The 71,109-nt window shown below is 33.3% G+C and overlaps 4 protein-coding genes and 3 long non-coding RNA genes across 15 annotated transcripts; 5 read left to right on the plus strand and 2 right to left on the minus strand.

Moving 5' to 3' along the window:
- The first annotated feature begins 2,105 nt into the window (after positions 1-2,105).
- LOC133677978 (abscisic acid receptor PYL8-like) lies at positions 2,106-4,968 on the plus strand. Its single transcript, XM_062100118.1, has 4 exons — positions 2,106-2,250; positions 2,336-2,492; positions 3,509-3,724; positions 4,229-4,968. The coding sequence occupies exons 2-4, from the start codon at positions 2,352-2,354 to the stop codon at positions 4,445-4,447; spliced, it is 576 nt and encodes a 191-aa protein (XP_061956102.1). The 5' UTR covers positions 2,106-2,250; positions 2,336-2,351; the 3' UTR covers positions 4,448-4,968.
- Positions 4,969-7,407: 2,439 nt separating this feature from the next.
- On the minus strand, positions 7,408-15,893 carry LOC133678749 (ATP-dependent zinc metalloprotease FTSH 11, chloroplastic/mitochondrial-like). 3 transcript variants are annotated; one of them, XR_009836031.1, is made up of 18 exons: positions 15,097-15,893; positions 14,424-14,577; positions 14,225-14,317; positions 14,052-14,137; positions 13,839-13,962; positions 13,352-13,471; positions 13,024-13,074; positions 12,588-12,649; positions 11,342-11,399; positions 10,571-10,696; positions 10,411-10,491; positions 10,075-10,204; positions 9,830-9,978; positions 9,250-9,531; positions 9,018-9,107; positions 8,863-8,916; positions 8,080-8,294; positions 7,408-7,709 (listed from the first exon to the last, which is right to left on the minus strand). XR_009836031.1 is itself a non-coding variant. In XM_062101236.1 (17 exons), the coding sequence occupies exons 1-17, from the start codon at positions 15,663-15,665 to the stop codon at positions 8,139-8,141; spliced, it is 2,385 nt and encodes a 794-aa protein (XP_061957220.1). In that variant the 5' UTR covers positions 15,666-15,893; the 3' UTR covers positions 8,065-8,138. The 3 variants fall into 3 exon arrangements, 1 of the variants encoding a protein (XP_061957220.1); XR_009836032.1 differs by having other exon boundaries at positions 7,408-7,726; XM_062101236.1 differs by lacking the exon at positions 7,408-7,709 and having other exon boundaries at positions 8,065-8,294.
- A 3,514-nt stretch (positions 15,894-19,407) lies between these two features.
- Positions 19,408-26,403, minus strand: LOC133678657 (polypyrimidine tract-binding protein homolog 2-like). 4 transcript variants are annotated; one of them, XM_062101067.1, is made up of 11 exons: positions 26,251-26,403; positions 25,576-25,810; positions 25,293-25,502; positions 24,032-24,094; positions 23,875-23,948; positions 23,420-23,515; positions 23,137-23,194; positions 21,204-21,308; positions 21,032-21,113; positions 20,353-20,465; positions 19,408-20,162 (listed from the first exon to the last, which is right to left on the minus strand). In XM_062101067.1, exons 2-11 carry the CDS (start codon positions 25,759-25,761, stop codon positions 19,821-19,823), a joined length of 1,329 nt encoding a protein of 442 aa, XP_061957051.1. In that variant the 5' UTR covers positions 25,762-25,810; positions 26,251-26,403; the 3' UTR covers positions 19,408-19,820. The 4 variants fall into 4 exon arrangements, with proteins under 4 accessions (XP_061957051.1, XP_061957053.1, XP_061957054.1 ...); XM_062101069.1 differs by lacking the exons at positions 25,576-25,810; positions 26,251-26,403 and adding an exon at positions 25,095-25,155 and having other exon boundaries at positions 25,293-25,435; XM_062101070.1 differs by lacking the exons at positions 25,576-25,810; positions 26,251-26,403 and adding an exon at positions 25,095-25,152 and having other exon boundaries at positions 25,293-25,433.
- A 7,857-nt stretch (positions 26,404-34,260) lies between these two features.
- LOC133677890 (uncharacterized) lies at positions 34,261-35,901 on the plus strand. Its single transcript, XM_062100024.1, has 3 exons — positions 34,261-34,612; positions 34,767-34,835; positions 35,610-35,901. Exons 1-3 carry the CDS (start codon positions 34,456-34,458, stop codon positions 35,747-35,749), a joined length of 366 nt encoding a protein of 121 aa, XP_061956008.1. The 5' UTR covers positions 34,261-34,455; the 3' UTR covers positions 35,750-35,901.
- An 8,697-nt stretch (positions 35,902-44,598) lies between these two features.
- LOC133678437 (uncharacterized) lies at positions 44,599-47,306 on the plus strand. 3 transcript variants are annotated; one of them, XR_009835967.1, is made up of 4 exons: positions 44,599-45,617; positions 45,781-45,851; positions 45,985-46,178; positions 46,370-47,306. It is a non-coding gene; the product is annotated as an uncharacterized LOC133678437 (long non-coding RNA). The 3 variants fall into 3 exon arrangements; XR_009835968.1 differs by having other exon boundaries at positions 45,985-46,129; XR_009835966.1 differs by having other exon boundaries at positions 44,600-45,617; positions 45,985-46,143.
- A 2,880-nt stretch (positions 47,307-50,186) lies between these two features.
- On the plus strand, positions 50,187-52,338 carry LOC133678501 (uncharacterized). 2 transcript variants are annotated; one of them, XR_009835978.1, is made up of 4 exons: positions 50,188-51,163; positions 51,323-51,393; positions 51,527-51,994; positions 52,069-52,338. It is a non-coding gene; the product is annotated as an uncharacterized LOC133678501 (long non-coding RNA). The 2 variants fall into 2 exon arrangements; XR_009835977.1 differs by having other exon boundaries at positions 50,187-51,163; positions 51,527-52,338.
- A 14,293-nt stretch (positions 52,339-66,631) lies between these two features.
- Positions 66,632-67,678, plus strand: LOC133679013 (uncharacterized). The gene is made up of 2 exons (XR_009836080.1): positions 66,632-67,237; positions 67,406-67,678. It is a non-coding gene; the product is annotated as an uncharacterized LOC133679013 (long non-coding RNA).
- The last annotated feature ends 3,431 nt before the right edge of the window (positions 67,679-71,109 follow it).

The following is a 71,109-nucleotide window of genomic DNA, read 5'->3' on the forward strand; positions in this document are numbered from 1 at the left end:
ACTCATGCTAAATATTATTAGATCATGATAACTTGATAAAAAAACAAAAAAAATCATAAATAAAAAAACTAATATTAAATAATGAAATAGAAAATACAAGCCAAAGAAAAAGCAAAATACTAACTTTTCAAACCTCATGACTATGGTAATTAGATCATAAACACTTCACATAGAAAAATTATAAAACTCAATTCCCAACAAATCAAATATTAAATGATAAATTAAAAAAAATCAATTACATAATAGAATCTAAAATAAAATAATAATAAAAAAGCACTGTAATTAATATTTAATCAATAATAAAAAAAATGAAAGTGCACTTGATTATCATTGTAATTAAAAAAAAAATGACTGAAAAGATCAAAAGCCCTCAACCTATGGTCTAATACTTTAATTTTCTAGATTCTACGGATATAGGTGTCAATTTATTATACCTAATAAATATAAAAACATTTATAACCCTTTTCACTAGTTCTATAATATTTTGATTTGAGAGTAATAAAATCATTTTATTATGCTTAAAAAATATATTTATATTTCTAAATAAATTTTTAATAATTAATACACAATGTAAAAATATATAAAAAAATCTCCAGCACAAAAACTATTGGTTTTTGCAGGAAGAGCAAGAACGTTATTTTAAGATTGCACTGAATAGTAAAATAAGTTTAAATGCATAGTATTTTTCCCTTTAGTTTTAGTGTTTTTTTTATACATATTAACGTATTTGTTACATCACGTATCTATCCAAGGACATGTCCCTTGTCTGCATTAGAGCACTACATAACGTTTTGTTTGTCTCCGTGGTTAGAATGACCGGGACGAACATGCTTTAAACCAGGTCCAGGTCAATACCTGAATTATATAAATCGAGAAAGTTAACTTAAGTTTACCAAGATCTCTAAAATGAATTCGTTTTAAGAACTTTTTTAAAAGTGAAAGTGACTTTATTTGTTTTTTAAATGAAATTAGATTTTAACTAGATTTATCGATAATTGATTGATTTGTTAGGTCAAACAGATCACATCATGTTAACTCCCACCTAATTTAATCTGAAATCTAATTCAAGTTAAGTTTTGAGTTAATAGGTCATAAAGTGAACATGTCAAGCCAAATCAGGTTTAATAATATCATGTATTCCTGTAAATTAAGGATTGTCTTTTTTTTTAAGAATATATTAGAAGGTATTTGATTATTGTCTCGGAACAGAAGATATGTAAATAGTAAAGACAAAAACCTGTTTGATTGAAAAGACAAAGACATTAAAACAAATTAGTCCCCTATGACAGTTTTAAAGTAAATTTATGTACTTCCAAAACAGATAAAACATGTCTCTAGAGGCAATTATTATTATTATACATCTTAAAATATCACTGTAAAAAATTCTTAACTCAAAAAGTGGTTATTATTATGGTTTTAAAATCCAACTCAAGGGTCGACCTAAAAAAATATCATGGGCTAAGAGGGTTAACCTAGATCAATCCCATTTTTTTTAAAAGATAAAAAAATTGATTAAAAAAGTAAACAAGTTTTGATCGGGTTTTATACAGGATTGTAGATCAATCTAGGATTTTAATCAGGTCATGCTAGGTTAGTCATTTCTCTAATTTTTCTTGAATCTTCATACTCCTGGTCCATCAAGTCCCGGGCCGACTTTTTAGGCCGATCCAAGTTTTATAACAGGATTATTATAATATTATTAATTTTAACACTCAATATAAACTAAATATAAATATAATATATACTTATTTTCTTAAAATATACAAGTTTAGGTAATAGTAAAATAATTTTTATTTTGATATTTTACTTGTATTATCAATTATCAAATAGAATAAAAAAACAGTTATTGTATCTTATATATGAGTATTAAATCCAATTAAATTCTGTCTCTAGCTACTATTTTATATTTTATTCATGCTGTAATCGTCTTTTTTTACTGAAAGAGTATCTAAACGGTAAGGAGCAGTTAAATTTGTTTGTTTTTCTACGGATAAGAAACTAAAAAGGAAATTCTTTCTTGTTTTAGATAAGGGCAATTCCGTCAATAAAGCAAAATAACAAAACGATAGTTTTTAGTTGTCCTTTCTTACCTTTCTACACTTTAATTTTAGGTAGGTGATGATATCATATGATAAGAAAGGATTTGAGGTTATTTCTTCTCACACACAACACCATAAACTTCGTTACAATTCTCACCGGCCGGTGACTGGAGAAGACTTCCGGCGAAATAGAGAAGTAATTCTTGCAGAGGTACAGAGTGGTTTGTTGTCACTATATTGATATCTTTCATGGTCAATAGAGAAAGGGAGAAATAAAGAGTGTTTGTTTTTTGAAGGAAAAAGAGAGAGAAAATGAATGAAAATAGTAATGGAAGAGGAGGGATAGGAAGTGTTGAGAGTGAATATATAAGAAGACATCACAAACATGGTGATCTTGCTGACCATCAGTGTAGTTCTGCTCTTGTCAAGCACATCAAAGCTCCAGTTCATCTTGTAAAGTTTTCAACTTTTTTTTTCCGGTTTTCCTTTTAATTTTCTATATTTGTATCCATGTGCTGTATGTACTGATATGTATGTGTGTGTGTCTTTTCTTTTGGATTTTGGTATCTGGGTTTTCTTTATATTGGTCATTGCTTTGTTTTTAAGTGTGTTTTGTATGTGAAGATTCTGAAAGTGTGGTTTTTTATTTTTATTTTTGGATTGGTCCTGATCTATGATCATGTTTCCTTTTTTAGTTTAGATGACTGTCTATTGACTATGGAGTTGTTTTTCTCGTTTTTTGTGTCTTTGATTAATGAACCTCTTCCTTCTACTTCTGTTTGGATGCTAAGAAAAGTCAGGAAAAGAGGAAAGAGATAATTATTCATGTTTTGGATGTATAATTACAATGTTTACAGTTCAATACTTCAATTTAACATTTTGGTTTGGAATATGCAAGTATCGGTCTTCTGTTTTTTTGTTTCCTCTCGAATTCAATGAAACACAAATTTCTTTCTTAAAATCAGTTTTTTTTTTGGTTTTCTTTCTTCATTATGAGTTCTTGAAGTCTTTTCAGGCACAGCTGTGAATTTTCCATTTTGCCACTCTTTTCTAAACTGTACTGTTTAGGCTCTTGGAAAATCATGGAACTGAAGAATCAGAAGTTTGAGTTCTGTCCAATAGAAAAATGTTAAAGTTTGAATTAAAGAAAACCAGGCAGTCCACTACAATTTAATTAATTGAAACTATTCATTTAGTTGTTCCTTTTCACTTTTTAATTGGGACGAATAACGTGAGATGTGCCATGGATGTCTTTTTCATGCACTGTTCTTACCAGACATCTGGATGGTTTGTATTAGAGAATCATTTCGAAAAAAGGATGCATGTTAAAGGGGATTCAATTGCGGAAACGATTTGCCCTTCAAGAATATCTCGGATTCTATTCTCGTTGGAATTTGATAGTTAACTAATTTCATTTAGTTGTTTTTTTATGGTTTACTTATTCCAGAAATATTCCTTCTATCCAATAGGTTTGGTCATTGGTGAGGAGATTTGATCAACCACAGAAGTACAAGCCTTTCATCAGCAGGTGTGTTGTGCTGGGAAATCTTGAGATTGGGAGTCTTAGAGAAGTAGATGTTAGGTCAGGGCTTCCTGCCACCACAAGCACTGAAAGATTGGAACTTCTGGATGATGATGAACATATCTTCAGCATCAGGATAGTTGGCGGGGATCACAGACTTAAGGTATGGAATCCACTGGCTCTTTGCTTTTTCTTGATATATATGTTTGATCTCTATTTCCTGTAAATTTGAACTTTTAGATTCCTGAAAAGTTCAAATTTTGCTGCACCCTCTGCCTTGTGATCTGGAATTCTCAAGTTCACACGCCTGTCTTGTACATATTTTGAGTCTGTAGGAGAGTTGATTTGTTGCCATTCAAAATTTGCAGATAGAACATGTTTTTGAAATTTAGGTCTCTGAGGTTGACATGTTTTGATGTTATACTATTTAAAATTTCCACTTGAATGGAATCCAAAACAGAACCAGGTTTTGCTTTCTTTGTCATTGTCTGCTTCCAAGTTACAGAGACTATTGTTAAATTGTTTAGGAATATGATTGTTTTATATTGGTAGGTAGTTGCATTTTAGGTCTCTGTTCTCTTTCGCAATTCTTGATTTCTTCGATCTCTCCTTTCTTTTCTTGTAAACCCAAACGAACCCAACTTGGTTTTATTTTTCTTTGCCCCAGAACTATTCTTCAGTCATTTCCCTCCATCCAGAGATCATTGATGGACGGCCAGGGACCCTGGTGATTGAGTCTTTCGTGGTGGATGTGCCCGATGGGAATACGAAGGACGAGACATGCTACTTTGTTGAAGCTTTAATCAAGTGCAATCTCAAATCACTAGCTGATGTTTCAGAGAGCCATGCAGTGCAGGACCGAACTGAGCCCATTGAGTGTATGTAAAAAGATTCCAGACCAGAGTTGTGGTGGAGGCTACAGTTGTGAAGGATGAAGCTACCGGGGCATTTGTATCTAGGAGGCTCTAGAGACCGACTGGCAGCAGTAGTATTTTCTTCCATCTTTCAGACACTCTTGCACTCTCTTTCTTTGTAATTGTTGTGTCCTCTCTTTCATTGTTAAATCTACATGCTGAATATCTTCAGTAGCTCATGAACCACACACTCTTACAAGTTACTCATGCTTGTTAATGAAAATGGACAGAAAAAAGAAGAAGAAAGACCAGGCTCACTTTCTTGATGATATAGAGGGTTTTGGTCATGGTGCCTTACTGCATGTTTGTATAAATTGATGCTGGTAAGGGTCGGCATTTCATGTTTTTGCTTTTTACCTTGTGTTTAGGTGCAAAATACGCTAGAAGTTTGGTAAAATGAACATCCAGAACAGCTGTAATTTAAGACAGAGAGGATGTGATGTCTTTTTCCTAGTAATTTCAATTACAATTTACAGGTTTTGTTACAGTTAAACATAGTCATTGCTGTATCCATATACTGTCTGGTGGTGATGAAGCCTGTAACATGGGGAATGGCAGGAAAGTAGAGGTAATTTCTTGTGGGCTTATATGTGCCTTTAACCTTTGAACACGATTCTATTGTCCTGTCGAACATCTTAATATTTTGAAATGAATTATAAAAATTAAGCACAAGCTTTGAAAAATGTGTTAGTAATATAAAAATTAAGTTTCTGGGTAGAGATAGGGTGTTTATATTTATTCTTGATTCATGATTATCATGTGAAATAGTTCAATTAGCATGAGATAAAAGTTAATGGTAATAAATTAACACTTGCTTATACGACTTTTTTTATTTTAATTTAATTCCTTTACATTAATTACTTGTGATTGAGCTTGATGTTTTGTTTTGATTAATTTTATATAGAGCTTTTATGATGTTCAAAATAAGTTTTGATATTGGATTAGTGCTCAATTTAGTAAAGAAAAATTCAATTTTATTAACTCAAACAATTAAAATTTTAAGGATTTAATTTTAAATTGAAATAAATATTCAATTTTTATTTTTTCTAAGAAATAATATCTTTATCTTAATTTCTCAACTCAATCTTTGATTAGAATTAAAAGATTTGTTATTTTTTATTTATCACATATAATTTTTAATTTATTTTATTGAACACATTATTTTTATAATATTTTTTTACAATAAAAAATTATTTTTTTCCACAACATAACACGGTTCAAGTTAGTACCAACTATTATGTGTTTGATATTGTGGTAGCTTTTGTGGTTATGATTTAAAAAAATTATTTTATAAAAAGTACTTTTAATTAATGTTGGTTTGGTATTTATATATGTTTGGTTAAAACTATGGTTGAAATTGAGGTTGAATAAAAAGTAGTTTAATGTGTTCGGTTAAATATACTTTTCAAATTGAGGATATAAAATAACTAAAAAAGATTTATATTAATATTGATTGTTTTTAATTTAAATATTGTAGATTTAACTACTATTATTACATCATTAAATAAATAATACTTTATATCAAATATTTTTTATTATTCCATTAACTTATCTACAATTTCATCACATATGAAATTCATTTGATAAGAACTATAGTTTCCATGACATTTTGAACGTGCAACAAAATCAGGTAAAATATCATTAGAAATAAAATTAAAATTGTGATCAAATTTCATAAATGCTACGTCATCATGTGATGTCCTTTTAATTTATATAGTGTTATTGAATAATATTAAACACTAGTTTTTCAAGTAAAACACAATTTTAAAAAAAAATTATCGAGTCACACATGATCCAATGAACAATTGAGATACTGTTCACATAAATAGTAACCATGTGAATTATCACCTGGCATTTAGACACGGCTGCGTGAGAAGCAGCAGGGAGCTGCTTCTCAACAACCAGCGGTTTCAACAGGTCAAACTGTCACAACTGGATAAACAAACTTCCTCTCTCTGAGTATAGATTTTGGATGCTAATCAATAAAAGACAAAAAAAAGTTATGATTATTATCACCGGTTCTATTTTACTGTCTTTTTTTTTAATTGCAAAAAAATTAATTTTTTATTTCATGAAAAGTTTTCTATTATTTTGACCTAAAATGCCCTATGATGTCAATACTTCAAAAGAATATCAAATGCTCAAATACTTTCTGGAAGGAAAATATATATTTTTTTAAGCATCTATGGGTGAGAAACCAAAAGGATGGGCACGAAAGAGAAAGGAATATTTTATATTAATTAAATTTAGCAAACGTCAAGGCTTTTGTCACAATCCATATCATAGAATTTTTTTTTCTTTTATTATTTTAAAAAAATGGCAGCTAAAGGTATCTAAGTAATCGATCGTCGTGCACGCTTCCCTGCACAGAACATCTCAATTTCAGATGCTTTCTCTACAAATACAGTAGACAAATATCACGACTGGTTATTTATAATTTTAGCAGAGATTGAAACTCGGATGCATGCAAATCAAGTTGAAATATTCTAAATCTTCAGTTTCGTTACAAGTTTCTTCAATCCAAACAAAAATTTATAGTTTAGCTCTCTGGTCCTCCGCTAGGCTTGATTCTCTGTTTTCCCACCGAGTGGTTTTGCCCGGTATCAACCAGTATCATTAAACTAGTCTTGATTTCTCAGATTAATCCGGTTACCATTAAACTTTCTTGATTTCACAGATTAATCCGGTGATTTGCTGACTCGGCATCGATCAGGCTGGATTTTACATTGAACAAGATAAAATTTGACCCGACAAAATTTGAATGACCGGCAAGGCAAGTCAATCTGCGGCCCGATTAGATTCAGAACTTTTTAATATGACATCCCTTTTTACCATATTCTGCTTTGTGATAGTCATTAATAGAAATAACAATTGTTTTGTTGACAGGACAGTATAGCTTCCATGAGAGCAGAACAGTCGAGACAACTTCTAATAAATCAATGAAAGAATCAAGATTTCTATTTTTATTATTAATCATGCTTGTAGGCATTTTTACATTGAGTTATGTCCAACCTTTATTTTCTTCGACAGCTTCTCTCATGTGAAATAGCTATTACTACAATAAGAGATCCATCCAATCTGGCAGTGCATTAATCCAGAGACACCAACAATTCTCCATGTAAAAAATGTAATGAAAACTCTCCATCATAACCATGTACTTGTATACATTCTGCTTCAGAATATAACGAGGGAGCTTTCTGACACGTGTTATGGTGTCACTTCTGCTGCCAATATCTGGATTGTGCGTGGAGCTTTTTAGTCACATATTTTCTAGGTTAGAAAACATAGAACGGATGATTGAACAGAAAGGAATATATCAATCTTGACTAGAATCATGAGCCAGAAATGTGGGGGGAAATCTTAAGGGAATACCATGAAGCCTGCCCTGCCTATAACATCGTATAACATATGTTCAAAATTTTACCCGCGATTTCAGGGTAAACATTCAGATGAGACATGTAAGAAACAGAACATGATCTGTCATTGTCGGCTCTGTGGGAGAGCTTGTTGGATGCTTGGGGTGTATGAATATAATTTCTATCCCACCGTATCTATGTATGGAACATGAAAGGGGAGAATTAGAGAGGGATTGATGAATAATCACCTGTACTGCTTTAAATATACTGTACAGAATCTCCCCCCATGGTCGATTAGAGTGCATGATCAAGCCATTACAAACTCCCCTTCTTCTTGCTCTACTTCTTGTTGCTCAGGTTGCCGTCCTTCCTGGTAAGGAAGAAGAATTCGCTTTATTTCTTCTGCGCTTAGTGTTTCGTACTCTAAAAGAGCATTTGCTAGTGCATGTAATGCCTTCTCATGCTGCAAAAAATCAAACAAAAAATCAGTGACTGCTAGAATTTACAATACAGAAAGTTGTATTAACATTGCCTATTTGAGCACTGAAGGCACTTTGCCTACTTGAGCACTGAACATTGCCTATTTCCACAAAATCAACCCACTTAAGCTTGCAAGAGAGCCTTCAAGATACGAGTAGACAACTTCAACAGAAGGTTCAGGCACAAAAAGGGCCTGTCACTCAAGTGAACTAATTCTAAAAATTAGAAAAGTCAACTATCAACAACAAAGCTCATGTAGAAAGTGTATGCAGGAACAAGAACAGAAAGATTTTAACTGATGACAGATTCATAACTTTCCACTCCATATAATGTTTGCTCAAAATGAATGCTTTCCAAAATTTCCTAAGGAAAATTGCTGGAAAGAGAGTATACAAGGAATGTTTCATGTCCCCTTTTCTAAGCTCCATTAACACGATGTGCCCAGTGCAAATTTTACCAATGGGAACAAAACACAAAACAAGAGGAAACAATGCCCAATAGACATGGATGTGTCCTTTTCAAAAACAAAATACTGAATCATAAGAACAAACCTTCTTCAGCAAGGCTTTCACACGATCATATGCTTCTCTTAAGAGTTTCACCACCTACAGAATGGACCAAACAAATCACACAATCATTCCAAACCATGACCACAGATTCACCCAAAAAAAGTCCATAAACAAGACTAGGGATTCAAAAAACATACTTCAGCATCAACACGTGACTGCATTTCTGAACTTGATCTTTCTTTAATATGTACTGGTCCGATTGCTTCGCTCATCCCACAATTTGATACCTTACATAGCATTAAGCAATCAGCATTAATATGCATTTTGTGCCTATTGATTGAATCAAACTTAGAAGTAACCATTTATTCAATGTGGTTTGGGAGCTTGATAAACCAAAAGAAATGAAACTTTTAACATGCAAACACATACCATATACTGCGCAAGCTCTGTTGCTGTGTGAAGATCACTACTTGCTCCAGTAGTGATATAATCCTGTCCAAATACGAGCTCTTCCGCAACTCTTCCTCCCATACAAACATCAAGCCGAGCTAATAACTGCTTTTTACTAATTGATGTCTCATCACTTGAAGGAAGCTGGGTGACCATTCCTAAAGCAGACCCACGGGGCATTATAGTTGCCTTGTGAATTGGGTGTGCACCCTCAGTATTGAAAGCTACAATAGCATGGCCACTCTCATGATATGCTGTTAACTGGAAACAAGTGTAATAACATCAGCAATAAACACCAATGAATCTCACTGGATGAATCCTAGTACACTGAATTGAACATTTGCTTGCCATTGATGATAATAAGTTAATAATAAACCCCTTTCCTAAGTCTGTTATCCAACTAAATGTGGAAGTAGAAAGAATCAAGATAGTTCAGCTTATGCCAATAAATTAAGCCCAAAAAACACGAGTTCCAAGAATAGATAGAAAAACGTCAACCATGCATTGCAATCATCCAAACCTACTACTCTAGAGTGATTGCCTCGTGATTGATATATACCTTCTTTGACTCTTCAGAAATGAACATTGTTTTCCGCTCAGTCCCCATAATTATCCTGTCTTTTGCAAATTCCAATTGTGTAGCAGATAACTTCTCAGCACCTTCTACAGCAGCTTTAATAGCGGCAATGTTTACCAAGTTCGCAAGATCTGATTGCAAAATGAGAAGCGACGGAAAAGTTCGTTGATTAAATTGACTAAACTTGTGCAGGAAAACAAAATATGCTGCTTCAATCAATGACCAACCTGCTCCATTGAAGCCTGGTGTGCCACGAGCAATTGATTTAACATCTACATCATCAGCCATTGGCTTATCTTGCAGGTAGAGCTCCAAAATCTCTTGTCGACCTTTAACATCAGGATTTGGCACGACAATCTAAAAAGATTTCTTGTTAGTCATATCACCAAGGATAACAATTCAAATAATAAATAGATGACATATAAACACAGTATATGCAGACCCTCTTGATCTCTCTCATCATTCATGGATTTATTGAGTGAAACCATTTACAAACACCTTGAAACACCTTGTCATTTTAATTTTAAAAGCTCAAAGAAATAGTAGCGAATAATATAACATACATGACGGTCAAATCTACCAGGCCTGGTCAAAGCAGGATCAAGAATATCAGGCAAGTTTGTTGCAGCCATCAATATTATTCCCTGCAGGGAAAAAAATGAAACAAGTTTAGAAAGGTGGCGATGAATTGACAGATTAAATTACAAGCCTGTCTATAGGTACCTCATTCTGTTCAAAACCATCCATTTCAACAAGTAGTTGATGCAATGTCTTCTTTGTATGGCCTTCCCATTGTTTCCTTGTTGACCCAACAGCATCAATTTCATCAATAAAAATGATACATGGAGCCTGCAAAACATGAAATGGTGTTAGTTGCGCAATAAAAAGGAAAAGCACAGTAATAAGTCTATTCATATGGTTCTGACTTCACAGTTTCAATCATGGATGTAATTAAAGACAATTTGTCGATGATTGACTTAGGAAACAAACACATTCCTATTAAATTATACAATCTTCTTTTATTCTGATTTTTAGGATTGCATAACTGGCTGTGTATTTCATTATGCCAAAGCAGAATGACTAAATCAATATGCTGAACTAGAATACTCAAAATAGTGAGAGAAGAAAACTCCAAGCAGACTATTCACCTTGGCAGACCAGCAGAAAGGGAAAAGAAACACCAACAACAATGATAGAAAACCACATACATCAATAAGATGTTATTTCGATGGTGCATACAGGAGAAAGCCAATCTTTTCTATGCATTCTAAGTGCACTGATCTCTAATATCATAACAAAAACTCCTTTATTTCAAGAAAATGTCCTCAGACAACATAAAGCTTTGTCATGTTCAGCAGTGCATATTGTTTTGCTAGAAGAGAATAGAGTCCTACAAAGGGTTACCAAGACAGCTTTCAAGTTTATCTGTTCGTTTGTTTTAATTTGTTTCTCCCAACTGATTAGTCAAGAAAGAAAAAAGAAAAAAAAACAAACCTTTTTTTTAGCTGCTTGAAATAAGGATCTTACACGCCGAGCACCGACTCCAACAAACCTGCAGTACAGAAGGCAAGATAAGGCACAAATATTTTTTTTAGATTACAAAAGAAAGTATTATTAGAAGATGGGGATTCAATAGAACAAAATTAGAGAATTAGGCATCCTTCCAGAAAGTGACCAGAAACAACAATCTAGTTTTGAATAATTAAGCACTCCAATCCCTTTGTATAACTAGCAAACAGGTCCTGAGAAGAGTATCTAATCCCACAAGGCCACAACTGATTTAATTTGAGGATTATTAAAAATCCTTGCATCTCTCCATCCAAATACACCAAAGATATTACAAAAAAAGCACATCTCCTGAAATCTTACAGTCTCTCCCTTCCCAAACCCACAAAAGACACCAACAAAAATTGTTCTACCCTCCATATCACGCAAAAATCACTACAAAATGCAAAGTCTTTGCCACAATCCAGCAGTCTTCCTGTCTACAAAACCATCTGTACTTAGCACAAATGTTCAATTTAAAATGTTGCAAGCATGCTGTGACCACTTTATTGTTGGATCAACCATTTAGGAGCTCCAGGAGATCGAAGGACAACAAAGGCATTTCATCACTCAATTTAAGGCATTAAAAAGTAGATCCAGCAGCTTCACTGCAGCCTTTCCTCATAATACATAGCCAATTCATTGTCTCCACATCCTTTTCCACCAGCAACTTCTCCTACAACTAAACATGTTGAGGCCGCAGCCTTTTCTCATAAATACATAGCCAAGTCACTGTTTTCTCATCCTGTATACCAGCAATTTCTTCTACAATTCACATGTTGCTACCAAACACAACCAAGTGAAAGAATCAACTCACCTCAAGCTGTTTCTATACATGTATCAATTACTCAAACGTGATAGAGCGCCACTCAACAGACAAAAGCTGGTGAACATGGCAGGCCCATTTCATCCACCATGACCAATATGGTCAAGCACACTAACGCGTCTCTTTTTCATTCTTGCTGCCAAGTAAGAGAACTATCATATTCTACACTTCTGCTAGAACTTAATCAGCAGTCCAAATGCAAATTCATGCTGCCACTTGAAAGATTTACGGCTAATTATTAAAGCGTAAAAAGAACTAGCTTCGTCGCATCCCCCAAGAAAAGAAGCATCAGTATAAGATACTAAGAAAATTCTCTTTCTATTATTAGAAATTAATGAGAGAATCTTTGAAAGGTAAAAGATGACTCACATTTCCTCAAATTCAGATCCTGCTCTATAGAAAAAAGGTACTCCAGCTTCTCCAGCAATGGCCTTGAGGTTCCAGATAAAACAATTATCAGAAGAAGCATATTAATATAAACATAGATGACTGGTACTCATGATCATAAATTCAAGAAAGGATAGGCATCCATTAAGAGATTTTGCAAAACACAATCTTGAACATAGGAATTGACATGGTTGATTTGTTCAGGTGAATGGAAATTAGAATCTACACTCTCTCAGCACGTCATTTTGATATGTATAGTTAATGACACAAGGGTTGTTATTTATAGACCATGAGCTTCAAAGACAGAAGTCCAATAGCAGAAAATAGAAGTGGTCAACAGCTAGAGACAAAGCATTTGAGGACAAGAAAGGCACAACATGTGAAAAACCCATCTAAAAAATATGCAAGTAATAGTTACCTTGGCAAGCAATGTTTTCCCTGTACCAGGTGCCCCTGTCAAAAGAATTCCCTGCAGTGGAATGATGTTAAACTATGTTTTCAGAAATGAAAAAAGAACAATAGATAATAGTATATCATTTCTCCCGTGTACAGAAAAGAATTAAAATGAACATTACTGCTGAACAGGAAGGTAAATGATAGAAGTTATTCATGACAAATTGGAACACAAAACCTATTGTGCTTGGCCAATATATGAGCTATGACATGTATACTGCGCACCACAGGGTCCATACACAGTAAACAGAACCACATGATACATATTATAACCAACAATATTTCACACAAACCTTTGGCAACTTCCCACCTAGACGAGTAAACTTTGTTGGGTTTTTAAGATACTCCACTACTTCCTCAAGTTCTTGTTTTGCATCATCACAGCCTTTAACATCCTTAAATGTTTTAACATTCTGCAAATAAATCAAAGTCAAGACCAACCGTTATACGTTAAATAAAAGAGCAATATAGAATAAAAGAAAGCAACTATCCAAGATATAATCTCTTTAACCAAGTAACTGTTGATCTGAATTAAGAGTTTCACTGGTAAACCAGAGTTTTCATTTTCTTCTTTCCTATTCCAACTTAAAATATATAATCTAGCTCTATCCCCTTGCTAAGAGACACAGAAACAGGAACACATCCAACAAGTTAAACATATACTATTAATCTTCTTTACACCCTATAAAGAAATACAGACAAAGCAATCTTGTATAACTGAAGGTAGCAAGATTCTAAAATACCAACTAATATCTGAGGCACAAAACATTGAAAGCTCACTTTGTCAGGCGTGATTTCTTTATTCAGTTCTTTTGGAGTATAAGAAGAACTTGAGCCAACTCCTGAAGCTCCTATTCCACCCAGACTCCCTATATACTTTTGAAGTGCAGCAGCACCCATGAACCTGAAAAATGAATTCTCTATCCTATAAGGTAGAGAAATAGAGCTGGGAATAGTGAAACAGGTGCACAAATGAAACACAAGACCTCATACCAAACCAATCCAACTGCAATGGTAAACAAGATAGTGGAGATAAGCTCTTGGGCAAACCGTGACTTGTTTGACACTTTAGGATCAACCTACCAAAACCAGAAGCAGATACTATTAAACCACATTGTTCCAAATACTAAGTCACAAGCACAACAATTTTTACCATTAATTCTTACCATCACCACATGCAACGGTTGCTTCTCGGATATGCCAGGATTCATAAAGGGCTTATCCGTGTCCCCTGATGCATGCTGCTTCAATTCTTGCAACTACAGATTAAACATTAATCAATCAGATATAGCGCAGAAAAACTACAGCAACGAACATCACATATCCAACTAAATGAACGACAATAAAACATGTTCTTTAATTTACCAAAGCAGGAAGACTCGAAGGCTTTCCAGATTGTTCATCAGGAAGATATTCTGCAATAGAATTAGTAACTACAAGAGCTTTAAGATACTCGACAACTCCTTTGCTATCCACTGCATGGTCTCTTTGTTCAAACCTCTTAATCACAGACTCAGGACTGCAAAAGTTAATAATAATTTCACTTCTCGTACCAATTTCTCAACAATAACAAAAACATTAAACTAGTACAGAAGGCTTCAAATTTAACAAAAAAAGGGGATAAACTCAATTCCTCTATCAATTTCTAAGCATCCAAAAGACTATATTTTTTTAAAAAAAAAATATTCTAAAACTTCAAACAAAAAAACTCATAAAATTCAATTATTCTATTAATTCTCACAAAACAACAGATAAAATCCAAAACCCAAGAAACAAACCATTAATTTTAATCAATTAAACGATTTCTCAGTAGGCAAACAAATATTATAACAAATTAAAAAAAAGAGAAAAACTCAGCTCCTGTACCAATTTCTCAGCAACCAAATATATAAAATAACAAACCAAATAAAAGGTCAAAACTTCAACAAAACCACATCAAAACCAATAAACCGAACAGATATCAAAGCTCCAAACTTTAACTACACATCACCAAAGCAAAAGGAACCTATAAATTTTTTATCAAAAACTAAAGCCAAACCTGTGCTTATTAAGCTCAACTAAAAGAGCAGTCTGTTTCTCAACATCTTTAGGATTAGCTTCAGCTTCAGCAATCAATTTCTCTAATTTCTTCTCTTGTTTCCAAAATGGCCACCAATTAGAAGAGTAAGAACCCAGCAACATGAATAATTTCTGAAACCCATTTTTCATTGTGGCCCATATCCCCATAAAAAACACCACCATTCTAATCCTCCCATTCCTATCATAAACCCCACCACCATCACCTTCCTTCTCCTCCACTAAATTACCTCCATGTCCCTCCACCTCCCCCCTTCCACTCTCATTGCTCTGTACTACATCCACTACCTCTTGTGTTTTTTCGGGATTTGAAATCGGAGGGACCGTTTCGGAAAGTGGGTCAGCATTGTCAGGTTGCAATGTACAAGGGATTGAGTGAGGGCGGAGTCTGAGATTTAGAGAGGGGGGAAATGAGGTTTTAGAGAGGGAAAGAGGGGAGTTGATGGGATGTTGAAAGCTGTGTCGTTTTGAAGGAGAGTAAAGAGAGAAAGATGGTCTGCAAAGAAGGGAAGCTTGTAAAGTGATAGTCATTGTTGTTGATGAAGAAGAAGAAGAAGAAGAAGAAGAAGAAGAAACTTTAGGGTTTATGAAGGAATCTATCACAACAAAAGAAGAAATCTCTCTGTTCCTCTCTCTATCGTTTTGAAGAGAGGGGGGGAGGGAAGAAGGGAGTTTTGAGAGCCACAGAAAAAGTGAAAGAAAGGAAGTGAAGAAGAGGAAATCTTATCTTTTGAGTTGGAAGGGAATTGGATTGATTGAAATTGGCGCCGGCTTTTTGTGTAAGTGTCATCCATCTTATATTCTTACTTCACTTTACTTGCTTCCACTTATGTTTGGTTTGACCTGTTAACTTGGAACTCAAAGTATCTAATGAGTTAACTTTCAGTTTTTCTACTGTTATTAATCTTTACATGACCATCTGGTCTCTTTGTTCGGATCGAGGGTAAAAAAAAATTTAACTCAAAAGTTATTCTAGTTATACTGTTATTAATACACGTTAAAAACATGATTTGATTTTTTTAAAAATAAAATTATTTTAATTACTTGATCAAGTCAGTTTTAATAATTATAATTTTTTTTAATTACATGGTATTATTTTTTCCATCTCGAATTTTTTTTTATATAATTTTAAATTCATTCATACACATGTTTAAAATATTGAACCAATTTTAGGTGATGTAGATTTAAAATATCAATCAACATCAATAATGTTTTTAAGAGATGGATTGTGTGATTAAAGAGATTTGTTTATTTAATTATAACATTTAAGCACAACATCTATAAATATACTAAATTAATGTGAGGGTTGCATCTTTAAAAAATTCAATTAATATGTACATGAATTTTTAGATTAACGTGGGTGTCCGGACTAGTTTATGTATATCTCAACTAATTTCATAGATCCTGAAATTAACGATTGTATAAACCTCTAGTAACCTTGAGATTTATAAAATTCGAGCTGATGATCTCTAAGAAATAAATTTAAAATTTGACTAATTGAATTATATTTTGAACATTATTGATTCATGAGAATGTTGCCAAAGTCAATTTAGTTTTTTTTAAAAACCAGATTTTCAAAATCTTATACATGCATGTATTTTTCAATGTCGATTTGCAATGTTTTCCTACAGAATAACTCATTTTTTTTGTTTTATTACCATTTTTTTTTAATTTAGGAAAGAAGTGAATGGAGGGGGATTAATTGTTGTCCTTTCTTCTTGCTTTGGAAATCATTCTTTGTAAGAAGAGACGTCTTATCTCCGGTTTGGGGTGTGATGGGAAGGAAGGGAATTGGATCATAACCTTATGGCATGAAACCTTGTTAATCTTCAGAAATTCAATCCCTTTCTTCCGACAAATAAAATTCTCTTAAAAGTTACACTTCAATCCCTTTTGTTATTGTATTTTAATTTTTTTAAAAAAAATTGATTATTTTTAATATTTTCATATTATTTTAATATTCTTATATCAAAAATAAAATTTTAAAAATAATATTATTTTAATATATATTTTTTAAAAAATTATTTTTAAAAACAATCATTCCTATAATATCAAATTATTATTATAATATCAAACCGATTTTCTATCATTTATCTCCCAACTAGTGATATTATTCAATAATGTCAGCATATATACACATTCCTATAATATCAAATCACAAGTTCAGTTCGAATTCTATAATTACTCATATGATAGTTACCGAAGGTTTATATAATCGTTAACTTTAAGAACTGTGGGATTAATCGAGATACACGCAAGCTAACCCGGACATCCACATTAATAAAAAGAATAAAATCACAAGCACAACAATCATTATTAATTTTCCCTCCCATTTTCTATCCAATCAAAGGTTAATTTATTTCCTCCCATTCCCTTCTCAGCCAAACGGAGGAAAAATTCACCTCCCTTCCCTTTTTCAGCTGAGAATAATTTTCCCAGGCAAAATGTAAGAGAAGCTTATTATTATACATGAGAGATTGGATTGCTCAGAAAGTGTTAAACATAATTTCCTTTTTCTTAAAAGAAGAAACCCTGAACCCGGGTCCAGATTAGGTAAGACTAGATAATTATAAACGTTAAGGGTTAGATTATTTTTTTATTAACTATAAAAAAGGTATTCATGTGTTTTTCTAGCAAAAACAAATTATAGAAAAACATTATATTGAAATTATTAACTCGATTGAATTCGATAAGACTTGATAATCTAATAATTTGATTTAAACTATACGCAATGAGAGCATGCGAACTGTAAACAAAACATCTGACAACAATCAATAAAAAAAAATGAGCCAGTGATATTACAACTAGGAGCAAAAGAAAAAAAATCACTGAAAACTCATCGTCACTTCATTATAAACATCACTCACCATAAAAAAAAACTTGTTGAAACGGTTTAAATCTGACTATGAAATTATAGACGATGACATAAAAAGAAGTTGTATGGATCACTAGAGCAACAACCCTGAATATGAAATCCAACAAAACAAAATGACTTGAGAATATGTCTATATTAAATTAATTAATTTTATTTAATTCAATAATAAAAATTTATTAAAAAAATATAACAAGGAATAACAAATAAAAAATCCTTAGGTAACCTAATTAAATGATAAAAAATAATAAAACCAAGATCATAGAAAAACATGCAAAAAAAAAGGAACTCAATCTCCAACTAAATAAATACTGAAGGATGAAATCGAAAAAAAATAACTTTTAAAAATAAAAAAAATAAAATAAAGAAATAAAAAAAAGCAATCTTAGGGAAATCTCGTGGAACCAAGTTAATTTTCAAAGCCTGCAACCCGTGAAATATTAGACACAAACTGAACAAAGGTCATATCCAAACCAATTAAACGTTGAAGAATTAAATCGGGTAAAAAAAATTCTAATTTTAAAAATTTTGTAAAAATAAATAAATAAGAGAATGAGGATTAAATCTATTAGGAAAAAAAAATTAAGGAGGGTGGAATTGAAAAAAAATTGCAATTCTAAAAATTATCCCAACCCAGAAAGAATAACAATTAAAAGATTAGGGACCATATTTGACAAGATAAAAATTTTAATAGGGATGAAATTAAAACAAAAAATAATTCAATGAATTATTTTTAAAAAACTAGAACCAAAAGCAAAGGGAATAAATAAAAAAGAAATAGAAGCTCGTGGGCTGACTTGGAAAATCGGGTGGGAGGGCCACAAGCTTCTATTTGGTTGCCGATTACAAACCGAAAACCCTATTGGTGCACGCGCTATATATCCAGGGAGGGGACGCCGAAGTTAATGCCACCTCATAATAGCCTTTTCTACTGCTTCAATCAGCCGCACATGCAGTTAAAAAATGACGAAGCAACCGACACATTGACATGTCCCAGCATGAGCCAACTTTTTTTGTTTTTTATTTTTACAAATACTTAAATAACCCCACTCCTACTCATTAATTAAAAAAAAAGAATGAAATGACACAAGTACCCTTCAATCCAAGAGTTAAATTATTTGTCATCAAAGGCACAAATGTTATCTTACATGCAACATAATTGGATGTTACAAAATGGCCCTCCATCTGTTTGTTTCTTTTTTTTTTTTTTTGCTTTCAATAATAAGTAGGTATTTTTACTGTGCACTAAGGACGTTAAAATACAAAACACCCTCGTGATAAGAAAAAAAAAACAAAAAGTTTTTTAAAAAGCAGTGTTGTAGTTTAAAACCATAACAATAAAAAAAAAAACCAAATTACCCATGTTGCCCCCACTCAATTTCAGAACACTAAAATTAGAGGTTGCTTGAACGGATAAGTTCAAAAAGAAAACATCCATGCATGCTGGTTCGAACGCTGCCTCATTCGTGGGCACAGAAAGGAAAATATTTTTTGCAATAATAACTAAAGTCCATTAACTTTTTATCCAGGTAATAAACAAATGGTGGGAGTCGAAATATTTCACAACACCGTCAAGGACAACCAGAGTTCACAACAATCCTAGACCCAAACAAAAGGTGCCTGAGCTTGCTGTTCACAAAATCTCACCTACAAAATCGCTGAAAGAGAAGAAATATTAAAGACACTTCAGCTTTGAAACCGTGAAATCTCCAGCAATTAATTTTCAACGATAGCATTCTCCTTCAAATAGCTTGCTCCACTTCTGCTGATTCTTGAATGTGAAAACAGATTAATAGAACTGAATGGAGGGCGTGCTATTGCATATGACCAGGTCTGTAAGGAGGCATTGCAGGAGCATGTGGCAGACCACCATGGCTGGGCATCTGCATCATTCCGTGACCCATTTGAGGTGGCATGGTTCCAGGTGGCAAGTAAGGATTATTATTCATTTGGGCAGGCATAGAATGGGGTACCGGTGGACCACCTGTGGCCCATCCAGCAGAAGGCTGAGGCATCATCTGATGATGCTGAGCTCCAGGGTATGTATGTGCAGGAGGACCATGTGTTGCAACTGGCTGTTGCCCCAGAATTGAAGGCTGCGGGTTCATCATTACAGTGTTGGGAATTGTGTAGTCTCTGCTCCTATCATTATTGACCTGTAATCCACATATCAAATTTTGAATACATTACAAAAAGTCTTCAAATATGTCTAGAATCAGTCTTTCTCAGTTCTTTCAAAAGCATTGAAACAATTAGACTGCAGAGCGTTCTTGAGTTTATAAGAATGTACACAGTATCATGGTGAGCAGGAAAAAAAAACTTGATTCTCAATGCATGTCTGGTTACCTTTATACTGAGATCACTATGGCGCGAGTATGAGAGGTGAAGTTTGCAAAACCCTCCATCATAGATGCAGTGTCCTTCCAATGCTTCTTTGGCAACAACAGCTGTCTGAACATCTGCAACCCATGGCACCATGGAAACAGCTATTTAGTATCTTCAGAATTCAGAATTACAAGCGCAGAATAACAATAAATCTGCAAGTCATTCTCGTTAAGATCATATTAGATGATAAACTTATTACTTATTCTGGGTTCCAACTCTCGCAAAAAAAAAAAAGGAAAAGGAAGAGAAATACTAAAATAGTTTTCCCCCTCTTAGCAAAAAGGAAAAATGATAGTTCAATGCCAACTCTTCCCTATCTCACCTTTCTCTAATCTCTATCCATATTTTGTTTAAACATCAAAGAGGAAAAAAATTATGGCAACCACCTCATCCTTGTCCATGGTAACACATCAAGTCTCATATCTACTACTCACCCTGTCCTCTGTCCTCAAAAAGATTGTAGAGATTGGGTTTCCAAAAATATGGTTTGCGACAAACTTATAGTATATTCTTTGGATTTTTGAGATAGTAACAGAAAAGTGATCAAACCACCTTGAATCAGTTTGGTGACCTCTAACCTACTCTTTAACTGCTCAATAATTATTCAGTTAACACAAGTACAAGGATATTTAAATCATACCAGGGTATTGAATTAAGGCCTGAAGTCCACCATTCTTATCAAACATGGCAATCTTCTGAACAGGACCAAAAGAAGAAAAGACCTAGCATAGCATTGAAGGGAAAAAGTATCAGCAATGAGGATGGCTTGGTGAACTACAAATTTCTGGAACAGTTATGAAGAGTGCAAATACCATGTGTAAAACATCCAAAGTGACAGCATACTGCATGTTCTCAATAGAAGCAAGAAGAACATTGCTCTCAGGTTCTAGTTTTTTCCCATCAAGGCCCACGCTAAACTGCAACAATAAAGAAAGAAAAAAATTACACACACTCAACTTGACAGTTTTAGCCTGAATAGCAATGAATGCTTGCACTGATATCGAGAAGCTGAAATTACACATTTATATCTGAAAACCATGCACAGTTAAATTGTCACTATATGCTTCCGTGCATAAAGAAATAGTTGCACTCAAGCATCTTACAATGAAAACAGGGCCTTATGTCTATAATAAATGAAAGACGTTATTGTACATTTTGTCCTTGTACTCTTGACATTTTCTTTAAGTTCGTCCTTGTACTCACCAGATAATAGAAATGCAATCCCTCCATCCACTTCTATTATTAACGGTGTTACTTATTTGTTAGTTCAAAACAGGTCACAAGAAATACATTGACCAAAAAAAATAAATATTCAGTAAGAAGAATATAAGGAAACAAGAAAATTTCCGTTTAGAAAGGGGGAAAACAAATAAAAGAGATCAAAACATATACAATTAACAGGTGGATAAAAAATAATTTAAAATACATAATTAATAAATAGAACTACATGCAGCTCCTCAACCACCAGTGCAGCACATATGCCCAACCCAAGTAACCAACATCACAGCCCAAAATAAACCAGCCAACTGTACATCACTCCAACACCATCCCTACATTTAGTTCTGGTGGAATCTAGGCCATCAAAGCACCATAAAAACCCAGTTCAACTACCATACTCCACAATGAAAACATTCACCCAAAGTTCCTAAAAAGATGTAGATACAGCATTTCTTCTCCTCTAATTCAAAGTCCCAAAATCAACCTGAGATTAGCATTTTGGCACATCCTCATGGCAAACAATAAACCATGTAGGAAGTCCTACATCTTGCGCAAAATATTGTTGTTGAAAGCTCATGCCCAAATGTTGTCCTCACTGGTATTTTTTTTTTTTTTTATTATTATTTTGGGGGGGGAGGGGGTGGAATCAAATGAGAAAAAACAAAATCAAGGGAGAGTTATGTGACAGCATTTGCAGACAGGTTTGAAAAAAGAGAAATATGAGGCATGGTAAAAGAGACATTTGGCCCAAGAAAACTTTGGACTCAAAAATCACTTTCACCAAAAGTACAAAGGGCATAAAACAGTACTATAATACCATGGAATTTGGATTCTAAGGGCTGTAAAAAAAAAAAAAACAGGGCATCCAGGAGAGTACCTCCTCGTCTTTAGAAGCCATTGATCTTATAGGCACAATAAGATGAAAAGACCACATTAAGTGAGGTGAGAGAAAGCAGTGATGGCAATTTGAGGTTGAGAGACAACAAGAAGGTATGCGTTTATGAGGGTAAACGAGTCTTTTTTGTTTTCGAGCAGTTGTTTCTTATAACGATTCTTTTTATGCAGTCTAAATTTTTTTGAAAAGCATTGCTTTTTGCTTTTTTTTCCCCTCCTTATTAAATATATAATTTATTTATCATGATGGTATTAATTATTTTAGTGCTTCCTTTTTGTGACACTGGTCTCAGATAACAGAAAAGTGATGCCATTACTAATGGGGGTAGACAGAGAGACTAGATTCCTAATGCTTCTAGAGTACAAGGATGAATTTAATAAAAACAATGACAGGGGTCACGTTAAGGAAATGTCAAGAGTAGGACAATAAATGATTAACCACAAATGTAAAATCCCATGGTATGCAAAAGGGTGGCTGGGCTAAAATAAGGAAATGGTGCCACTGCAACCCTCGTAAATGCACCAAAAGTAAATCACAGGTACATTTAGAGAGATTCACAAGGCTGGCAATTATATGGAATTAGCTGACTGCCACTTCTTAGAATGTGTTAAGTGAAATTTACAGTGCCTTACCATTCCATTTGCATCTATAGCTGATGGTGCAACAGGAAGGTTTGCATTGGTGTAGTCCCTGAATCAACAAAATTTCAAATGCAGAAAATTAGGAAAACAGTGATGATAACAAAGAATACAAGCTTCAAACAGAATAAATATGAGATGGAATTTTAGTGTGGAGGACAAACAGAACTACACAGCAACATGAAGCAACTAACAAGACATTGTTTATGAAGCAAAACTCCTTGCACATAGAATAAGCGCACCTGCCAAGGTACCAAAACAAAGGGCCAGGAAGTACCTGCTTCGATGGCTCTGGAATTTTACACTCAAATCTGTATGCGCAGAATATGTGATCCTAAGAGTACATGGCCCAAGATGTTCAGGAAGCAGATAACTGAAATGTAGGATGAGAGAAGTTACTAGATCATCAGTCACTGACAGTTCAAACTAAGAGAAACATTAAGCAAAAATAAAGCATATATCAAAAGGACAGGTATATCTATAAAGCATTTTAAAGTTCACTCCTGGCCCAAGTTGACAACTTTTAAGTGGAAACGTTGTTCTCGGGGATATAATGGTGTGTCAAAGATAAATAGCTTATAAAAAAGTTGACAATACATCAAAAGTATAGTAGTAAACATGGACCAGAAAAAAGTAACCTAAAATTGCAGAACAGGTGTCTATTTTTTTTTAATTCATTTGCACCGATAACAGTTAGACTAAATACCATGTCAACAATTAAACAACTGTCACCTAGGGATGTTTCTTCCATCCAGGGCATTTTTTGCAGAAGAGGCAGTTTCAGCATCGGAGAATTGCACCAACGCCTGCAAAGATCACACACAGAATGAGCTTGTGTTGAAACCAAAGGACAATGATAAGTTGGGTATATAAGCTTAAGCATACAGACCTGGAACCCGGCTGTCTTCTCAAAGGTAGTAATCTTATGAACAAACCCAAAAGCAGAAAATACCTGCATAAATGAAAATTTTCTTTTAAGAATTAGATTAGCACAAAACACTCTTCGAGCTAAGAAGGCTACTAAGACCCAAAATCTGTCTGGCAATAAAAAAATATCAAGAATAACAATAAAAATTCTACAATAGAAACAGGAAAAGCAGCAATTTTGTCATGTATGCATGCATTACATAACATTGAGATCATAATTATAATTAGAATCTAAGAATTCTTTAGAACTTCCAAGGAGAAGTTAAGGAGATCCTACAGGTGCTGCTACTGTGAAACTCAGTAATACCCATTCAATAAAGCCCAAGAATAACTAATGACGTAGAAAAGTAAAAGACCAAATGTACATAGAAAACAAAGTGCAGACTTGAATGGTTGTTGGCCACTTCGCTTTGTGCCAAGGTTTTGAAGAATGAATTGCTTAACTTCAGAATATCAAACTAATATACAGTTCAAGGGATCAAATTAATAACTACATTCCATAAATACCAGTACCACATAACTTTGAATGCAAAAGAAAAAAAATGCTTGCATATGATCTATGAATCTTCATCCAAGGAAACTAACTGTTGCTTCTATCCTCCAGCATAAACAAAAACTTAGCATCCTACGCATCTTTCTCTTAGATTATGAAAAGTTGTGATATTATCCTCCATTAGACAAAAATAAATAGTTAGCATCTGATGATAACAAATCAACAATGTGAATCTTGCATAAAACTTGATACAAAATCCTAATTTTTCAAAAATGATTTTAAGACGTCATGAATAAATCAAAGACTCGCCCCCTGAATACACAAAAATATAAACTACTATACATCATTAACCAGAAAAAAAACCTCTAAACCAGCACAGATCATGCAGGAATTTAAGGTAGAGGGTGGGGTGGCAAAGGAGAAAAGATATGAAACAACCTAAACTATTTTAATGGTAGGAATAGGAAGTTGAGGATGAAAAGTAGGGAAGAAAGAGGCAGTGTTAAGGAAAGGAGAAAGGAGACAAACACACATGCGCTCTTTCTCCCAATGCACTAAGCTGCCATCGAAGATATTCTCTTGACATGGGCCTGCTGATCCATCCAATTCATGTCAAACAAAAGCTATCCAAAGCATGACAAACTACAACCTAAGAACAGAATCCATGACATCCTCAGGAGAATGTGTTTACCTCTACTAACCATAAAACAAAATCATACAATTTGCTTACCAGGTGCAAAACATCAATGCTGACAAGGCGTGCATCTGCCCCTTCAATGGTAACCAGCAATACATTTCCACCAACATCAGCTGTTGTTTTGTTGTTCACTATTTCTTGCCTGTTAGAATACTGTAAGTAAACTGTCTTCCCTCGCACTTGAGCAGGCTCCGAGGATGATGCATAATATGATATCATTGCAATAGCTTGATTCAAATCCGACTAAAGGAACAACACAAACAACATTAAGGATAAAAAAACAACAACAAAAAAAATGAAATCCAATCACACTCACAAATTCAATAAAAGCTTGATTTCTGTTCGGCCCAACATTACACTTGGTGTTAACAACTTTACCAAATGGCTTCCCAAGCTCAACTAATTCCTCTTCAGTACACTCCCATGGCAAATTTCTCAAATGCAACACCTTAGACGGTGGTTGGGTAAGACGGAACTGCGGCTGACTCGAGACAGAGGACATTATTCTCCCAGCCTACACTACACCTCAATAGTCTCTACTCCCTCAAACCCTGCAATACAAAACCCCAAAACCACATATGAGAACACAAATCTCAACATTAAAAAATAAAAAATATGTACATAACACAACTGAGCTTTACAACCCATATGAAATTAACATAGTTTATATCTTCCAATAGTGCAGGATGTGTCAAAAACAAAACCCTGGATGAAATTGAAAAAAAAAGGCAGTGCCTTTCTTAGTGACAGCTTGAAGAAAAACCAGAATCGAAAACCCATAAAAAGGAAAGCAACTTTAGTTCATACAACAAATAAACAACACACAAAATCACATTAAACAATTGAATTTCAATTATTTAAACAATTAAAAGAAGAGAGATTGTGTTATTGTATTTTATAAATAAAAACGAATTATTCGTATTTTTTTGCAATTAAAAAAAGGAAAAATAAGAGTAAAGTGAAGAGTTGGAGATTAATAGAATTGAAATACCTGAGAGAATTGACAGGACGCAATTTACCGATTGCGATTTCTTTTGAAAATAGGGTTACGCAGAGAGAATGGTCGAATCGAGAGGAATACCTTTTATGGATGATTTTACTTTGTCTGGCCGACGAGTCGGTATTAAGATATTGAGATGAGAGGTCTAGGCGATCGAGCAATCTTAATGGAATTGAAGGGTATAAAGGTCATAATAAATTTTGATATAGGGTAAAAATGTCCATGAGTGTGTAGAATTTCTTAAATTACAATTTAATCATTTTTAAATAATTAGATTCGAATTCCATCCCTGCAATATTACTATTGAACTAAAATCAATGATTTAATTTCTTTTTTATTTTTTGATGATTTTCGTTAAAATTATAATTGAAATAGTTAAATTTTACTTTTAGGACAATATTAAAAGTTCTTTTATTTGTTATTTTAATTTAATAAATTAATTAGTTTGATTTCTCATGCTACATTGTTGAATGAATTTTTTTTTTCAATGCAAAAAAATAATGTGAATGCCATTAATATTATTTTAACCTTTAAGATTTTTCTAACTGAAAATTAAAAAGTTTATACATGTATTTAATAAAATAAATTAATAATTATATATGAGAATAAATAATAATAAATCTATTTACTTCAATCTTTGATTGAGTTAGAAAGCCAAGATAAAGATATTATTTCTTATAAAAAAAAAGTGGTTGAATATTTATTTTATTTTAAAATTGAATCCCTAAAGTTTAAATTGGTTTAAATTAATAAAATAAATTTTTATTTTGCCAAATTGAATATTAACTCAACATCAAAATTTATTATTAATACTATAGGAGCTCTATATAAAGTTAATCAAAACAAAACATCAAACTCAATCCCAAGTAAACTTTATAGTGGGTGTTTGTTATTGTGGTACAAAGTGCTTTTCAAAAGTTATTTTTCACTTGAAAATACATTAAAATATATATATTTTTTACATCAGCACAACAAAATTATGGTAAAACACTAAAAAAAATATCAATTTAATACTTTTTCAAGTTAAACGCACTTTTGAAACACGATTGAAAACTCACTCCCAAGCAGTAATGTGAAAGGATTAAATTGGAAATAAAAAAAGTCAAATGAAAACAATTAAAGCAAAACAAAACATTGTCGATGACTATTGAAACACATAGTATTCTCTCCTATGTTGTATTTTCACTGTTTTTTTTTTTAATATTTCTTACATCTTGCATTACCTCGCATGTTTATGATTCCAAACATTATTTCACAATTTACCAAGTATAGATTTTATGAAATCAAACTATAATTGGTAAATAGGAAGAAAAAAGATGATGATTATTAAACTCGGATCGACCAGACGAGACTTAGTAGCTGGACTGGTCCGGGTTTGTTAAAAGATCAGTCGGTGCAACAATCTGGCAAAACCCTGGCTACCCAACGAGTCGATCCATGACTCGGGCGAACACGGGCGGGACTCTTTTTTTTAAAATGTGGTTTTTCTCCCATATCCCTCTTTTTTTATATTTTTTTAGTTGGTTATTAACACCTTTTAAAGTTCACTATATAAATATTAAAAAACATTTTATTTTTTCAATGTGGGATTTGAAACCCTTTAGTATATATACTCTATGTTCCAAAAAAAAATTATTTTTTCAATATGGGATTTGAAGCCTTTTCATATATATACTCTTTGTTCACAAGAAAAAAAGTTATGTTTTTTTAATGTGAGATAAAAAAACTTTTTGGTTTAAGTACTTCAACTTAAAAGGATAACATTGTATCTTTTCAATGTGGGATTTAAAATCTTTTCATATATATATATATATATATATATATATATATATATATATATATATACACTCTATGTTCACAAGAAAAAAAGTTATGTTTTTTCAATGCATAAAATGGGATTTAAAATGTGGGATTTGAAGCCCTTTAATATATATACTATGTGCTCACAAGAAAGAAGTTATTTTTTCAATGCAGGATTTGAAACCCTTTAGTATATGTACTCTATGTTCACAAGAAAAAAATTATGTTTCTTCAATGTAGGATAAAAAAACTTTTTAACATATTCTTTTAAACTTTATTATTTACAACAGACATAGTCTATATTCACATGGATTTTTTCTTATTTTTTTTCATATGAAATATTAAAACTTTAAATATTTTTTTAATTTTTCCAAGTTGATCCGAGTTGAATCATGACACCCTGGACCCAGCTCCTTGGTCGGGTCAACCCGGGGTTGGGTTTGATAACTATGAGAAAGACTTAGTAAGAAAAAGGGTGTGAGTCATTATTTTTTAATATTTATTTCATCCTATATTGCTTCACGTGATTATGATTTCAAACATCATTTCATGATTTACTGAGTGTCAATTTTACAAACTAAAACTATAATTGTTAAATGGAAAGCAAAGTGACCTAGCAAAAAAAAAAGAGGAAATGAAAGGAAAAAAATTTTACGTGGTTCACTATTTAGATGAATAGTGTTACCTCCCCAAGAAAAGTTTATAATTGCTTTGATGTATGTATTTTAACATTGTAACTAAGTATAGCTAATCTTACTAATAATCTCATGGAATATATCCTGAAAAAAACGTTGTTCATTGTTGGTGAGATTATTGTTCACTAAGATAGCATAACAACAATTTTGCCTTTCATATAAAAAATCATCGAACTAGCTATTGAGAGATAGTTGAATCAAAATAATTTATTGTAAAGTTTTTTCTTCTTCTTTCAAATGACAATATGAATGTTCTATCATATTCTATTAACACATTTAAAGGGTTGTAGGAAATATCCAGAGTGGAAATAGGCCAAAATTTATATAAGAAAATAGGTGGTTTCCAAGTCCATGCCCAAATACTTATTACTTCTTAGGTTGTAATTGTTATCTTATTAGGTTCAGCCATTATAACTGTTTGGAATCCACAAACTATTTCTATTGGTGGCCAGTGAGATAATTTCATAAGGTTTATTAGTTATTATCAGATGATTAGCGACAATTTTTTTTTAATCATTTTAAAAGCATAGTGAAACAACTAAGATATAATTAGAATAAAAAATTATAAAACTGGAGTACAAGAGGTTTTCATAATTTCATACTAGTTTTTTCTTTATATTAAAGTTGACTAAGAGGTAATCTGATATTTTAACAAATATAAAATATATTTAAAAAACAAAAAATGGCTAGCACGTATGGAAGGCGCCGACGACCAAATGCCAATTTCCGCGGCGACAATGGAAGCGTTGCGTCGTAATCTTTCTTTTAGGACAACACATGGCAGTGGTGGAGTGGAAGTGCGATGTCGATGACCTTTTTTTCCCTCCTCCTACTCTTTTCTCACATCCTTAATCTCCGAGTTGACTCTTTAAATTTTCAAAGTAGCTTTTTAAATTTTTTTTCTTCATATTTGGTCCATGCTCTTTTGATTACTATTTGTGTTATTTGAAAGAATTTACAAAATTAGATTTTTTTTTCAATTTCATCCTCTTTAATTTTTTTTCATTTGTTATATTTAGTTTTAATTCTTTTGATTAATATTTTTTTTATTCGAGATAGTTTTAAAATTGAATTCGCTTTATGATTTCACCCTCCTTTATTTTTTTTTCCTCTCAGATTTGATCCTCATTTTTTTTTTACCTTCGAAAATTTTTTAAATTGATATTTTTTCAATTTCATCATTCAACATTAAATTAGTTGGGAAATGAGCTTCTTGATTGAGTCCGAATCTAGAATTTCATGGGTTGTGAGTTTGGAAGACTAACTTGGATTTAAGGGATTCGCCTAGGTTTTATTACTCTCCCCCTTTTTTTCAAGCTCATGCTTTTTTTTTTCTTTTTCCAATTTCATCATTTCAGAGTTTATTTAATTGGAGATTGAACACTATTATTTTTTTATTTGCTTTCTATATGATTTTTTACTAATTTTAAAAATGACATGGATTTTCTTGGTTCTTTCTATTTGTTGTTCTTTGTTAAATTTAGTTTTTTTTTTTTAAAAAAATTAGATTGTAGTAATTAATTAAACATGAGCATGGGATGATCACGTCATAGTTTTTATTTTGCTTTCTATATCATTGCTTTGGTGATGCGTGTGACCTCTTTCGATATTGTCATGCAACCTTTTATAGTTGTTCTAGAAACATCTCGGTTAGCTCTTTATAATAGTGGAACAATGTCTATGGTAGAGTAACAACGAGCCTTTTTTTTTCTTCTCCTGAATATGACACAGACGACTTATTTTTAGTTAATTATTACCTTCTTTATTTATCTATTACCGTTGTCTATTTTTTTTGTCATATTATTAAATAAATCGAGCTTATAAGATTTAGTCAAGTCAATAACTCGAATCTCAATTTTTTTTTATTTCTTTAAAAACATTGCTTTGGTTTTGACAAGTCAATAACTTTTATTTTTGAGTATTTTTTTTATATTAGAAAAATTTGATCTAGCACGCGATGTAGCGCAAGACACTTGTTATAAGACTATGAATCCTAATATTATGTAAATTCACTACTTAATTTTTTTTTACAAATCTCAACCACTTGTTAGTGAACCCAATTTTTTTTTTTTTTTTTATCAATAACTACATTAAGATTATTTTTTTCGACCGATCTTTGACAAAAGTTGATGTTTCTAGAATTTTCATCTTTGTAAAATTATTTTTCATATAGCAAATATCGGTTCTTTATTGTCAATAAACTCATCTCTATTAAACAAGTCGATCTTACACTTGAACCAACTGGTTTGGTATTAACAATCTTATAATCGTGGTTGAAGAAAATAACTAGCATGACGACTTAGAAAACTTCAATGTCAACATTGCAAGAATCTAGAGTCATGGGATAAAATCAAAACGAGCTTCGAAGACAAGAAATTTCTTCATTTTTTGAATTTGATCTATAAAAGCATATAAAAGCATGGTTCATAGGGTAAGAATAATAGTCATTCAACATGAGGTCTTCAAATCTCATTAGTTACTTGTGAGTTGGTATATCTATGTTCATTCCCTTTAATATTATTTAGTTATTCAGTTTTGGTTTCAATAGATTCGGTTTAATTTGTAGTTAATCAAACCTTTAAAAATCAAAATCAAATCTAAACTAAAATGTGATTCAGTTTTTCAATTTTTAGAATCAAAATTTGTTATTTTTCTGTGAAAAACAAAATTACTTTTTTTTTTTATCATACAGAAAATGATTTTATAGTTTTTAGTTATACATTTTTATCTTAAGTTAGATCATTTATATTCATTATTGATATGTTAAAATATATAATTTTAGTCTCATTAAGGTGTTTAAAAAGAAAAATCGTTTCGAAGTTCCAATCAATTATAAAATAACGTTAATGATCTAAACATTCAAGATAAATAATATAACACAAAAATATAAACATATAATTTATTTAACAATCAACCCAAAATTAAAAAAAAAAAAGATTTCACCAAAAAGACGGTAGTTCTATGTTTCTTAATGGTGGAATATATAGTGACGCGGATGCCTATTTAAATGACTTGTTTTATAAATTAACAAGTTGTCTCAATAAATTAACAAGGAAAATGTGCACTGCCAGCCAAGCCTAACTTGAAAAAAAATATAATCTGTTTTGTTTTTGTTTTGCAAAGAAAATAAAACACTCACTTATGAAGGTTTCAACGAATTGGTGGCCTTGTTTCATCATCTCATCACGCATTCTAGTTAGTTTGAAGCATCAGATATTATTGATTTTTTTTGTTTTTTTTAATCTTTTTTAACTTAGTCAATTATAGCCGTCGTAGATGAATCTTAAAAAATACACACTCGAATAGAAGAAAAAAATAAAAATTTTGCACTCAATTAGAAAAAATAAAAATGCACCCCCATAATATACATTTAAATTCAACGAAGATGACCACCGAATAGTTTTGTAATGAATGGGAAGCTGACGATAGCTGGTAGTGGCATTCGTGTGGTTTTGATCAAGTCCGGTTGCCTTTGTACAGTGACGAACATAGAGAAGGGAAAGAGGTCGTGGTAGGTTGCCCTCGTAGAGTGACGAATATAGAGAAGGGAAAGAGGAATATAGAGAAGGGAAAGAGGTCGTGGTAGGTTGCCTTTGTAGAGTGACGAATATAGAGAAGGGAAAGAGGTCGTGGTAGGTTGCCTTTGTAGAGTGACGAATATAGAGAAGGGAAAGAGGACGTGGTAGGTTGAATAACTAAGTATTAAAAATGTAAATAAATAAATTAATTAAAAGGCAACTTTTTTTAAAAAAAAACTAAAACTCATGGCAAAAACATCACGGACTACCTCACATTGCATTGCATTGCATTGCATTGTTCACCGAAACAATGCTGAATTGTGAGGGATCAGCTGTGAAGGCTGTTAACTTAATATTATACTAATATTAATACGAATCGTGAGGGATCAGCTGTGAAGGCTGTTACCTTAATATTAACTTAATATTATAATAATATTATAATCAACCGGTTCTATTTAACGATGACAGAAACCTCCTCCTTGATGTGCATCTACTCTTGCTCTGCTAGCGTATCCCCTCCAGTGTTTCTTCCTTATATTTGGTGATGTTTTCAATACTATCTCTTTCTATTCTCACTTGAGACATTACTGCTTTTTTCTCTCTAATTAATCATTCCTTTTTGTAGTTTTAAGCCATGGATGGTGACAGCCTACACCCCCTGCACAAGACTCGGCCACAGCAGGCTACTCCTCAGCTGCTAAAGGAGGACTTGCTGGTGTCCTCGTCATGCTCCTTCTTGCTATCGTATTTTATGTATTCTTCAAGTGCCGAAACTGCTCCGTGAGATTTGAGGTGGATGTTGAAATGCCAGAAAGGAGCGTCCATTCTGGGAAATAAAGAGGTAGCATGTAATAAGAAGTTGAAGCTGATTAAGATTCATAGAATGAGATTCTTCTAATTTTCCAATATTAATGTTTTCGTATTAATTGCAGGTCTTCTTCTTCGTCGAGGTAGCAATCCATGCAGTACCCGGGCGCCTCAACAGTTGGTTTTAGTTATATCTAGTATCTACTGTATTGGTGCAGATAAATATTTGGCCTGTTTTCTCATAATAAAAAACTCAAAATCAGACCATTTTAATTTGTACTTTATATATAAATAAATGATGGTGTGAATTTTGTGTTCGAGTTAAACTAATATCTTCAATTAAAATCGTCAAGGCAGATAATGAATTTTGGGTTTTTCCCTTTTTTTTGTACTTTACTTGGAGGAGTGGGTTTTTTTTTTAATTATCAATTTACTGCGTTGCCACTGTAATAAATCAGTCTGGACTTACTGGTAATTTTCTTATCTGCTGGGGCCCGCTTTGGATCTTCCATTTTATTACGGTCTCTTTTTAACGAAAAGAAAGTCGTCCATAAAACAATCACTCACCTCGCACAGCAGTCACAGCCAAACTCTTTGTTAAATCGATAGCAGATCCCACTCTATGTCAAACCGATGGTGTTTCGGTGCGTTGAGTGTAGGACAGGTGCCAACTCCATCTCCTATGCGCGTTGATGAGGGCGGTTTTTCTTGCCTCTATCCAGTCTTTCTGCCTTTTGTTGCTTTCGCTTTTGTTTTCGCGCGCCTTCTGATGCTGGTGGAGTTACTAACGGCGTGGTCCTGGACGGTTGCGTTCGTTGTCGTGATCGCTTGAGCCTGTCGGATTTTTCGGTTTTTTTTTTTTTTTTGGTTCCTGGCTATGCCGTGGTTTGGTGGTTTTATTGGTAACTGGTTCATTGGTTTTTTTTGTCCTCTCTCTCAAGAGAGGTGAGAATTGCAAGGGGAGATGGGTTGCGGTGGTGGTCCGTGGGTTTCAGTGTGTTAAGTGTGGGATCGGTGTCAACTCCATCTCCTCTGCGTGTTGATGAGGGCGGTTTTTCTCGTCGCTATCCAACGAGGGATGTCCAGTATTTTTGGCTTCCGTTGCTTTCCCTTTTATTTTGGCGCGACTTTCGCCGTTGGTGGAGTTACCAGCGGCGTGGACCTGGACTGTTGCGTTGACTTCCGTGATCGCTTGAGTCTGTCGGAGTTGTCGCTTTTCGTGTTTTTCTTCCCACTCCTGGCAGCTGGATTGCTTCATTGTTATCGGCTATGCCGTGGTTTGGTGGTTATGTTGGTAACTGGTTCAATGGCTATGTCGGTGCTGGGCGTGCCATGGCGGAATTGCGCTGGGCAGTTGGGTTTTTTTTTAGAGGGAGATGAGATTTGTTAGGGGAGATGGGTTGCGGTGGTGGTCCGTGGGTTTTGGCTTTGTTGAGTACAGAGGCTTTAATCTTCTATTACGAAGAAAAAATAGCAACCGCGACCTGGAGGAAGGGAGAGACAGAAGGAGATTAAAATTATCGACCTTGACTAGTAATTTTCTTTGATTTTCTTAAATGGATCTTTGAATTAATTGTTTATTATTACCTATATTGGTTGGTTGATAGTTCCTCCCCGGTGGAGGAGTGTTGCAGTGATGAATATCTATGTTTTAATAACTGATTGGTTGAATGAAATGAATTGGCAGACTATGGAAAGGACCAGGACATGGGAATTGAAGCATTGCAAGCCATGCTTATGGATGATGAATTTAGAGGTGCTCCTCCCTTTCTTTCTTTCTTTTTGATTTTTTCAAAGTAAACAAACCAATGATATGCAATGGCAGAAATTCATTCTAGCGAGAGTGGCCTTAATACTTCTAACCATCGCTTCAACATATCAATATCTTCACAGGTTAGGTTGGCTGGCTGTTCGATCATCATGGTGCTGTGTTTTTTCTCTTCCCCGGAGTTTGGTCATGTTCTTATGCTATGCTCCTTTAGTTGTGCTGTTTTGGATTCTTAGCTCGATCAGTTTTATTTTCAGTGGGAAAAAGAGGTGAACAGGGAGCTGTGAGTTCTATCTAGATCTATATATGGTTTGCTGTGTATGCTCATTCTCCCTAAATTATTATTTTATCTGCTAAAGTTTGCCATGGAAATCGATTCCAACATGGCATCATAATTGATAGCAGCCAGCAAAACTTTGACCTAACACGTTTTATTTTCTAACAAGATCGATAATTTTGTCATTAAGTTTAAAAGTTTCAATCTTTTATATTTGGTTAAGCTGTCATCGTGATTGCCTTGTAATTCTGTGGTTTTTTTTTTTTTTGCCAACGGAAAAGATATCAAACATGATCTGTGGCTGCTGTTGCACTGGGGCATCCATTCCTTTTCTTTTCTTTCTGAGATTTAGTTGGTTGATGGAGATCGCAGGTGCAGGCACTTCTTCTATGCTCAAGATAGATCACAACTTTTTTGCCCCCAGGAACTATCTTCCCTTGCTTCTGTCATTTATCACTATGAATAACCTTACCTATCTTTTGCAGGGAAACTGAAGCTGCTGGAGGACTGCACTGCCACTCCAGATCCAGATTGTGGATGCAGCCGTGGTCTTCATCAACTTTTTGACAGCTACTGTTATGGTGACGGATCAAACCACTTCATTTTTGTGACAAGGACCAAGTAGGTTTACTTTGGATCCAGACAACCTTTTGGTTTTTCTGTGTATGAGACATGTAATTGCTTTAAAGGATCTGAAGCAACTCATAAAACTGATATGTTGCTTCGCTTTCCAACCTTGCTCATGTTCTATGAAATAAAAAAGCTTTTTGATTTTGCTGCGTTCTTTAAACATGGAATTAATACCCGCAGTGGAGCGCCGGCAGAAAATCTTGTTAGAAGCTACATGCTTGACCAATGCGTGGGACATGCCTTGTGCTCCCCTTGTTGGAGTCAATCATTATGGACGAAGAGTCCTGTTTGAAACATATTCTTCCTAAAGTAAATTCTTGCATGTGCGCAAAGAAATGTTTCTTATAATTCAAAGGATTTCTTTCTGGTAAGTTGCCTAATATTAGATAAGAAACATATTCTTCCCATCTCCAATTGTGAAGAAATCTCACATCATCCAACACCAAAAAAGTTTCCATAGAAGAGAGTTATCTGCTAGGCACGGTTTAATTTCTCGTGCACATGCAATAGTGTAGATGCAAGATGCAATAATGGTTATTTTTTATTTGAAAATATATAGAGTAATATTTTTTAAAATTGATTTTTAATATTAATATATCCAAATATCCAAAAATCAAAAAAATAAATTTAAATTAAAAAATCAAAATTTTCTAAAAACATTATCTGACCCAAGATAACTGTAAACTATCTAGCGCATTGGACTGCCGATCAAAAGTCCAGTATCAGCTCTTCCCCATATCCTTTCTTTAATTAATGTTTCTTTCTTCTCTTGGCTTCATCCCGACACTTGATTTGTATTAATTACCCCCTTAACTTTCATCATTCTTTCAATTTCTCCCCCTCCATCCATTTTTTTCTTGTAATAGCAATGAAAAATATATGTAAACAGCCATTGCTCTAGTACCCCATATCTGCAACATGAGCTTGCCGAGGAAATTGAGTCTTCAGAGGGCCATTTTCAAGCCAACAATTTGACCAAAAACTCACCATTTTCCCATTCCCAATATTATAACAGCAATTAATTATTCTTCAAGGCTGTCGAAACTTGATGCTCATTGTGGATGATTGAATAAATATCATTCCATGTATATGAGAGAGATTGATTAAAGAGAGGTGGATAGGTGGTCCATTCTCCTAAAGGGGATGATACTTTTGAGAAACAATATTCTGTCACCCTCCTTTACTTTGATCATCCAATCTCCATAACTATTTGAAAAGCAAAGTTTTATTTATACCTTGGGGCAAGATCCAACTCCTAAAAAAAACACTATACCATAAAAACCATTTCGGAACAAAAATTTATAGCTCTCGCCACCCCTTTTGGCATAAGAAAATTGATATATACTATAATGGCAGAGAGTTCAAAACACTTTTTAACAAACATATGTGCCTTGCAAGGCTTAACAACTTTCCTTTTCCACCATCCTAAAGTAAAACGAATCTAAAAAATTACAGGTTTCCAGGCTGACATTCCCTTTTGGGGATGGCTCCTAAAGGAAGACCTAAATCCAGTGAGTTTTATCTGCAACAAAGAAACCTAAATACTTACATTTTCATTTTCCATGACTCATAGTTTTCAAGGCAACATTAAAAAAAAAAGGATGGATTTAGGTGGAGGAAGAGGCGGAGGGATCCAGTGCGGTAACTGAGATCGGGGGAGTCGGTTAGGTGGGTTTTGATGAGTGGAGGGAGTCAAGATCCGTGGGGTCCAGAAGGCGTCTACGTGTAATGATAAATGGCAAAGTCGCTGAAAATTTCAAAGATAAAAGGATGTTCTTCGCTTTTAATCTCACGCTATCGCAAACATCAAGTTCTACTCATCAACAAACGAAGGGAAAGAGAAAGGGACGGAGGACCCACCTTTGGATTAATTTTTAAATAAAATTACTGCTGTTAACTATATTTAATTTTTCATCTTGATAGATTAAGAAATATTATTGTCCAAGTAGAAAGCAAGTAGTTTATATATATATATATATATATTAAATTATTATATTAATCTCAAAATGTATTTATGTTTTCTTGGGGCATTTTCATATTTCCCTTTGGGTTTTTTTGCTGTTTTTTTTTTTATTTATTACCCACTAAAAAAATGCTTGGTTATTCATTCTAGTCCCTTCATTTTTAAAACGAAAGTTATTTGGACCTTTATATTTACTTGATATTTTTTATATAAATAAGTTCTTAATTAAAAATTTTTTATCCTCGTATCTTTTCATAAAAAAACTTTAATCCCTATATTAATTTTATTTTAATTGAGTCAGGTGCTCGCTTCAAATGCTCCGTTCATTAACATTCTAGTAATGGATCATAGGTTGAAATAAATCCATGTGAGTGTATGCATCAATTCTTAGTCCTAAGCCTCCGTGGACTAAAACTTAGTAGACATGAACAGACTACTGATTATCCAATTAGCACCTTTGAATAAAGAGCAAACCTCAAAAATACTAAATTATTTATATTAATTTTACCCTCAGGATCTTAAGAAAAATTAATCAAATACTTCCATATATTTTAAAGCTTTTTGACGATGTTTTTATCTAAATTATACTGTTTTTTAAATGGTCTTTTTGTAGAGTAATTAATGTTTTATATTAAATATCTCAATATAAAATCTAGATTGAGAAGTCAATATAATCTAATGGTAAAATTGATTAAAAAAATAATTTTGATATAAAGTTGATAATAATTCAATAATTTGATGAGATATTTGACATTTAGCTTCGAATAAAAATCTGTCTTTTTTTGCCTGGCCTTCGAAGAAATTGCACTGTGTTTACTTGGATCGGGAAGTATGCTGGAAATTTACAATCGATGCAACAGTATACTTCAGTTCCGTGACTTGTTCTTCCTGGTTGTTTGACTATACCTTTGCTTTATTTTGTTGGCAATCCACATGACCTGGACGACTACCTTTATTCAAACAATTACATACATATAATATTCTGTATCTTAGTTCGTACAAATGTTCCATATGAATTTTAGTATATTCCATATAGTTGAAAAAGATTTAGTACTCACATGTCATTGTATATATATATATATATGTTATTTTAACTATTACACAACCGATAAAATTATTTTGTTAGTATTTTATAAAGAATTAAAATAAAATTACTTCGAATACTACGGTGAATCACCAACAAAATTATTTATTCCATATGCCACTTCAACTATTGCTCATGTTCTATGAAAAAGAAAGAAGCATTTTGAACAATGCGAATGACACGCCTTTTGCTCCCTTTGTCATTTTGGGCTATGTTTTTTTTTATAACAATGTATATATGCTTTTTTTATAATTTCCCCTTCTTTTTTTTTTTTTTTATTATCGTGGGTGTCCGGGCCAGCTTGCGCGTACCTCGACTAATCCCACGAGCCCTGAAGTTAACGACCATGTAAGCCTCCAGTGGCCATCATATGAGCAACCACAGGGTTCGAACCTGAGACTTAAAAGGGAGCAAACCTCTTAATCCCAAACTCTTACCACTGGGCACCACCTAGATGGTTTTTCCCCTTCCTTTCTTGTTTGAGAGAAGGAGAGAGGGAGAGAGAGAGGTTAGTGGTGGGGTTAGAGAAAATTACAAGCAAAAATTGAGACAATTGAAGAGAATCCTAGAATATATATATATTACTTTAATATTTCAGATGAAATTTGCTCGTGTCTAGAATTAATACCTAAGAGAAAAGGAAAACGATGTAAAATTGAACCAAGGTGACTGCTAGGAATGTTAATAAATCCTTAATCTATGCTCAGTGCAGTTTAACTTCCTTATCATAATTCTATTTTATTTTAGCCTTTTACAATCGTTAACAAAATACATCAACGATGTTACATGAAAAAGTAATTTAGATTTGTAAAAAAATTATTTTTTAGTATTTTTAGATATTTTAAATTACTTACATTAAAAATAAAATTTTAAAAAATACAAAATATTATTTTTATCATCAAACAACTAATCTATAAAAACGCAGAAACTACTACAAATCAGACAGAAACAGCGCAAATCACGATTTCCTTGTAAATGTGTAAGAGGGAGGAATATAATAAAATGATATATGTTTGTTATGGTTTTGAGTGAGAGACAGAATGCCTCGTAGAGGTGGCAATATTGCACTGTAATCCCTCCCTCCCTGTCTCTCTCTCTCTCTCTTAGCTTCATAGAAATTGTTGGCCAGTGAATTTTATACATCCAAATTGTTGGTACTTATTTTTAAATTTTTTTTCGCTGGAGTTATTTTTTAAAAATTTAACCCTCTAATAAAAAAATATTTTTTTTTCATTTAATTTCTTAGTTTTATCATTGCTTCTTTTATAAAAGATTTATTTTTTTAATTTAGTCCTTCAATTATAATTTATAATTTTTTTTAATTTCTAACTTTTCCCTTTAGTTTTTTTATAAAAAAGATTTATTAGTTTTTAATTTTATTACTCAATCCAAATTTATGATATATTATTATAAAAATAATTTTATAAGTTGAACTTCATTGTTCAGAATAAATTATAATTCAATCTTTGTCAAAGTCTTACTTTTAAATTTTTGATGTAAAAAAGAAACACGGTCTTGCAAACTTCTTCTTTGAATGAGTATTTTTTTCCTTTTAAAATTTAAATGTATGTTTTAGATATTCACAAAAAGAAGGAGGGCTTTTTAGCTTGGAAAAAGAAGAAAAATATAAATTAAGGATCTAATTGAGTGTGTATTTTTAAAATCATGCATATTGTTTTTTTCTATTTGAGTGCGTATTCTCAAAAATCTATCAACAAGTCCTATATATTATTTTTGAAATCTAACAAACCTCAACTATGTAAGCTATAGTTAATTAAGTTAACAAAAATTAAAATTAAAAAAAGCAAAGCATGTTAATAATTTATGCGTGATGAGATGATGAAACAAGGCCTCCAATATATTCATTGATCATATCTCACAAGTGAGTGTTTTGTTTGTCTGTAAGAGGGTTTTTTGAGTGATTTTTTTGTGTGCTTATAGTATTTGTCTTCCTTCTAGTATTTACTAGAGAAAAAAGAAGAGAGGTCTTTATAAGTTTAGAGTTGCAAAATTAGGTTTTATGAGGGTTTATGTTGACCCGTGGGTTCAATTATATAAGAGATGCTCAAGGGATGGATCTTCTTTGCAAGACACTTTTAGATTCAACGAATAAGGCACAATAGGCCCAACAGAAGAGAAGAAAGAAAACATTAAGATATTGTTTATTTTTGTGTTTTAATTTTTTTTAATTAATTTTTTAAATTTTTTTAAATAATTTTAATATGTTAATTTTAATAATAATTTTTTAAAAGTAAAAAAAATATTATTTTAATATATTTAAACATATTGAGCCCACACAGCAATAAAATATATATTTAAAATATATTGATTCTTAAACCTTTTATTTTGATTCTTCAACTTTTATAGTTAAAAACGAAATATATTTTTAAAATGTATTTAGGGAGATTGAGCATACACAACAATAAAATATATTTTTAAAATATATTGCTTCTTAAACTTCATTTTAATTCTTAAATTTTTATAGCTAAAAACAAGATATATTTAGAAATAAAAGCTTAAGAATCAAACAAAGTACAATAAAAGTACTTTTTTCATTTTGAGTCTTTTATTGTTTAAAACTTTTATTGATTCTTAAAATTTTATTTCAAAAAATCACTCCTATTTAAAGAATACTTAATAGGAGTGATTTTCTAAATAAAAATGTCATTACATAACTAAAAACTATAAAATCATTTTCTATATAAGAAAAACTGTCCTACTATTCACTTTCCATCTTGTCCTATTTCCCCCCCCTATTTAAGAGCACAAAAGCTTTCTCCTTGTTATACATCCTTACATCTCCTTACTCACAAAATTAGGCATCCAAGATTCATGATTTAAGATTAAAAAAGATTTATATCGCAAGGAAATTATATCACAAAGTTAGATTTATTTTTGTGGCATCTAACTTGATATGGCAAGGAAATTCAAGATTCATGCATACAAAATGTTTCCCCCAATAATACTGAGCATATCGTAATTTAATTTTTAAAATAAATTGATATAAATATTAGAAATATCCATTAAACTAGTTACATGACCCGCACGATGCCGCGGGTTAAATTTTTTTGTATAAAAAATATCAAAAAAAGTTAAGATTTAAAAGTGTTACGTCTTTCTGTAAAGTTATACCAAAAAATCTTGGGTTTGGCTGCAACACTTGACCTAAGAGTAATATTTATAATATTAATAATAACATTAAACTTGCATGTCTCAAGTTTAAGTGGGTCTGACTGCAATACCAGATCCAATAGCCTTGGATGTGGGTTTGGCTGCAAGGTTGTGTTATAAAAGTGTGATAATCAAATAGATTAATTAAAAAGAAAAAAACAAAGAAAAAAACCAACATGAAGAAAAAAACTAATGAAAAAAAGAAATTTTTTTTGAATTAACTGGGTTAACCCTTCAAACCAGGTTAACTTGTCAAACCTTGGATTCGTGTCATAAAAGTTTGATAACTAAATAGAAAAAAATTAACGGGTTAACCCAGAATTAATTGAGTTAACTCGTGAAACCAGGTTAACCCATCAAATCCAGGATCCGTGGCATGAAAATTTGATAACTAAATAGAAAAAAATTAACATTAACAAACTAAATTAAACGAAAAAAAATAACTAAAAAGGAAAAAAAACAAAAAGCATCAACCTTTTCATGGTAAACTGCACTGTGAAGTCCACAGTAAAAGACATAAAAAAGGCAAAAAAGCAAAAAAAAAAAAAAAAAAACTAAAGGTATTAGCCGATATTAAAAAAATAATAAAAATATCAAACATAATTGACGCAAAACCAAATGTCTAGAACTGTTCATTAATTAATAACCACAAGGGTTTAAGAAAAACAAATTAATTATTAATTAATGAAAACACTCAAAACAAGCACCATCTCTAATTGCTTCTTTCCCCCCCTTCATGGATTAATTAAATAACATTAAGAAATACAATTAAGCCATTAATGACTTTATTTAACCTTCTACAAATGTCTTTCCTTGACTTTAAACATCATTGTTTTACACTTTTGTTGACATTTAACCACATGGCTGTAGGTTACCTATCAAAATTATTATTTCCATGTAAGCGAAATGTTGCTTTTCAGCTCAAAAACACATTTTTATTTGCATGATTGAGCTAGGAAATTCAAATTTGAGTGGGTTTTTTTTATAAATATATGACAAGATGTCAATGAAAAGCAACATTTCGCTAACTGAAATATATGACAAGATGACAAGATGTCAAAATGTTGCTTTTCAGCTCAAAAATGTGTTTTTGAGCTGAAAAGCAACATTTCGCTTACATTTTTTGCGAGAATCTTTCACCCTATATATGCGCTTACAATATCTTTTGAGCTGAAATGTAAGTGAAATGTTGCTTTTGAGCTGAAATGTAAGCGAAATGTTGATCAACAAAATTAACGACAAAGATAGTAATGATTAAAGATAGTAATGATCAAGATACTATCTTTAATTCTTGACCTTTTAGTTGTAGGAAATGTTGCTTTTGAGCTGAAATGTAAGCGAAATGTTGATCAACATTTCAGCTCAAAAGCAACATTTCATACTAATTAGTATAGATAATTGGTAATTTCCTGGTTGGTTGACTCTACAAGTGTGAAAGTAGATGAAGAATTGCTATTCCCATCCTGTCCTCTTGACGCGTGTCCTAGTCAATTTAGAAAATCTGCTTTTGCTATCCTTTTAGAAAATCTATTTAAGAGCACTTCTCCGTGTTATACATCCTTACATCTCCTTGCTCACAAAATTAAGCATCCATTCTTGCTCTGCTAACTCGTCTCCTCAAATTTGGTAATATTATCAATGCGATCTCTTTCTAATCTCACTTGAGAAATTACTGCTTTTATTTTCTTCTAATTAACCATTCCTTTTTGTAGTTAATTTTAAGCCATGGATGGTTACATCCCACACCCCCCTGCACAAGACTCGGCCACCGCAGGCTACTCCTCAGCTGCTAAAGGAGGGCTTGCTGGTGTCCTCGTCATGCTCCTTGCTATCGTAGTTTATGTATTCTTCAAGCGCCAAAACTGCCTCGAGGAGGTCGACCCCGGGAAGGTTCAGGTGATCAATATTGTTGAAATGGGAGAAAGAAGCGTCCATGCTGGGAAATAAGTAGGTACCATACCATGTAATAAGAAGTTGAAGCTAATTAAGATTTTCCTAATCTTCCAATATTGTTTTTGTATTAATTGCAGGAATCCTACTGTATTAATTGCAGGAATAAGTGGTACCATACCATGTAATAAGAAGTACCCGGGAAGGTTCAGGGATAATATTGTTGCATTTTAATATTGCAGGAATCCTACTGTATTAAGAGTGCGTTTGGTAAATAAATGGTGGTGTGAATTTTGTGTTGGAGTTAAACTTAATATCTTCAATTAAAATCGTCATAGCAGATAATGAAGTGTGGGCTTTTTCTTTTTTTTTTTTTTTTTTTTTGATAATCCGAGGTGTCCGGGCCAGCTTACGCCTACCACGACTAATCCTCGAATTCACTGAACATCCTGCAAGTCCAATAAACATTTAAAGTACCGCGGGAATAACACGCGAGGACTCAAACTCAGGGCACATAAATAAAGTAAAGCCTACCAAGACCACTGACCTGCAAGCCTCGATGTATTTTTTATATTTTTTTCACTTTACTTGGAGTGGGGTTTTACTATTACCAATTTACTGTCTTGCTGCCACTTTATGTTTTTTTTGTGGGTTTTAACCACGTGTAATTTTCTTGTTTGCTGGGGCTTGCTTTAGGAGCTTTCTTTTTATAGTCTCTTGGTCGTCCATAAAACATACACTCACCGCAGCAGTCACAGCCAAACTCTTTGTTAAATTGATCGCAGATCCCACTCCATGTCAAACCGATGGTGTTTCGGTGCGTTGAGCGCCGGATCGGTGCCAACTACATCTCCTCTGCGCGTTGATGAGGGCGGTTTTTCTCGCCGCCATCCAACGAGGGAGCCTGTTGCAGTCGCTGCTTCTTTTTTTCGCTCAACTTCCGCCGCTGGTGGAGTTACTAGCGGCGTTGTCCTGGACGGTTGCGTTGGCTGTCGTGATAGCTTGAGTCTGTCGGAGTTTTCGCTTTTCGAGTTCTTTTTTCTTTTAGGCTCCTGGCGGCTGGATCGTTTCGTTGTTGACGGCTATGCCGTGGTTTGGTGGTTTTATTAGTAACTGTTTCATTGGTTGTGTTTTTTTTTTTTTTTTCTCGAGAGAGAGAGGTGAGAATTGCTAGGGGAGATGGGCTGCGGTGGTGGTCCGTGGGTTTTAGTGCTTTAAGTGTGGGATCGGTGCCAACTCCATCTCCTCTGCGTGTTTATGAGGGCAGTTTTTCTCGTCGCCATCCAACGAGGGATCCAGTCTTTTTGCCTTCCGTTGCTTTCCCTTTTGTTTTCGCGCGACTTTCGCCGTTGGTGGAGTTACTAGCGGCGTGGACCTGGACGGTTGCGTTGGCTTCTGTGATCGCTTGAGTCTGTCGGAGTTATCGCATTTCGTGTTCTTTTTTTTCCCGATCCTGGCAGCTGGATCGTTTCATTGTTAACGGCGATGCCGTGGTTTGGTGGCTATGTTGGTAACTGGTTCAATGGCTATGTTGGTGTTGGGCGTGCCATGGCGGAATTGCGCTGGGCAGTTGGGTTTTTTCTTTTTTAGGGGGAGATGAGAATTGCAAGGGGAGATGGGTTGCGGTGGCGGTCCGTGGGTTCTGGCTTTGTTGAGTACAGAGGCATTAATCTTCTATTACAAAGAAAAAAAATAGCAACCGCGACCTGGAGGAAGGGAGAGACAGAAGGAGATTAAAATTATCGACCTTGACTGGTAATTTTCTTTGATTTTCTTAAATGGATCTTTGAATTAATTGTTTATTATTACCTATATTGGTTGGTTGATAGTTCCTCCCCGGTGGAGGAGTGTTGCAGTGACGGGGCATGCTAATATCTATGTTTTATTAACTGATTGGTTGAATGAAATGAATTGGCAGTCTATGGAAAGGAGCAGGACATGGGAATCGAAGCATTGGAAGCCATGCTTATGGATATGATGAATTTAGAGGTGCTCCTCCCCTTCTTTCTTTTTGATTTTTTCAAAGTAAACAAACCAATGATATGCAATGGCGGAAATTCATTCTAGCGAGAGTGGCCTTGATACTTCTAACCATCGCTTCAAAATATCAATATCTCCACAGGTTAGGTTGGCTGGCTGTTCTATCATCATGGTGCTGTGTTTTTTTCTCTTCCCCGGAGTTTGGTCACGGTCTTATGCTATGCTCCTTTAGCTGTGCTGTTTTGGATTCTTAACTCGATCAGTTTTATTTCCAGTGGGAAAAGGAGGTGAACAGGGAGCTGTGAGTTCTACCAAGATCTATATATGGTTTGCTGTGTATGCTCAATCTCCCTAAATTATTATTTTATCTGCTAAAGTTTGCCATGGAAAACGTGTGGCCTCTAACACGTTTATTTTCTAACAACATCGATAGTTTTGTCATTAAGTTTCAATCTTTTTTATTTGGTTAAGGTGTCATCGTGATTGCCTTATAATTATGTTCCCTGTGTTCTTTTTTCCCCTGGCAGGTGAGGAGTGATCAGAGTGAATTTTGGGCTTTTGAGTGAGAATTCTATGTTTTTTTTTGTTGAATTTAGGATTTTCAAGAGCCAAGAGTTTACTTGACTGGGATCGCAGACTTGCTGATTATGGCATGGACTATTCTGGACAGAAATAGGAGACCATGCCTTCAGGCAATTCTGAGCTCTTTTTTTCTCCAACAGAAAAGATAGCAAACAAGATCTGTGGCTGCTGTTGCACCGGGGCATCCATTCCTTTTCTTTCTGAGATTCATGTTGACAGATTGTACAATCAAACACAAAATGCTTTATTCAGTTTCTCGATCACAGCCAAGATTAAATTCTGCTTTGTGTCCGGTCCCTTGATCTGTCCACTATGTTCGAATACTTTGGTTTATGTTTTCTGTTTTTAAGCAATCCATTTGCCACTTTGATTTCCACAAGTCCATGGTGGGTTACAAAACTATCAACGAATAACATTACCTATCTTTTGCAGGGAAACTGAAGCTGTTGGAGGACTGCAACTGCCACCCCAAATCGAGATTGTGGATGCAGCCGTGGTCTTCAACAACTTTTTGACAGCTACTGTTATGGAGATGGACCAAACCACTTAATTTTTGTGACAAGGATCAAGGAGGTTTACTTTGGATCCAGGCAACCTTTTGGTTTTTCTGTGTAGGAGACATGTAATTGCTTTAAAGGATTTGAAGCAGCTCATAAAACTGATTTGTTGTTTCGCTTTTCGATTTTGATGCGAAGAGCTGTATTTGGTAGTTCAAGACATGATTGAAATGCATGTCAGGTCAGGTCAGGTCGATCTCCTAAAACAATCACCGGTCAATGCATGGCTATCAACAATGCTGTTGGCGCCGCGCCCCCCTTATCCAGTCCCGTTGTGCCAGCATGTTCTAACCTTATGAAAAAGATAGGTTTTTTTTTTCGGTTCTTTTCTGAATAAAATTACTGAAGATAGACTGTTGTAAATTTTCCATCTCAAGAAATTAAGAGATATTATTGTCCAAGTAAAATGTAAGAAAACTCGAGTTCCTTCAAGTCATCTCCTTGACATTTTTACTTTAAACTCTAATTGCAATTGAAATTGCGAAAGCATTGCAATATTTTTTCAGGTCAAATTCTTACTTGTGCTCAAGGAAATGTTTCGTATAATTCAAAGGATTGGTAAGTTGCCTCATATTAGATTAGAAACATATTCTTCCCTGCTCCAATTGTGAATTAATCTCACATGCGTTATCTAACACCAAAAATGTTTCCATAGAAGAGAGTTTTCTGCAATATTTATTCTTGGGGGGGGGGGGGGGGGGTGTGGGGGGAGAGGGAGAGAGATGAGAAGGGAGAAAAAATTCCCAACCAAATCCAATACATGAGAAAAAATAAAAGGTGGAATTTTTTTAAAAAAAAAAGATGCAGAATTTTTTTGATTTTTTTTTTGAAAAAATTGAGGTTTCGTCTGCATTGAATGATCCAACCATAACCTAAAAAATATTTGAGAATATAATAAAAATTATTTTTTAAAATGATTTAATCAAAAGCAATGCCTCACCCTTCACATAGGAGACCAGACTTTCATGACAAGGAGAAGCTCTTGCAATAATTTTATAATTTTTTTTCTTTAAAAGATGTGCTGACTTTACAAAGTTGCAAATTAATTCTGAATTATTTAATTGTATTGAATTGAATTTATTTGTTTTTAAATTTTTTTATCATTAATATTTGATTTTTTATATCAAATTCAATATTTATTCTTTTAATTTCTATTTCTATCAAACTGGAAGGGGGGGGGGGGGGGCGTGGGAGATATATATATATATATATATATATAGAGAGAGAGAGAGAAATGAGAAGGGAGAAAAAATTCCCAACCAAACCCAATACATTTGGACACGTAGACAAATGTCATTTTCCAACTTACCATTTTCCATATGCATTTTCCCCTATTTAAGAGCACAAAAGCTTTCTCCTTGTTATACATCCTTACATCTCCTTACTCACAAAATTAAGCATCCACTGTTGCTCTGCTAACTCGTCTCCTCAAATTTGGTAATGTTATCAATGCGATCTCTTTCTAATCTCACTTGAGAAATTACTGCTTTTATTTTCTTCTAATTAACCATTCCTTTTTGTGGTTAATTTTAAGCCATGGATGGTTACATCCCACACCCCCCTGCACAAGACTCGGCCACAGCAGGCTACTCCTCAGCTGCTAAAGGAGGGCTTGCTGGTGTCCTCGTCATGCTCCTTGCTATCGTAGTTTATGCATTCTTCAAGCGCCAAAACTGCCTCGAGGAGGGCGACCCCGGGAAGGTTCAGGTGATCAATATTGTTGAAATGGGAGGAAGGTAACGTCCATGCTGGGAAATAAGTAGGTACCATACCATGTAATAAGAAGTTGAAGCTAATTAAGATTCATACAAATGAGATTTTCCTAATCTTCCAATATTGTTTTTGTATTAATTGCAGGAATCCATGAAGTACACGGATGCCTCGACTGCTCCTTTTTAGTTATATTTACTGTATTGTTTTTGTATTAATTGCGGTAATCCAAGAAGTACACGGATGCCTTGACTGCTCCTTTTTAGTTATATCTACTGTATTGTTGCAGAATCAGACCATTTTAATTTGTAATTTATATATACATAAATGATTGTGTGAATTTTGTTTTGGAGTTAAACTTAATATCTTCAATTAAAATCGTCATAGCAGATAATGAATTGTGGGCTTTTTCTTTATTTTTTTACAATTACCAATTTACTGTGTTGTTGCCACTTTATTTTTTTTTGTGGGATTTAACCACGTGTAATTTTCTTATTTGCTGGGGCTTGCTTTAGGAGCTTTCTTTTTAGAGTCTCTTTTTAACGAAAAGAAGGCCGTCCATAAAACAAACACTCACCGCAGCAGTCACAGCCAAGTTGTTAAAATTATAATTTTGACACGTCATGGAAAATATTAAATAAATTTAAATTATAAAAATAAATTATAAAATTATAAAGAATTTTATAATACATTAAAAAAATTCATGCTTCAAAAATTCATATATAATTTAAAATTCTGTTTGTTTGCTAAAAAATAATTTTTTTTGGAAAGTGAATTATTTTCTGATGTTTGGTAGTGTAATGAAAAATAAGTTGGAAAACATTTTCCAGTGTTTGGTTATGTCATGAAAAATGAGCGGGAAAATAACTTATTAATATTTTATTTTTCTCAAGTTTATTAAAATAATAAGGAACAAATCTTACAAATTAAAAAGTTAAATGAGAAGAAATTGAAAAAAAAATATAATTTCATAAATTATCTCAAATAAAATAAATAATAATCAAAATAATAGAGATCAAATCTAAAAAATAAAAGATGAAGAAATTAAAATAATAATAATTAACATTTCATAAATTATTTCAAATAAAATAAGTAATAATAAAAAAAATAAGGACCAAATTTGATACGTAAAAAATTTCAATAAAAAAATAAAAAGGAAAAACCAAATAACAATTAAAAAAATGAGGATTAAAGTTAATATAAAAATTAAATTTTAAGAGATGAAATTGAAAAGTAAATATTTAAAACAAAATATATATAGCAATGAAAAGTTTGAGAATTAAATTTGATATAATCAGCAAATAATATGACATTTCTAAATTTTTCACAACTTCCAGAAAGTGTTTTCCACCCAAATTTTTTTTTTAATAATAAATAAACATAAAAAAATTTGAAATATAATTTCTTAAAAATTGAATTCCAAACATATCGTAAATGTGTAATGAATTAGCTTCGTTCCTTCATCTTCCTCATTATTCTCAGAGATGACTTTTCTTCATCATTTTCATTTTCATTATCATTTTTTCTTCGTGTTGCCTTCTCAATGGCACCAAACAAATGAATGTTTGAATGTTTTTCTCCCTCGGTTATCAATCATCGTCAGATGAAAGATTCATCTTCTGCACCATGTCAAACCGATGTTAAATTGATCGCAGATCCCATTCCATATCAAACCGATGGTGTTTCGGTGCGTTGAGCGTCGGATCGGTGCCAACTATATCTCCTCTGCTCGTTGATGAGGGCGGTTTTTCTCGCCGCCATCCAACGAGGGAGCCTTCGGTTGCAGTCACTGCTTCTTCTTGGATGGCAACGAGGGTGGTTTGGTGGTTTTATTGGTAACTGGTTCATTGGTTGTGTTTTTTTTTCTCGAGAGAGAGGTGAGAATTGCTAGGGGAGATGGGTTGCGGTGGTGGTTCGTGGGTTTCAGTGCGTTAAGTGTGGATCGGTGCCATCTCCATCTCCTCTGCGTGTTTATGAGGGCAGTTTTTCTCGTCGCCATCCAACGAGGGATCCAGTCTTTTTGCCTTCCGTTGCTTTCCCTTTTGTTTTCGCACGACTTTCGTCGTTGGTAGAGTTACTAGCGGCGTGGACCTGGATGGTTGCGTTGGCTTCTGTGATCGCTTGAGTCTGTCGGAGTTGTCGCATTTCGTGTTCTTTTTTTTCCCGATCCTGGCAGCTGGATCGTTTCGTTGTTGACGGCTATGCCGTGGTTTGGTGGTTATGTTGGTAACTGGTTCAATGGCTATGTTGGTGTTGGGTGTGCCAAGGCGGAATTGCGCTGGGCAGTTGGTTTTTTTTTTTTTTTAGGGGGAGATGAGGATTGCAAGGGGAGATGGGTTGCGGTGGCGGTCTGTGGGTTTTGGCTTTGTTGAGTACTGAGGCATTAATCTTCCATTACAAAGAAAAAAAATAGCAACCGCGACCTGGAGGAAGGGAGAGACAGAAGGAGATTAAAATTATCGACCTTGACTGGTAATTTTCTTTGATTTTCTTAAATGGATCTTTGAATTAATTGTTTATTATTACCTATACTGGTTGGTTGATAGTTCCTCCCCGGTGGAGGAGTGTTGCAGTGATGAATATCTATGTTTTAATAACTGATTGGTTGAATGGAATGAAATGAATTGGCAGACTATGGAAAGGAGCAGGACATGGGAATCGAAGCATTGGAAGCCATGCTTATGGATATGATGAATTTAGAGGTGCTCCTCCCTTTCTTTCTTTTTGATTTTTTCAAAGTAAACAAACTAATGATATGCAATGGCAGAAATTCATTCTAGCGAGAATGGCCTTGATACTTCTAACCATCGCTTTAAAATATCAATATCTCCACAGGTTAGGTTGGCTGGCTGTTCTATCATCATGGTGCCGTGTTTTTTTCTCTTCCCCGGAGTTTGGTAATGCTTTTATGCCATCCTCCTTTAGCTGTGCTGTTTTGGATTCTTAGCTCGATCAGTTTTATTTCCAGTGGGAAAAGGAGGTGAACAGGGAGCTGTGAGTTCTATCAAGATCTATATATGGTTTGCTGTGTATGCTTAATCTCCCTAAATTATTATTTTATCTGCTAAAGTTTGCCATGGAAATCGATTCCAACATGGCATTATAATTGATAGCAGCGAGCAAAACTTTGACCTCTAACACGTTTATTTTCTAACAACATCGATAGTTCTGTCATTAAGTTTCAAAGTTTCAATCTTTTTTATTTGGTTAAGCTGTCATCGTGATTGCCTTATAATTAAGTTCCCTGTGTTCTTTTTTCCCCTGGCAGGTGTGGAGTGATCAGAGTGAATTTTGGGCTTTTGAGTGAGAATTCTATGTTTTTTTTTGTTGAATTTAGGATTTTCAAGAGCCAAGAGTTTACTCGACTGATATCACAGACTTGCTGATTATGGCATGGACTATTCTGGACAGAAATAGCAGACCATGCCTTCAGGCAATTCTGAGCTTTTTTTTTTCCAACAGAAAAGATAGCAAACAAGATCCGTGGCTGCTGTTGCACCGGGGAATCCGTTCCTTTTCTTTCTGAGATTCATGTTGACAGATTGTACAATCAAACACTAAATGCTTTATTCAGTATCTCACAGCCAAGATTAAATTCTGCTTTGTGTCCGGTCCATTGATCTCACCACTATGTTCATCCTTTGTTTTCTTTGCCTTGTATAGAGTCCCAGCCGCTCCTCCTTACACATAGGAATCAGGTTCTGGGATAATTGATCACCCTTACCCTTAGGGGTAGGAGCTCGGTAAGATGCTATCTTTCATTTCAACCAGTTCACCCCAGGCAATACCAATGCATTCCATTCTTTTCGATCTTATACTGAGATAAGTGCTCACTAATGCCAATCTCGACGAAAGATATAAATACCCAGGGATCATCCAATATGGAGACAAATGAACAACATATTTACACAGTGTCTTGACCTCCACCAGAAGACAAGCATGCAAATCTTAAAAATCTCAAACCTCTAATATAGCGATCCAAGATTTTGATTCAATTTAATATTGACTTCTAAACCCAAAAAAATCGATCCTTGTATTATAAACATGATGTTCTGTGGAGAAGAGACGTGAAATTGAACGCAGCAGATACCAATATATATAGTGGAACCATATTCTAACTACATTGACTATTATAGTTGAGCTGATCTCCTTTTCTTTTTTAATTTTAATTTATGTTCTGAAATTCTACATGTTCTCAATAAACAATTTGTTTTACAGGTTATTCTTGTAACCGTTAATCATAAAGTAAATTTTATTCATGCATAATATATCTGATATATTACTCATCACAATATAATTTTATATGATCTGATCTGATCTGATGTGATATAAATTAATACCCAGTGATCATCCAATATGGAGACAAATGAACAACATATTTACACACACATAGTAACCTAAAAGAACATTTACCTTGTGTCTTGACCTCCGCCAGAAGACAACCAAATCTTAAAAATCTCAAAACTCTAATATAGCGATCCAAGAGGCTGCATGCATGTGGTCCCTTTAGTTTTTTAATTGAATATTTTGGTCTAAAATCTTATTCTTTTTATTCTTTAGTAATTGGATTTGAGAGAGGAGAGAGTTGCTAAAAAACAGATAAGAGAGAGAAAATTCACTGATAATATTTTTTTGATGATGAAACTAATAGCTTTTGGTCTCCACGAGTTTTATTTGATAAATAAAATTTTATTTAAATATTTTTTTCTTTATCTTTTTTTTAAAATATAAATTGAGCTTGAAAAAAAGTTTCTTCTATTTTTGCTATGACGTTTGAAGCTTTACAACTCCCTCTTTCACACGGGGCGACATGTATGGTGTTTACAATGATGGTTTGTAAGTGACCACCCTTTCTTTTTTTTTTCTATTTTGTCTCGCTTCCCGTTAAATTTTGTGCAGGCCATTAAAAAAATATGAACCATGCATGTCTTCTTATTTTATGACATTTCATATTTAGTCCTCAATATTTTGATTTCTAAGTTTGATTCTTAGACCTTTTATAAAGTTTTAATTTGTTTTCTATTTCATCTTTAGATCTATAATCTTGATTTTTATTTTTTTTCAAAATGATTCCTCATTCTCTTGATTTTTGTTTTTGTTTTGAATACTTTAGTGAATTTGATTTTTTCTTTGTAATTTTACCCTTTCATTCAAAGTTTGATGATATTTAAGGTTTGACCCTTAATGTTTTGAGTTTAAATTTTGATTCAAAGCTTAATTTATTTAATAATATGATAAAAAAATAACGGTAGTAGATAAATAAAAATAAGATAATAATTAACTAAAAAAATAAGTCGTTAATATCATATTCAGAAGAAAAAGAAAGAAAAATTCATTGGAAACTCGTTGTTACTCTATTGTTGACATTGTTCCACCATCATAAAGAGATAACCGAGACATTTATAGAAATATGAAAGATTGCATGACAATATCGAAAAAGCTGCATACACCGCCAAAACAATGATATATAAAGCAATATAAAAACCATGGCGTGATCATCCCATGCTTATGTTTAATTAATTAATATAATATAATTTATTTTAAAAAAATAAATTTAACAAAGAACAACAAATAAAAAAACCTAAGAGAATCCATGTAATTTTTAAAATTAGTAATTTTTTTAATAGAAAACAAATAAAAAATAATAAAACTCAATCTTCAATTAAATAAACTCTGAAAGAATAAAATTGAAAAAACAAAAACACGAGCTTGAAAAGATTAGGGGGGGAACAAACCCAAACGAATTTCTTAAATCCAAGTTAGTCTAAAAAGACTTAATTCTCAACTAATTTAATGTTGAATGATGAAATTAAAAAAAAATATTAATTTTAAAAAAAATTCAAAGTAAAAAAAAAATAAGAATCAAGTCTGAGAGGAAAAAACCACCATAAAACAAATTCAATTTGTTAATGGTTTTGTAACCCACCATGGAATTGTGGAAATCAAAGTGGTAAATGGATTGATTAAAAACAGAAAACATAAACCAAAGTAATCATTTAAAACCAACAAAATGGAAATTCTGCTGTTGATCTTGAGCAAGCCAACCATGTGATCAGCACGGCACCATAATCACCTCATATATCCGTGAATCTTGTCACACCCGGATATCATGGCGACCCGTTAAAAATAACCACTCGATTGGAAAAGGAACAGATATCTGGCATCTTGTTTTTTTAGGGAAAAATGTCTTGTTTAAGGAATCGCCACCTAGTATTATGGTACGAGACTAGTTACGCAAAAGAAAAGATATTATCACCCCTTAAGCATCCTGTCTAAGGCAGGCTGCATTGCTGAATTTGTCATAAATTGCTAATGTTTTGTTGCTTTATGCTACGGTGGTTTTGCGTGTAATATTCCTGACTCTGGCGTCAATGAATATTTAACTACGGATATTTCCAACTCTGGCGTTGGTAAATATTATGTAGCTATAAAAACAAAAAAAATCTAAATTATTATTTTTTATTCCTGACTCTGGCGTCAGTGAATAAACAAATCAAATAAATTTATTTTTTTACGCATACACATTTTTTAATGTAATTAAATAAAAGTAAAATACAATAAAATAAAATAAATTTACATCAGTATCTTTATTCCTGACTCTGGCGTCAGTGAATAAACCAATAAATTTACTTTATTTTATTTTATTTTTTTGCATGTATATTTTTTATTTTTATGTAATTTAAATAAAATACAATGAAATAAATTTGAATCAATATTTTTATTCTGACTCTGGTGTCAATGAATAAAAACAATAAATTCATATTTATTTTTTTATTTATACATACACACATCTTTTTTATTATTTTTTGGGCTGGGCCCAGCTTAGCCCATAGGGGCTGGGCTAGACTCAGCCAGCCCGGCCAGGTCACTGGCCCAAGCCAGTGACCCGGCTGGGCCGAAACCAACAAGAGGCACGCATGGAGTATCTCCACGCGTGCATGCACAGTGCGAAGGTAATTAATTTACCTTCGCACAGTGCGATGTTCTTCTCAAAATAAGGCAAAGAAAAACAAAAGGAAGAACTGGCTTACCTGGTTTGCCAGAGACGATGAAGACGACAGTGATGCTCCTCCTGAGTGATTGGGCGACACTTAGCAAAGGACCCGTTTCAAACTTCCCTTCTGTTCTTCTGGCTTTGCTTCTTTGGCTGCTACTGACTTGGTGTGGTGAAGCTGGAGACGAGCGGCTGACCAACGCTTGCAGTTTCTCTGCACTTCACTTGCGTTTTGAGAGCAAAGGCAAAGCTGGGAATGCTGTCCTTTTGCTCTCTCCCTGTTTCTCTGTTTTTAGTCCCCTCTCTGTTTCGTTCGTGCTCTCTGTTTTTCCTCTGGTTTTTTTCCGTCCCCTGTGTTATTCATCTTCCACTCGTTCCCTGTTTCCACTGTTCTTCCCTCCTGGTTTTTCGTCTCTGTTTCTTTGGGTTAATTTTTCGGTCTTTGCTCTGTTTTTGGGTTGATTTTTTCCTCCTCCTTTTCTTTGTCAATTGTTGGGTATTTATAGGGACCAATCCTCCTCTCCCTCAGCCTAACGTCTCTCCTCCTGATAAGCACGGCTGAGAGAGACGGTTCCTGCTAGGACTCGGACGCGGAGCCTAATCCTTATCTCACCGGGTTGTGATTATCATGAAGATAAAGATTGCTTCTGTGTTTTAATCCTTATCTCACCGGGTTGTGATTATCATGAAGATAAAGATTGCTTCTCTATGTTTTAAAAGGACAAGGATGCTGGTGTTTCACACTTTCGTTTCCTTCTTTGCAGGCGGGCGTTCGGTGCTTTGAAGACGAAGATGACGAACAGCACCTGATTGAAACGGTGCTGTTTTTGGGGCTGGAATGGTTATTTCCAATCTGGTCCTTGAATTTTCTAAATCCTTGCATGCAAACCCCTGGTCTTTCAATTTTCAAGATTTACCCTCCTTAAAATTAAATTAAAAATAAATAGATCAAAATTGGGTTACAACAAACCTTATCCAAGAAAAAAAAGGAAAGAAGAAAGATAGGATGTGAGCAATGGTTTCAATGTCAATGCAATGCAAAGAAAACAAAAAATAAAAATAGAAGGACGAACATAGTGGACAGATCAATGGACCGGACACATAGCAGAATTTAATCTTGGCTGTGAGATATTGAATAAAGCATTTTGTGTTTGATTGTACAATCTGTCAACATGAATCTCAGAAAGAAAAGAAAAGGAATGGATGCCCCGGTGCACCAGCAGCCACAGATCTTGTTTGCTATCTTCTCTGTTGGAAAACAAAAAAAGCTCAGAAGTGCCTGAAGGCAATGGTCTGCTATTTCTGTCATGAATAGTCCATGCCACAATCAGCAAGTCTGAGATCTCAGTCAAGTAAACTCTTGGATCTTGAAAATCCTAAATTCAACCAAAAAAAAAAAAAACATAGAATTCTCACTCAAAAGCCCAAAATTCACACTGATCACTCCTCACCTGCAGGGGAAAAAAGAACACGGAACATAATTATAAGGCAATCACAGTGACAGCTTAACCAAATAAAAAAGATTGAAACTTTTAAACTTAGTGACATAATTACCGATCTTGTTAGAAAATAAACGTGTTAAGAGGTCAAAGTTTTGCTGGCTGCTATCAATTATGATGCCATGTTGGAATCGATTTCCACGGCAAACTTTAGCAGATAAAATAATAATTTAGGGAGAATGAGCATACACAGCAAACCATATATGATCTTGATAGAACTCACAGCTTCCTGTTCACCTCTTTTTCCCACTGAAAACAAAACTGATCGAGCTAAGAATCCAAAACAGCACACCTAAAGGAGCATAGCATAAGAACATGACCAAACTCCGGGGAACAGAAAAAAACACAGCACCATGATGAACATGTGTGAATTTACTCAAGAAAAAAAAAACTCTTTCAGCTTATATTAATATGATTGTCTGGACTTGTGTTCGAGTTACAACAAACGTGTCCATCCCAGCAACTTTGAATTATAAAATTCAACTAATTTTATATCAAGTTGATAATAGGGATTTTAAGTGTTACTTTTCTTTCTTTCTTTTTATTTATTCCGCGAATAAATTTTTTTCCCCATATTGGCATATGCTAGTTTATGGGATTTCCAACTTGGTGTGCTCGTAACATAAAAGAATAAATACCCATATTGTCCAAGTAAAATGCAAGAAAACTCGCTTTCCTTCGAGTCATCTCCATGTTCTTGAATATGCAAAGTTATCGTAACTTTTCTTGCTAAAGGTGTAAGAGCATTCCTTTCATATAAGAGTGAATATTCAGTTATTCACTTTTGGTTTCAATAGATTCGATTTAATTTGTAGTTAATCAAACCTTTACAAATCAAAATCAAAATTGAAGAACTAAAATGTGATTCGGTTTTTCAATTTTTAGAATCCAAATTTGTTATTTTTTGGTGAAAAACAAAATAAGTTTTTTTCTTGTATAGAAAATGATTTTATAGTTTTTATTTATTTAACGCATTTTTATCTTAAGTTAGATCTTTTATATTCATCATTGACATGTTAAAAGATATAATTTTAGTCTCATTAAGTTGTTTAAAAAGAAAAATCATTCCAAAATTCCAATCAATTATAAAATAACGTTAATGATCTAAGCATTCAAGATAAATAATATAACACAAAAATATAAACATATAATTTATCTACCGATCAACCCAAAAGAAAAAAAAAAGATTTCATCAATAAGACAGTAGTTCTATGTTTTTTAATGTTAGGATACATAGTAATGTCTATTTCAATGTCAAGATATCCCGTCCTTCCAGCCTGTGGTATAGTTACCTCTCGTGTTGGAACTATGCTCGTTTAACTTATGCCAGACCAAAATCTCCAAGCCAAGTTGTCACACCTGATATCGCGACGGTCTTAAAAATTAAATCTTTAAAAAGTAAAGATTTTTGGTATCCTATTCTTTGATGAGAAATGGTATTATTTAAGGAGTCAACACCTAGTATTGTGGTTACTAGGAACCCTAACTGGTCAACAGAGATTCTATGGTACGAGACTGGTTACACAAAAGAGAAGATATTATCACCCCTTGAACGTTCTGCCTAAGGCAAGCTGCATTGCTGACTTTGTCATAAATTGGTAATGTTTTGTTGGTTTATGCTACGGTGGTTTTGCGTGTAGTATTCCGGACTTTGACGCCAATGAATATTTAACTATGAATATTTCCAACTCTGGCGTTGATAAATATTACGTAGCTATAAAAACAAAATAAATTTAAGTCAGTATTTTTTATTCCTGACTCTGGCATCAGTGAATAAACAAATCAAATAAATTTATTTTTACGCATCACACAAAAAAAAACAAAATAAATTTAAATCAGTATTTTTTTTATTCCCGACTCTGGTGTCAGTGAATAAACAAATTAAATAAATTTATTTTTCACACATACACATTTTTTATGTAACTAAATAAAAGTAAAATACAATAAAATAAAATAAATTTACATAGTATCTTTATTCCTGACTCTGGCTTCAGTGAATAAACCAATAAATTTACTTTTATTTTTGCATGCATATTTTTTTATTTTTATGTAATTAAATAAAATACAATGAAATAAATTTAAATCAGTATTTTTATTCTGACTCTGGCGTCAATGAATTAAAACAATAAATTCATATTTATTTTTTTTATTTATACATACACACATCTATGTTTTTTTTTTAATTTTTTTGGGCTAGGCCAGCTAGCCCATATTTTTAGGCTGGGCCCAGCTTAGCCCACATGGGCTGGGCTGGAACCAGCCAGCCCGGTCCGGTCACTGGCCTAAGCCAGTGACCTGGCTGGGGTAAGTCCTGCACGCGTGAAGTAACTTCACGCGTGCTGCACTATGCGAAGGTAATTAAATTACCTTCGCGCAGTGTTTACAAACACAATATGCAGAGAATGAAAGGAGAAAGGAAAGAGCGTACCTGTTTCGGGAGGCGAAGATGCTTGCAGCGCTGATGGATTCTCGCCTATTGCTTCCCTTTATCTTCCTTCTGTGTTCACTTGTCTGCGTGTTACTTGTGTTTTCTCAGCAGCTTTTGAAGCCGAGAAGATGATGAAGAGGCCAGCCTGCTGGGAATTTGTTTTGATTATGGGTTTTCGTTGTTTACAGGGACGAAGGCAATGGCAGGGCCAATACTCGTCTCTGTGTATTGCTGCTCTCTTGTTCTCTCCGTCTCTCTGTGTATTATTTTTTTCTCTGGATCTATGCTCTGTTCTTTTCTCAGGTTTCTAGTTTTTCGTCTGGGTTTAGCTTCAGTTCTGCCCCTCCCTGTTTTCGTCTTTCACCCCGGTTCTTGGCCTGTTCGTCCCTCTCTGTTTTCTGGGTTTTTCCTCTTTCTTTTTTTTCCGTCCCTTCGCTCTGGGTTTTTCTTCCCCTTTTATAGAGACCCAGCAGCTTGCCTCTAACCAGTCCTGCCTTTGCAGGACTGTTATCTTCCACGGACGAGATCGTGGGCAAGAGACGTGGTCCACGATTGGATCTGTTGCAGATTTTCAGGTCTCCGGTTGAATCAGGATGAAGAAGATCACACGGCTGTTCCACCAGCAACGACGACGTTTCGGCCAAAAGACACATTTTCATTTTGACCTCTGCTTCTTTGGAAATTCGGCAATTGGACCTCTAAGCAATTAAACATTTCTTTTAATTTTGCCCTTTTGGATTAATTTCAATTAAATCCCTAAATTATTACACTGTTTATAAAACAATCCTTAATTTCTGGGTTGTTCAATTTGGCCTTTAATTAAATCTTTAACTTTTAATTCTTTTAAAATTGATTAATTAACTCTTAAATTTTATAATTACATCCCCAAACTTTAAATTTTATGTTGTTTTAACCCCATTATCAACTATATTTAATTTTTATTATTTGTTTAAAAATTAGGTTACGATACAAGCTATGCAACAATGCCTAGATTTGCCTACCAGCAAATTATCCTACTGCCCCAATAACTATCAAGTATAAATGACAAAAAAAATCTTAAATCAAAGGCAACCAAGGCCGAAGGTAGTGAAGTAACTTACTATTTTTAAAATTTAAAGTTTGTTTGTGAGTATGGTTGCGGTTATTTTTTAAAGTGTTTTTCACTTAGAAATGTATCAAAATAATACTTTTTTATTTTTTAAAAATTATTTTTGATATCAGCGCATCAAAATGATCTAAAAAATTAAAAATATATTAATTTAAAACAAAGAAAAAAAATAAAATTCAAATTTTTTTAAAAATACTTTTGAAATGTAAAAATAAACAGGATTTAGTCAGACAAAAAAAACTCAGTGACCCAACTTAATTTCCTGTCTTTCAAGGACAATTAAATAATCACATTGTGCAAAGAAAATATAAAAATATCGTCTAACATTACCCTTTTTCATAATGTCTAATGTTTTTCTTAAAAGACTTTTCTATTTCTAAAACAACCTAATAAAAAATATTTATTTATTTATTATGATGTTGAGTTGTGAATTTTATTTTATTTTTTAAATTTAATAATAACACTTCTATAGAAAAACAAATCAAACCAATCCACAGCAAATCACATGCCATCCATCTAGTTTAGCATTCAAATATAAACATACAATTTATTTAGAAATCAATCCAAAAGAAAAAAAAAAACAAAAAGGGTTTCGTGGTAATTTTATGGAGGGGCGGAACTTGGATAACTTCCCAGAGGGGCCACGATTAGAGGAATTTTGGCGGAATTATCAAAGGATGGATTTAGGTGGAGGAAGAGGTGGAGGGATCCAGTGCGGCAACTGAGATTGGGGGAGTCGGTTAAGTGGGTGTTGATGAGTGGAGGGAGTCGAGATCCGTGGGGTCCAGAAGGCGTCTACGTGGAATGATAAATGGCAAAGTCGCTGAAAATTTCAAAGATAAAAGGATGTTCTTCGCCTCAATCCCACACTATCCTAAGTGGAAACATCAAGTTCTACTCATCAACAAACGAAGGGAAAAAGAAAGGGACGGAGGACCCACCTTATCACGAAAAAAGAATAAAAAAATGCAAAGCCGAAAACTGATCTTCCCAAGACTCAAAATGGCGTCCCGTTCTCACGTCCACCTCATCAAACAAAGGGAGGGGATGGAGGATCACTGTTGCGAAAAAAAAAAACACAAAACCGTGCTTGTTTACACGAGGAAGTGATTCTTCATTAAAGTATTTTTTATTTAAAATAATATTTTATTTATTTTTTAAACAATATTTTTAATATCATCATATCAAAATGTTTTAAAAACACAAAAAATATTAATTTAAAAAAAAATAAATTTTTTTCAAATTTTTTTAAAACATAAAAATTAACATAGAGTCGGAATACCTTGTCAGGCCAACCAGTTCTAAAGCCCTGTTTGTTTTTACATTTTAAAAGTGTTTTTGAAAAAAATTGAATTTTTTTTGTTTTAAATTAATATTTTTTTGATGTTTTTAAATTATTTTGATGAACTAATGTTTAAAATAATTTTTTAAAAATAAAAAAGTATTATTTAAACTGTATACTCTCAACACTTTAAAAATCAATCACAACTACACTCTCAACCAAACTCTTAAACGGACACGGACTTCCTCTATATTTAAACTGTATACTCTCGAGTCATGGGTTCAATAGGTTTACTAGATTTGACTCAATCATTTTTTTCATTGTTTTTTAATATTTTTTAATCTCGAGTTTATGATCATAATCTTGGATTTTTTTTAAAATATAGATAGTCTCGATATCTTTTTTACAATAAAAAAAAATAATAGGTTTGCAGTCTTGCACGAGCCACCTATCAAATAAAAATTGTCTATTTAGTTCTGCTGGTGCGCGGGTTTTGACAACCCCATTTGATTCTGCTGGCGGGTTTGTTTTTTAATATTTTTTTAATTGATTTTTTTATTTCACCATTCTATAATTTTGTTCTAGAAAATTAATAATTATTTTTTTTTAACTTTTTTTTATAGTGTTGAGTCGTGATTTTTTTTTTTTTTTTAAAATTCAATAATAGCTCTTGGGTATTATTTTTTTACACTGCAGAAAAAGATCAGCTTGGCCTGCAGTGAAACTAGTGCTATCTATATAGTTTAGCATGCAAATATAAACATACAATTTATCTAGCAATCAATCCAAAAGCCAAAAAAAGAAGAAAATAAAGGGTTTCGTGGTAGTTTGATGGAGGGGCGGAACTTGGAAACCTTTTCGGAGGCGGCACGATTAGAAAAATTTTGGAGGAATTATTATATAGGATGGATTTAGCCATTTTGGTGGAGGAGGAGGTGGAGGGATCCAGTGCGGTAACTGAGATTGGAGGAGTTTGTTAGGTGGGTGTTGATGAGGGGAGGGAGTCGAGATCCGTGGGGTCTAGAAGGTGTCTACGTGGTAAGATAAATGACAAAGTCGCTGAAAAATAAAATAAAAGGGTGATCTTTGCCTCCATCCCAAACTTTTCCCAGTGGAAACAGCCTTTACAACCTCATCAAACAAAGGAACAGTGGAAGGAAGGAAACGGAGGATCACTGTTTAGAAGAATAAAAAAACGCAAAACCAAAGCCCTTCCTAGTTAAAGACTCAAAATCAAGGTAGGTAGCATGTGATTAATAAAAAGCTGAAGCTGATTAAGATTCATACAAATGAGATTCTTTTAATTTTTCAATATTATTTTCGTATTAATTGCAGGTTTTTTTTATTAACAGTGTCACGGTCAGTTTACACGTACCTTAACTAGTTTTACAAACCCTGAAATTAATAATTATATAAATCTCAAATAACTATTATATTAATAATTATAAGATTCAAACCTGAAATCACAAAAAAAAAAAATCTATTGATTTTAAACTCTCTACCATAATTTATTAATCGGTGGTCTTCTTCTTCGCAAGGTTGCAATCCATGAAGTAGTTGGGCGCCTCGACAGTTGCTTTTTAGTTATATCTACTGTATTGATGCCTTTCTCATAATAAAAAATTTAAGATCATACCATTTTAATTTGTACTTTTTATATATAAATGTGTGTGCGTGTGAATTTTGTGTTGGAATTAAACTTAATATCTTCAATTAAAATCGTCAAAGCAGATAAGGAATTTTGGGTTTTTTTCTTTACTTGGAGTGGGTTTTTTTATTATCAATTTACTGTTTAATTAAAACTTCAAATCTATATATTAAAACATTAAAATCATGAATTGTTTGTGTATTGGCATAGTAACTCCATTCCTTTTCTTTTAATAAAAATAATGTCAGGCATACGAACATCTCCTTATTCATAAAATTAAGAGATTATTGACTTTGCCGTAGTTTGAATGGAAAATATAAACAGAGCCAAGTAGTTTATATATATATATATATATAAATTATCTTTTTATTTAAAAAAACTAAATTAAGTTAAATGGATACACATGATTAGGAACAGTACAATTGGAAAAGAAATCAGAAGACGTGAATTTGGATGCTTTGGACCCCTGTGCTTGCTCATCTAGCTAGTTTGTATAGATTCTTGTTGATGCTAAAAAGCTAGTTGCGCAGGATGTCTTTGTAAAATTATTTGAAAATAAAATTCAATTTTTATTATTGATTTTTCGGTATTGTAATTTTAATTAGTATAAATATTGATTGAGAATATTTTTTTTATTATTGAATAAAAAAGACACATTCATGCAAATACATGGTATTGTTAATTTTTGGAGGGTTACCATTGTACATGCATGAAGACCAAAGCTAAAATTATTTTGACTAAAAAGTGTAATTTTAACTAAATTTAATTTTAATTATAGTTTGCATCCTGAATTTTTTTTAATCATTATTATGCAATTAACATTTATTTTCAGTTTAGTTTGTCTTAGTTTCAAAATGATTTTTCCTACAAGGGTAGGCCCTTGTAAAAAACACATGCTAGCCTCTCAAGATTATTACCTAACCAAAGAAAAAGATAAAGGATGCAAAACTTTTAAGCGGAACAATATTTTTAAACCGGACTACCGGACTACCATACTGAGTCTCGGGACTACCGGACTACCATGCTGAGTCTTGGACTACCATACCACCCCCACAGTTCTATTTAAACCGTATTACCTTGCTCCTCTAATTACCTCCTCTGTTTCTTTCTCAAATTTGGTAATGCTATCAAGACGATCTCTTTCTAATCTGACTTGAGACATTACTGCTTTTATTTTCTTCTAATTAACCATTCCTTTTTGTAGTTTTAAGCCATGGATGGTTACAGCCCACACCCCCCTGCACAAGACTCGGCCACAGAAGGCTACTCCCCAGCTGCTAAAGGAGGACTTGCTGGTGTCCTCGTCATGCTCCTTACTATCGCCGTTTATGTATTCTTCAGGCGCCGAAACTGCTCTGTGAGATTTGAAGTGGATGTTGAAATGCCAGAAAGGAACGTCCATGCTGGAGGTGGACGTTGAAATGCAGAAAGGAGCGTCCATGCTGGGAAAGAAGGAGGTAGCATGTAATAAAAAGTTGAAGCTGATTACGATGCATACAATGAGATTCTTCTAATCTTTCAATACTAATGTTTTCGTATTAATTGCAGGTCTTCTTCTTCGCCGAGGTAGCAATCCATTCAGTACTCGGTCGCCTCCACAGTTGGTTTTTAGTTATATCTACTGTATTATTGCAGATAAATATTTGGTCTATTTTCTCATTTGAGATCAGACCATTTTAATTTGTACTTTATATATAAATAAATGATGGTGTGAATTTTGTGCTGAAGTGAAAACGGATAGGAATTATGGGCTTTTCTATCCTTGGAGTGGCGTTGCCACCGCGGTTGCGTTGGCTTCTGTGATCGCTTGAGCCTGTTGGAGTTGTCGCTTTTCGTGTTCTTTTTTTTTTTCCTGATCCTGGCAGCTGGATCGTGTGGTTTGATTTTTCTATTATCAGTTTGATTTATATATATGGTGTGAATTTTGTGTTTGAATTAAACTAATATCTTCAATTGAAATCGTCAAAGCAGAAGAGGAATTGTGGGTTTTTTCTTTAATTCATTTTAGTGGGTTTTTCTATTATCAATTTGATTTGCTGCGTTCTTGGTTACCGCCGGAAAAAAATCTAGTCAGGTACTCGGACTTGACCAATTAGGATAGATACTAGGAGATTGGAAAGAAAAATGACGCGTTTTTTTTCAATAATAAAAAAAACAGTGTTGGGAGCTGTTTGTTATTCTTCCAAAAGATGCAATAAAGAGTGAAAGGACGAATCTGAGGCTTGTCTTTGTAAAGTAACAGCATACCAAGCGTACTAGGTAATAGGTACGGTATCTGTATCGAATTTAAGGTATCTGGATCTAGCATTTATGCGGTAATAAATGATGCATTGTATATTTTTGTCTGGATTTTGTCTATTTTAATGGCTAAAAAATTAAAAACCTATTATTTTACAACTTGTTTTTTAATCCAAAACACAAATTCATTCACAATTTTAAAAAATAAAAAAATATCTCAAAACCAAAATCAATTCACAATAAAAAATCAATCTAAATTCAAATCTGTTTATTCATGATTATTTAAGATATAAAAATACATAATATGTTCTCTTATCAAATTAAATAAATTTTTTAGTTAAAAAAATAAATAAAATTATTTTGAATTTTTTGAATCCAATCAAGCTCTAAAATTTACCCTTTTTTTAAGGAAAGTATGATATGGAAAATAAAACCGGCCTCCTTAAATTAAATTCGTTATCTATTTCTTAAATTAAAACATGGAATGCTGCTCATAAATTGTTAAAGTAATCAAGACTGGCCACCAAGTGCATCCTTGTAAGAGGTTGGCGCAGCAGTAATGGGTTCTCGTTTTGAAGAAAATTACTGCTGCTAGACTATTGTTAATTTTCCATCTCAAGAAATTAAGAAATATTAATGTCCAAGTAAAATGTAAGAAAACTCGTATTCCTTCAAGACTAATAAAAAGACAATAAAAATCCCAGTATTATTTTCAAAACGAAGAAACAAAATTGAAATACTGAGGCGTATAAGAGAGTTTTATGTTAGCTACAGTTTAATTTCTCAAAAGGCAAAACAATTTCATCGAGGATATCTTCGCACGATCTGGAAAAATAAATAACAAGAGAATATCATCTAATAATGTTTCTCGTCGCCATCCAACGAGGGATGTCCAGTCTTTTTGCCTTCCGTTGCGTTCCCTTTTGTTTTCGGGCGACTTTCGCCGTTGGTGGAGTTACTGGCGGCGTGGACCTGGACTGTTGCGTTGGCTTCCGTGATCGCTTGAGTCTGTCGGAGTTGTCGCTTTTCGTGTTCTTTTTTTCCCCGCTCCTGGCAGCTGGATAGTTTCATTGTTACCGGCTATGCCGTGGTTTGGTGGTTATGTTGGTAACTGGTTCAATGGCTATGTTGGTGGTGGGCGTGCCATGGCGGAATTGCGCTGGGCAGTTGGGTTTTTTTATTAGAGGGAAATGAGAATTGCCAGGGGAGATGGGTTGCGGTGGCGGTCCGTGGGTTCTGGCTTTATTGAGTACAGAGGCATTAATCTTCTATTACAAAGAAAAAAAATAGCGACCGCGACCTGGAGGAAGGGAGAGACAGAAGGAGATTAAAATTATCGACCCTGACCGGTAATTTTCTTTGATTTTCTTAAATGGATCTCTGAATTAATTGTATATTATTACCTATAGTGATTGGTTGATCGGTCCTCCCCAGTGGAGGAGTGTTGTGTTGCAGTGATGGGGCATGCTAATATCTATGTTTTAGTAACTGATTGGTTGAATGAAATGAATTGGCAGACTATGGAAAGGAGCAGGGCATGGGAATCGAAGCATTCGAAGCCATTCTTATGGATGATGAATTTAGAGGTGCTCCTCCCTTTCTTTCTTTTTGATTTTTTCAAAGTAAACAAACCAATGATATGCAATGGTAGAAATTCATTCTAGCGAGAGTGGCCTTAATACTTCTAACCATCGCTTCAATATATCAATGTCTCCACAGGTTAGGCTGGCTGGCTGTTGATCATGGTGCTGTGTTTTTTCTGTTCCCCGGAGTTTGGTCATGTTCTTATGCTATGCTCCTTTAGGTGTGCTGTTTTGGATTCTTAGCTCGATCAGTTTTATTTTCAGTGGGAAAAAGTGGTGAACTGGGAGCTGTGAGTTCTATCAAGATCTATATATGGTTTGCTGTGTATGCTCATTCTCCCTAAATTATTATTTTATCTGCTAAAGTTTGCCATGGAAATCGATTCCAACATGGCATCATAATTGAAAGCAGCCAGCAAAACTTAGACCTCTAACACGTTTTATTTTCTAACAAAATCGATAATTTTGTCATTAAGTTTAAATGTTTCAATCTTTTTTATTTCGTTAAGCTGCCATCGTGATTGCGTTATAATTATGTTCCCTATTATAAGCCTTCAGGTCTGTGCTTTTTTCTTTCCCAACAGAAAAGATAGCAAACAAGAACTGTGGCTGCGGTTGCACCGGGGCATCCATTCCTTTTCTTTTCTTTCTGAGATTTAGTTGGTTGATGGAGATCGCTGGTGCAGGCACTTCTTGTATGTTCAAGATAGATCACAACAACTATCTTCCCTTGCTCCTGTCATTTACACCATGAATAACATTACCTATCTTTTGCAGGGAAACTGAAGCTGCTGGAGGACTGCACGGCCACCCCAAATCGAGATTGTGGATGCAGCCGTGGTCTTCATCAACTTTTTGACAGCTACTGTTATGGAGATGGATCAAACCACTTAATTTTTGTGACAAGGATCAAGTAGGTTTACTTTGGATCCTGGCAACCTGTTGGTTTTTCTGTGTATGAGATATGTAATTGCTTTAAAGGATCTGAAGCAGCTCATAAAACTGATTTGTTGTATCGCCTTTTGATTTTAATGCGAAGAGCCTGTATTTGGTAGTTTAAGACATGATTGAGATGCATGTCAGGTCAGGTCGATCTCCTAAAGCAACAATAACCGGTCAATGCAGTTGCCCCCACTTATCCAGTCCTGTTGTGCCAACATGTTCTAACCTTATGAAAAAAAATTTGGTTCTTTTTTGAATAAAATTACTGAAGATAGACTGTTGTCAATCTTTCACCCCAAGAAATTAAGAAATATTATTTTCCAAGTAAAATGCAAGAAAACTCGAGTTTCTTCAAGTCATCTCCATTTTCTTTAACAAATTATATTGACAGTTTCACTTCAAAGTCTAATTGAAAAAAAAAAAAATACAGAACACTATTCCATTTGATTTAGCCAACTAGAATAGTATTTACGAGTGTAAGTACATGATTTATGAGTGACATGCAATTCTTGAGATCTTGTGCCATCTTCCAGCATTTTTAATGAAGTAATTTACTAATTAATGGACAAAAGATCACAACAAAAACTCCAAAATAATTTTCAAAGCTCTTAAAAGAAAAACAATTTACTAACTCCAATTTACTAATTAATTGAAATACTAGGGCATATAAGAGGTTTAATTTCTCAAAGGTCAAAGGAAGCCTAACTGGGAGGAGGGAGGATAAAAAAGAAAGGAGAAAGGAGAGAAAAGGCCCAACTAAGCCCAATGAATAAGGAAAATAAAAGGGCAACCAATCCAAACCAAAAGGCCCATTGATCCATTTTGTGTCAGCAACACTAAGTTCTTTATCAAACGTGGTATTGTCAAACGAAGTTCAAGGCACGTTTAGGACCACTGCAAGTATCATTGTGACACTGACATCTAATTAAATGTCTTGTTTCACAAGTTAATTCTATGATACAATTTCATAATACAATTTCATGTGATTTAGTGGTATATAAATATTAAAGGATGTATAAGAAAAATTGAATAATATATTTACACACATAATGATTTAAAAGAACACTCTCCTGTATTTTAATTCTTCTTCTTTTATATATTATTTTTCTGAAATACTTTGCTAATTTAGATATTAAAAGATCACCTATCCTGTATAGTGTTTAAGGAATAAAAACTTGTACCATGTTTTCTTGTGGACTAGGCCAGCGTGCCTCCTCTCGGTCATGAAAATGTTTAGTTTAACAGAGTTTTTAATAATATTAGTTTGTTTGTTTTTTAATAATATATATAGATAACTCTAAATCAGTTGCAGAAAATAGACCATATTTATATTAATTTTCTTAGGCTATCTGTGTTGCATGAGAGGTTTATATTAAAGCTAGGATGCTTGTCTTAATTTCTAATTTTAATTTTAGGATCGGTTGCCTGAAGGGGGAGTTTGTGAGGGTGGGTCCAAACCCGAAGCATGTAACAGTGGCTGGATGCCATTGGTTTGTTCTCTTTATTTTTGTCAACATGTTGAAAATGTTTCTTTGTAATTGTAAATGAAAATAGAGTGATTGTGCAGTTGAATATTCGTGTTATACAAACCGGAAGCATGCAAGTAGCTAGAGCTGGAGTTTTGAGAGATTGTGTCCTTGTCTTCGTCCTTTAAGATGCCTTTACTTCCCCTTTCTTTCTTGTTTGAATATATATATATATATCAAGTTCAATTTTTTTAAAAATAATATAAAAAGATAAAATTAAAACAAAAAGTTGAATCTCTCCCCTTACCAAATTAATATTTAATTTTTTTTCATTACATTACCAAACATCAGAAAATAATTCATTTTCCCGGAATTCACTTTCCAAAAGAAAACTACTTTCCAGCAAACAAATGTGGTGGAAAATACTTTTCAATGTTTGGTTATGTCATAGAAAATGAGCTGGAAAATAACTTATTAATATTTTATTTTTTTCAAGTTTATTAAAATAATGAAGAACAAATCTTACAAGTTAAAAAGTTGAATGGAAATGAAATTGAAAAAAAATATAATCTCATAAATTATCTCAAATAAAATAAATAATAATCAAAATAATAGAGATCAAATCTAAAAAATTAAAAAAATTAAAAGATGAAGAAATTAAAATAATAATAATTAACATTTCATAAATTATTTCAAATAAAATAAGTAACAATTAAAAGAATGATGATCAAATGTGATAGATAAAAAATTTCAATTAAAAAATGATAAGGGAAAAGCAAATAACAATTATAAAAATAAGGACCAAAATTAATATAAAAATTAAATTCTAAGGGATGAAATTGAAAAACAAATATTAAGAACTATATATATATATATATATATATATATATATATATATATATATATATATATATATATATATATATATATATATATAGCAATCAAAAGTTTGATGATCAAATTTGATATAATCAGCAAATAAATTAAGTATCGAATCCTTAATTTTGAGAGCTATTAAATTAGTATGTATTTAGAAGTGTAGTGATTTTCAAAATACTTTCTCATGTTGTAAATAAAAATAGAGTGATTGGTCAGTTGAATATTCGTGCTATCCAAACCCGAAGCATGCAAGTAGCTGGAGTTTTGAGAGATTGTGTCCCTTGTCCTCGTCTTTCAAGATGCCTTTATTTCCTCTCTCTTTTATATATATATATATATATATATATATAT

The sequence above is a fragment of the Populus nigra genome, chromosome 18 (genome assembly GCF_951802175.1).
Source record: "Populus nigra chromosome 18, ddPopNigr1.1, whole genome shotgun sequence".
NCBI classification, from domain to species: Eukaryota; Viridiplantae; Streptophyta; class Magnoliopsida; order Malpighiales; family Salicaceae; genus Populus; species Populus nigra.

Coding starts and splice junctions, on each gene's coding strand:
- LOC133678749 (XM_062101236.1), bottom strand. CDS start 15,665: ATGACTATCACTTTACAAGCTTCCCTTCTTTGCAGACCATCTTTCTCT. Junction 10,697..11,341: donor TTCAAGCAGCTAAAAAAAAG/GTTTGTTTTTTT, acceptor CATGTTTTGCAG/GCTCCATGTATCATTTTTAT. Junction 9,108..9,249: donor CAGAGCTTGCGCAGTATATG/GTATGTGTTTGC, acceptor ATGCTATGTAAG/GTATCAAATTGTGGGATGAG.
- LOC133677890 (XM_062100024.1), top strand. CDS start 34,456: ATGAGATTTGTTAGGGGAGATGGGTTGCGGTGGTGGTCCGTGGGTTTT. Junction 34,613..34,766: donor AAAATTATCGACCTTGACTA/GTAATTTTCTTT, acceptor ATGAATTGGCAG/ACTATGGAAAGGACCAGGAC. Junction 34,836..35,609: donor TATGGATGATGAATTTAGAG/GTGCTCCTCCCT, acceptor TATCTTTTGCAG/GGAAACTGAAGCTGCTGGAG.
- LOC133678657 (XM_062101067.1), bottom strand. CDS start 25,761: ATGTCCTCTGTCTCGAGTCAGCCGCAGTTCCGTCTTACCCAACCACCG. Junction 21,309..23,136: donor CTATAGATGCAAATGGAATG/GTAAGGCACTGT, acceptor TTATTGTTGCAG/TTTAGCGTGGGCCTTGATGG. Junction 21,114..21,203: donor CTTTGGATGTTTTACACATG/GTATTTGCACTC, acceptor ATGCTATGCTAG/GTCTTTTCTTCTTTTGGTCC.
- LOC133677978 (XM_062100118.1), top strand. CDS start 2,352: ATGAATGAAAATAGTAATGGAAGAGGAGGGATAGGAAGTGTTGAGAGT. Junction 2,493..3,508: donor TCAAAGCTCCAGTTCATCTT/GTAAAGTTTTCA, acceptor TCTATCCAATAG/GTTTGGTCATTGGTGAGGAG. Junction 3,725..4,228: donor GCGGGGATCACAGACTTAAG/GTATGGAATCCA, acceptor TCTTTGCCCCAG/AACTATTCTTCAGTCATTTC.